The sequence below is a fragment of the Pteronotus mesoamericanus genome, unplaced genomic scaffold (genome assembly GCF_021234165.1).
Source record: "Pteronotus mesoamericanus isolate MK-2021 breed Mesoamerican mustached bat unplaced genomic scaffold, CSHL_Meso_final contig_347, whole genome shotgun sequence".
Taxonomy (NCBI): domain Eukaryota; kingdom Metazoa; phylum Chordata; class Mammalia; order Chiroptera; family Mormoopidae; genus Pteronotus; species Pteronotus mesoamericanus.
In genome coordinates this window covers 11,080,343-11,143,927 of record NW_026555137.1, presented here as the reverse complement: position 1 = coordinate 11,143,927, position 63,585 = coordinate 11,080,343, and the positions used below count along the sequence as shown (strand labels likewise).

The 63,585-nt window shown below is 49.7% G+C and overlaps 1 protein-coding gene across 1 annotated transcript; it reads right to left on the bottom strand.

The window, feature by feature from the left end:
- Positions 1-29,883: 29,883 nt before the first annotated feature.
- LOC129073007 (histone H3.3A) lies at positions 29,884-38,048 on the bottom strand. Its single transcript, XM_054576657.1, has 4 exons — positions 37,955-38,048; positions 36,260-36,410; positions 34,889-35,042; positions 29,884-30,385 (listed from the first exon to the last, which is right to left on the bottom strand). The coding sequence occupies exons 2-4, from the start codon at positions 36,385-36,387 to the stop codon at positions 30,257-30,259; spliced, it is 411 nt and encodes a 136-aa protein (XP_054432632.1). The 5' UTR covers positions 36,388-36,410; positions 37,955-38,048; the 3' UTR covers positions 29,884-30,256.
- Positions 38,049-63,585: the final 25,537 nt, after the last annotated feature.

Below are 63,585 nucleotides of genomic sequence, written 5' to 3'. Positions count from 1 at the left end.
GTAGAGAGAGGGGAAGGGAGGGACATAGGGAAAGATACTAATGCACACCCCCAACTGGGGACCTGGCCCGCAACCCAGGCTTCTGCCCTGACTGGGAATCCAACCGTGACCTTTGGGTTTGCAGGCCGGCGCTCAACCCACGGAGCCGCACCAGCCAGGGCAGGGTTGTCGAACCTTGTCAACACTAAGCGCAAAGGGGCTGGAGGGTGGAGCACCCTCTGGGCTTCGGGGTAATACTGAGAACTGGCTTCCGTCACCGCTGGGTGGCCAGTTGGCAGTACCCTTTGGGGCATGCGTGCAGTGTCTCTTCTGTGGTCGTAAAGACCTTAATTTAACTACTCTTTGGGGGTGTCCGGCTGCCCTTTTTAAGGTCCTTTTCTCAGCAGTCTGTGAGAAGACGGGGGTTTCGGCCTGTGGGGACCTCTACGGGGACTGTCAGGGACTCCTCCGGGTTCAGCCTCTTCTAAACCAGGGGACCGGTGGCAGCCTGAAGCCTGTTAACTCTGTCTGGGGGCAGAGACCCGTCCCCGGGAGCTGGCTGGGAGAGTGGGGCAGAACCCGCCCAGGAACAGAAGGCTGCCCCAGCTCTTCAGCACAGTCAAAGCCCTGATACGGTTCCAAACCCCGTGGCGGTCCTTACGCCCCGTTCGGGTGCTCCCAGGACTTCTGTCGAGGCAACTGTGTGCCCCTGGGGGGTCTTGTGGGGAACCTTCACGTTCCACAACATGCACTGAGGATGCAAATGGCCGGCCGGCCCATCCTGGGAGATGACATATCATGAAAGTGAAGGATTTTGTTTTTCTGGCCCCCAAATGGATGTCCCACAGACTCAAACCTTCTGGCCTCCAGTACTAATTGCCGGTGTGTGACTGGGTCACCTCCCTCTGCTCAGTTTCCCTGCCTCCCTAGGACAGTCCCCAGTGTGGGAGGCGAACGCAGCCGCCACCTGTGGGGTTCACCACACACTGAGCTCCACTCCCCCTCCCACCCTGTGGAATGGCAGTGTTGGGCCAAGGGGACTGACCACTCAGCTGTGGCAGATGCCTGCCCTCATGGCTAATTCCTTCCTGCTCGGAACATTCTCTCTGCTGCCCCTGCCGTGAAGATCTCCATCCTGGCCAGAAACGGCCTCTGCGGGGGTGGCGGGCGGGGGGGCAGGCGCAGACCAGGGCGACCCCACTCCCAGTGGGGACGTGCTGTTGGGGTCGGAGCCACCAGGCTGAGCCCTAGAGGCTGTTCCAAGCTGAGAGTCGGCAGCCATTTCGGCCCACCCCCTTCTAACAGTAAGTAGAAAACAAAAGGAAACACCACAGTTGCATAGAATCATTTGCAGTAGGACCAGAGCTGGATCTGGAGCCACCCAGTCACCTTACAAGGAGGCGGCGTCTCCTGGTGTCCCGCCCCCCCACCCCTCTGTTTCCGCGGGCCGTGGCGCGCGGGCCTCGGCGAGGGAGTGCTCTTCTGCCCGTTTCCACGCCGGCCCGTGGCCCCCTTTTCACTTGTCCGCCAGCTTTGTGTTCGCTTTTAGGGAAACTTTCTTCCACAATCCACGTGTTTTGTTGTTGAAACTGGCCCTCGTGGAGCCCCAACACTGACCCTCTAGGGACAGGGCTGCTGCCTCCACGAGAGGGTTTGCAGGAAAAAGCCACCCCTCCGACCTGTTAGACACACGGGCTGCTAAGGGCTGATGGAGAGCGGCCTCCTGCTCCCCTCCAGGGTCCTGGTCTGGTCCTGTGGCCCTGGGGCCACCCGGCTTCCTTCCTTCTGCAGCCTCGCATGCTCCTCACCCCTCTACCGCTGCCGTGGGAGGCCCAGCGCCCCTTGACCCCCAGCCCCAGCAGCCAGCGCCCCTCCTGCCTGTGAGTGAGGGGCGCATGCTGCTCCCGCCCCCGCCGCCCCCGCCCCCCGCCCCCGAGTCCTCTGCCTGGCCCGTCGTCGAGGCCGGCTCAAGTGTCGCTTTCAAAGCAAAAAGCTCTCGTCCCCTGAGCCCCGACCTCGTTAGCTTTCGTCCAGTCTCGGTTTTCTCCCACGTGCGCGCTCCTCCCTGCTCAGCACTGGGTGGGCTCTGCCCCTCCAGAGGTGGCCAGCCACTTCCTTGTGGTTAAGGCTGTGGGTGCCGTTGCATCCTGGGCTGCTTTGCAATATTTGACCCCCTTCACCGCTTCCTTCTCAAAATCCTCCAGCCTCCCCTGTTGACCACCAGCTGCGCCCCTGGGCGGCTTCCACCCTCTCCCTGGCCTCCACTCCCCCGTCTGCCCGCTGTGGGCCTGTGTTCCTGGACGCTGGCCTCGGCCCGCTCCACCCCTGTGCCAGGGGAGATGCCCACGCGGGCTCATAGGCTTCCTCTTTATCTTTTTTTCTTTTTTGGTTGGGGATGGGCTTCCTCTTTTGTAATCTATGAAAAGGGCTCCTCTAGGCTCTTCCTGTGGAGCTTCCAGCAGGTTTCAAGAGGTCATGTGTGTAAAACGCTGCGGGCAACCAGGAAGCAGTGTTATCAGGTTAGAGGCTCTGGCAGAGGGAGGCTCCTGCTTTGGCCTTGGACCCCTGGGCAGGCGGTGGCAACGCACGGCCTCGCTGGAAACTTGGGTGCAACATTTGGACACATGGGCCTTTTTCCTCAGCTTGCACCCTGTTCTCCATGGACTCTGCAGCCGAAGAAGTCAGTGCCCACCGGTCTGGTCTGTGCTCCAGGCGACCACCTCCTCGCCGCCAGCTCCCACCAGCTCCTGTCCGCGAGCCAGCCCAGCTGGAGGGAGGAGGAGGAGGAAGAGGAGGAGGAGTGGTGGGTGGGTCCCTAGCAGGAGTGTCATTTCCCCGGAGCAGGAAGTGGAGGGGACTTTGGCCCGGGAGGGGAGGGGAGAGGAGCAGGAGATAAACTGGCCCTAATCCACGTTGGCTGGGCGGGTGCAGACCCCCGCCAGGGCTGTGCAGACGGGCTGCCCTGCACAAGGCACAGTGTCCGGAGTCAGGCCGGAGTCAGGCCGGAGTCGGGCTGTCACCGAGGGTGACACGGGATCATCCCGCCCTCAGCCTGACACCTGTCACTGGGTGCTGTCTGTAGGGAGGGCTGGGAAGCAGTTTGGACCAGGGGCTCTACAGCATTCAGTTAACAATTAATTGAACAAATAGTCCTTGTCACTTGCTCTCCTAGTGTCAGACGCTAGTGATCCTGGGGGCATCGAGCCCCCAGTGCCCTCAGGCAGCTGACATCCCGTTGGGCGGAGACAGACCCAGGAAACAAGGGAAGGAGATAGTGTCAGGCAGTGACAGGCAGAGGGAAGTAACGCTGATGCAGTGCTGCTGGCGCGGCTCCTCAGCCTGGAGGGCAGGACCAAGAAGGGCTTCTCCGAGCCGCTGTTCTGTCTGAGGCCTGAATGAGCAGTGTCCCCGCGCCTGTGCAGCTGTAGGCGCAGAGCCTTCCTGGGAGGGAACAGCAGGCACAAAGGCCCTGCGGTGGGAAGCTGTGGTGACGTGTGAAGAAGGACGGCCAGGTTCTGGGCCTGAGGGCTGGCCCAGCATGGGGCCGGGGTCAGGGAGGAAGGTGGGGACCCGCCAGGTGGGCCTTGTCAGCCAGGTGCCGTGGGAGTCACGGCGGGAAGGGCACTAAACGGAGGGGTGACACTGTCTGGTTTATGTTCTGAAAAGATGTCCTGGTTGCTGCGTGGAAGGTGGGGAGGCAGGAGAGCAGGCAGGAGACAGTCGAGAAGCCACGGCAGAGGCCCAGGGCGGGTGGGCGGTGAGGCTGCGCTGGCACCTGTTAGGGCGGGGCAGTAAAGGAGCGCGGCTGGTCACTAAACTTTGGAGACAGTGCTGACAGGTGACAAGAACTGTCATGAGGGGCAGTTTGCAGAGGACAGCTGGGCCACAATTTATTGGGTTGGCTGAAAAGTCTGTTATGTTTTTTCTGTACAATGGCTCTAGCAGCACTTAGTTGTCTTTAACGTCACTCGAAACAGTTTTGTTAGATTGGATTGTGACAGCTGTCATATCAGCGTTCACTTAAAATGTTAAAATGGGTGAATTTTGTGTAGCTATTTTAATATTGAAGATGGAAGAAAACACGCAATATTTTTGGCGTATTATTATTTCAAGGAAGGTAAAAACACAACTGAAAAAAGAGATTTGTGCAGTGTATGAAGAAGGTGCTGTGACTGATCGAATGCATCAAAAGTGGTTTGCAAATTTCTTGGTCCTATTGACCTTCCTGCCAAATGATTCTTTGCTGTGGGGCTGCCGTATGCATTGGAAGATGCTGAGCAGCACCCCTGGCCTCTGCCCATTAGAAGCCAATAGGGGGAGGGAGCTGACATACTCAAAATATCCAAATCAATAAAGTTATTGGTAAAATGAAATATGTGTTTTATTTTATGGAAAAAACGTAATGGACTTTTTGGCCAACCCGATACACCGCAGGCCACCCCACCTGTCGCGGAGGGGCCCTGAGCAGTGTCAGCAAGTCCTCACCGTTCTCTGCCAGGAACCAGGGCTAACGGTAGTCTCCCCACTCTGGCTGCCGCGAGCACTTTCTTGAGTTTGTACGAATAAGAAGACAGCAGCCCCTCTTCAGAGCTGTCGTGGACTATCCCGCAGCCTGAATTTCAGCTCCCGACCTTGGTCAGAGCTCACCTGTAGAACTGTTCATGGCTGCCCTGCCCCAGGAGTGTAAGGGAGGCAGCCCACGGCTTACGAGAATCGTGCCCAGAGGTGTAGAAGCCAAGGGGTCACCTGCTGGAACCTCTTGGGCAGCAACCAGGGGCTCTGAAGCCAGGACCTCAACTTTCTGACTGTGGCGCCACCTAGTGGACACACTAGGCCTGCGCGTACCCCGGCCCTTTCTGGCCCAGAGCAAAACCAGCAACAACCTACCTGTGAGCTGGCCTTTGAGTCTCAGTCCCCAGCCCAGCCGCCCTCCCATCCAGTTCCGCATGCCCTGCACGTTGTCTGTTCTACACCTTTATCTCAGACCGACAGCGACTCAAACTGGGACTTCCCCTCGACTTCCAGCCCCTGTGCTGAAACTTGTGCACAAAGGCGGGTATAAACGCAACAATCCAAATGGCCATCGAGACGGTGAACGCTGACTCTGGAATGTTATGGGGTTATTTATGAGCGTGCTGCGCTGAAAGCATCTCCAACAAGCATGTTAAAGAACAACATTTACAATGTGATTCCAGTCGCTAAAAGAAACAAACCCAAACACCTGACCTCTGACTCACGTAAGAATTTGAACATGGCTGGCGGGGTGCTGGTCAGAGCACCCATCTCTAGGGAGGAAGGGGTCAGGGAAAGGTGCAGGAGGCCTTTCCTTTTTACAAACCTTTTGTACGTGTTTAAAAACAAAAGATAAATTGAACAGCTGAGACTCAGCTTTTGCATGGCTGCCAGCCCTCCCGACGCCATCATCCCCAGCCTCAAGGTGGAGCTGGAGAGACAAGGGGCCCACCCGCTGGGCAAACGAAGGCTGGTGATTCATTGTTTGCATTTAATGTAGTGCGCTGTCACCTTTACAAGCAGCAAGCTCCATTCAGTGCTCATTTCACCCAGGCTCCACCCCGCCCGGGGGGTGGGGCGCTCACGGGGCCCCTACTACCCTTTGGGACCCTATGCCAGTCCTCAGACTCCTCTCCCCCTCATCGCCACCCTGCCACCCTTCTCTCCAGGGGGATCCAGTCTAGAGCCTCTGCGCCTCCAGGTGGACCCTCGCTGCCCTGTAACCCCCTAAGCTCCTGCCAGGCTCCAAAATACCCCCTCCGATCTTTCCAGCCCTCTCTGCTCAGCCAGAGACCACCCAGCTCAAGTCGCACCTCCGTTACGCAACAGATATTAGATACTTATTTATCGAACACCTCCCACGTGCCAGGTTCTGGAGAGTGCAGAGACCCTGGTGAAGGGCGCCCTAACCCCATTGCTCCCCGCACTCCCTTCCTCGGGAGACCTGCACTACTTGACCTGCCACCTCCTGCTGCTCCGGAGTGAACTGTGTCTGTCCTGCTTCCGCCCCTGGGCTGGGGGCAAGGCAGGCCCTCCCCCGCCGGGGCTGCAGCTGACCCTCAAACTTAAGCGCCCGTGGTCTCAGGCCAGCAGCACTTGGGAGCCGCCGCACGTTACCCTTTCTGTTCTGACTTCCAGGCCGGAAAGCGGCGCCTCTGACCGGCCTCTGCAAAGGAAGGCGATTTTTAAAACTCAGAGGATGCTGGGGGATTTATTTATCCAGCCAACTGTGTCCCTGCGACCCGGCGGCCCTTCCCTGACCGCTGCGCCTCCGCCCACGCAGGTAGGGGGGCGCTGGAGCAGAAGGGACGGATCCGGGGTTGGGGTCCTGGCTGTGCGGGGTGACCTGGAGCCATCCCCTCCCCTCCGGGTGAGGGTCTTCGCGGCTGGGGCGACGGGCGAGGACGCCCGCCCGCTGTCTCAGCCTCAGGCGGGCCCGCAAAACCGCAGCGGACTTCGGGCGGAGCGTCGCCCGCGGACAAAGAGGGGCGGGCGCCGGGGCTGGCCTCGCAGGGGGCGGAGCCTGCGGGCGGTGCCAGCTCTCTGCCCCCCCTTCTCTCCTGCCCCCGCCGGGAGGGGCCCCGCGGCCGCACCCTCCGCGGGCGGCCGGGTAATGGAACCCGGGCCGCTGCCACGACAATAGCCCCCACTTCCTCCTGGCGCTGCTCCCCACCTCTTCTGCCGCAGGCCGGGGGCGGGAGGGTGTTTCTCCCTCCTTTTATTGACCCGGTGTTCCTATCGATCTTACTGATTTTACAGGAGTCCGGCTTCACCACCAATGTGTTCCATTTTTGTCTGAAAAACAACCGCCACCGCGAGGTCTTGTTGCCCCCTCGAGCAGGAGTCCCTGGTCGCTTGTCGCCCCCGCTCGGCTGCGTGCCCGGGGACACAGGGCTCCCGGCTTTTGCGCGCGGCGGCCACCAGAGGGCGCCCGTGCTCCGTCCCCTCGGCTTTCTGCTCCGACCGCGGACACCCACCGAGTGCGGAATCCAGCCCCAGGCGGGGGCACCGCGGGGTCCTCGACGCGCCCGCCACCCCGACCCTGAGCAGGGCAGCCAGGGCCTGCTGGCGGAGGAGGGCCGAGCTATGTGTGAGCGTGTGTGTGTGTGTGCTAGGGGGACAATCGAGCAGTCCCTGTCGGACTTCAACTTCCACAAACCCCAGGCAGATAAGGCAGCTGGGTAGCTAGGTGACCTCCGGGCAGGTGCTGGCCCTCCCTGTGCCTGGGTCTCCCGCCTGTGAACGCAGAGGGCATGCGGCCTTTCTGTAATGCGGTTCCGACGCGCCCGGGCTTGCCCAGACCAGACACAGGTGACATCCCGCAAACTGCCTTGTTACTGTATTTTACAATCAAGAAGCATTTGAGGGTGGGAGCCAGTCCCCTAATTCCCCAGTGTACCTTCTGCCAAGGCTGTGAATTTTGTCATTAGGACAAGCCTGGGATGTCGTGAGCGGCCGTCTTCTAAGCATCGTCCATAAAGGGAAATCCGGCCAACCCAGGAGACAAGTGTGTCCCCTGGCAAAACTGATACAGGGTCAAGGGCAAGGTGTGATTTGGGGGAGGTGGCTTCAGGGTCACCCGACGGGTGCCAGAACAGGCTGCAAAGGGCCCCGTTTTCTCCTGCTCCTACATCCTCCCCAGCAGGGTCAGGGCTCTGCACATCCAGCCTGGGGTACGAAAGCTGGGCCCCTTCCTGCCTCAGTTTCCCCTCTGCATACCCCCTACCCCCCAGAATCCCTGCAGCCGCACTGAACTCAGTTGGCTATCTTGCCAGGGCGGAGGAGGTGGCCGCTTGGGTCCAGGATGCCAAGTGAAGCGGGGACCACGTCTCGGTTCACCAGCCCCAGGCTACCCTGAAGCAAGGAAAGGCTCCACTGCCCACCACGGTGAGGGCTGGTCACACAAGCCTTGTCCATCCTGGGGCCAGTGGTGCTGGGCAGGGACTCACCCCTTAGCAGACACCACTGGGCATTTGCTGCTCTTACATTCCCTGAACTTTGTGAATTTTCCATTAAGTCCAAAGAGCTGGTGGAACACACAAGCTCACGGCCTTGGCTGAGGAGGGGGCAGGAGGCAGTGGACGCTGGGGATGCGTGGGGTCCTCTTCCTCCCACTTAGGCTGGAAGGCCCGTCCTGGCCAGAGGGTGAGGGCAGGAGCCTGAGAGGCCTGTGGGGAGACCCTCAAGGCCCAGGACCTCGAGGGGTACCCACCCGCTGCCTTCCCCACAGTCCTCCCCTATGCTGCCCCCACCCCAACTCCTCACACCAAGGGTGCTCCGAGCCCATCAGGAGACGGGAGCTCCATCCTCTGGGCGGCAGACCTGGGCAGAATGCGTTTCAGGCAGCGTCTTCTCCTTGCGCTTCGTTTCTTCATTCTACCCGCCGTTCCTGGCCCTGATTTGGAATCAGGCTCTCCCGAGTGGGCGAGCTGTGCTGAGGTGTGAAGACATGTTTTTATAGGATTCGGGGACAGTGCTTCTCACCCTCATCAGCAATAATGAACTTTGACCTCACTACTTACCCGCTGTGCGGCCGGGGCAAAGCCCTCAACCTCTCGGAGACTCAGTTTCCTCATCTACAGGGGCAGACCAAGGGCGCCTTGCCCTGACACCTCCACTGCGAGTCTCTCCATGAGGCTGTGACAGGTCCCAGTGGGTCTTTCTCTGGTCACAGCAGAAAGGCAGCCACAGGCTCTGCGGGCTCTGGCAGTAGCCCAGACCCTTCTTCCCAGAGCTCCCTGATCGTCCCTCCGTCTTCCCACCTGGGCTCCTCCCACCCGCTGGGCTTTCTCAGCCCTCACCTCCCTGCCCCCGGTGACATCCAAGGGATGCTGCCGGTGTGGTCGGTGGTTGGTTGATTGAAGGTCGGGTGCCACTGAGGACTCCGTTGTGGGACAGGAACAAGTATCCCACAGGAGAGAAAGAGTTCCCTTTGCCCCCTGAGGCAGGAGCCCCCCCCCCCGTCTCAGCTCTAGCCCCCCCATCCCTGCCAAGGCCCGCTCACACGCCCCTGCCAGTCAGCCATGTTATGCTAACTGACCTCCCCCCTCCCCCACCCATCGAAGCAACCCACCCAAGAACCTGGCCTCTGAGGAAGAGCCGACCCCACTTCCACCCCCCGCTTCCCTTCTTTCTCCCTGTGCAGCGGTCAGTAGCCCAAGGTCAGAGCGAAGACAGACACTGCAAAGCGCCGCCCCTCCCCCACAGCACTGGTAATTACCTTGATGAACCTACACAGAGGCCTTCGGCTCTATCCGCAGCCTCGCCCCACGCTCGGTGGGGCTGGCAGCACCGAGATGTATGGCTCAGCTCACCCACGTTCATCATCATTACTCTTCATCGCCTCTCTGTTAATGCCACGGGCCTCCTTAATGAAAATTGGAGCTGACACTGCCCGTTAGGGAGTGACATTTTCCCTGCTGGAACAGATCATCCTATGAAGGCGAGTTCCCCCCAACTTCTGACTGAGGTTCCCAAACACCAAAGGCCCCTGTGTGTATTGTCCAGAGTACAACTGGCATTTGCTTCCTTCCCAAAAGGCAAGAGAGGACCCTTCCCCGCAGGGACAGGGTCTGTCCCCAGGAGTCAGAGACCTGGAACAGAGTCCCCTGACCATCTTGAGCAGAGGGTGAGCATGGCTTTGGGACATGCAGGGAAGACAAGGCTCAATGACCCTCCAGGCCCAAGAAAGGGAGGTGCTCTTATGTTCGCGGGGAGATGAGGTGCACCTGCGCCCGCTGGGCCAGCAGAGCCACGAGATTTGGAGGAAGCGGGGGGTTAGGACCCTGCCCTGGTTTGGGCCCCTGACCAGGCCCCAAGCACCTACATGCCATCAGAAAGGCTGTGCCTGATGGCGGGGCCCCAGGCAGCTGAGGCTCATGCTGTCCCCAGGAGATGGCATCCCCAGCCTGGGCAGGCAGGGACCCAGGGGCACAGCTCTCCCTTCCCTCGGGCCTGGCAGGGCCCTCCCTTCATTTTGGGGGCGTTTCCGCCAGTCCGAGGACTGTCGAACCCCTCGGGCCTCGGTCTCACCTGTGCTCCGCCCCAGGCAGGACACCCGCTCCCTCCCTCCACACAGCTCGTCAAGGCCCGGCCTCAGAGAACGTGCCGATGTACCGAGGAAAGCCCCCAAGTGTGGAACCCCGGCGGGCTCTGTGGGAGCTTCACTGGCGGCGGAACTGGGGGGCACACGCAAGGGGAGCCATGGGTGCTCCCCCATCCTTTGGGGCCCTATGTCTGCCCGCCCACACTGCCGCCCCTGGCTCATCTGCTCCGGTCAACCTCCTGCCCTTCTTGGCCAGGGCACAGAGGGTGTTGTCTTGCAGCTAACCACGTGCCTGGCGCCCTTCCCCACCCCGACTCCTGAGTTTCTTGTACCTGAAAACCATGTCTTTGCGGTCTCTTTCCCCAAGGTCTGGGCCAGAGGGCTGCTGAGGACGTTAGTGAAGGGGAGTGAGAAGGCCATGTGGAATTAATTGCCCTGGGTGCATAAGTCTTCATTTTCCTTTTTTTAAATTTATTGATTTTTGAGGGGAGAGTGGAGAGAGACATTGATTTGTTGTTCCACTCATTTATGCATTCATTGGGTGATTCTTGTATGTGCCCTGACAGGGGATCGAACCTGCAACCTTGGCGTATCAGGATGATGCTCTAACCACCTGAGCTACCCAGCCAGAGCAGCAAAAGTCCATTAGCCAGCGCCAAACCAGAAGTGGTTAGGAGGGCTCCCCAGGAGCCAGGCGACAGACTTAAACATAGGAAGTGCGGAAGCAAAGGAAGAAAATTATTTGCCTGGTTAGAACCAAAAACCTCGTTGGCTGTTTGTGATTAGTTGTCTTTATCGGTTTGATTTCATAATTGTGAAGCATGTACAGGCTTCGATTGTGGTTTGCTTATGGGCCCCCATGCATTAGCGCCCAACGGTCTAATGGTCTCCTTGTTTATGTAACTTAACAGTAGATACCCCCAATGGCATCTACCAGCCTTGCTTCCCTTCTGAAAAGGTAAGTGGTGATGCCCCAGGAGCCCAAAGACGCTCTGATTTGTTCCCTCCTGGCAGAGGGCATATCTGCCAGCCACTTCCTAGGCAGGTGCTCGGCAAACATCCGCTCTCCCCCCAGGGCTGTGTGGGGAGGGAGGAAGGGGGCAGGGCAGGGGAAAGAGGTCTCATCACCCTTGCGTGCTTTTTAGTTCTCGAGTCTTAGAAGTGGAGCCGTCATTCTATTTAATGTAAATTACATTCAAAGAATTGGTTGTTGGCTCTTCTTCCTTTCCTCCCCTCGATCCCCTCCGACTCTGTTCCAGCCAGTGATCAGGCTTGGGTTGTGGGTCTGCAGGACAGGGCTGGGAGCAGTGACAATATTCAGGGTGGGCCCCCTGTGAAATGCAGCTCCCAAGTCGCCAGGGGAAGACAAAGGAGCCAGGAACGAGAAAAAGAAAAGGTATTAAAATAGGCTTAGCTACTTTGGGGTTTTCCTTTGTATTTATTTTTAGCAAGGATTGTGTGCCTAACTCTGCATTAAAATAGCTGATGCTACCAGTCATTGTTCCAGGCCCTTGCACGCTGCAGCCTGGCAGGCTTTCTGCAGCCAAAAGTGAAGGCAGCTGGCAGGGCCAGGCCCACCCAAGCTGGGGAGAAGGCGTTAGTTTCAAGGACCCCCCTCCCGGAAACCTCAGCAGCCTGAAAGCAAACAGAAGCTGGGCCCTTTGGATCTGACTCAGGGCTGGGAGAGAAAGCTCCCAGGAGGCGGCCATGCTGGCGTGAGGCCTCCAAAATGCCTTCCCTGCTGACTGACTCCGGCAGAGGGCTGAGATGCCTCCACTGGATCACGGGGCTGGCAGCCTGGGAAGGCGGAGCGACGGCCAGCTCTCCTTGCTCTGTCAGGGCTCTCTTGGAGTACTTTTCCTAGGAGACTGGAGTCAGGGGAGACTTTCTTATCACCAAGTTCTACCTTAAAATGCATGAATCTGTCACGTCCTCCTCGCTGGTCCCCTGGCTAGTGGGGCTCTGGCCACCTGGGAAAAGTACATGTGGCTGGGGAGGTGCTAAGAGGGTGTGCAGCGGAGGGGACCCGGCGACCAGTGAGAAGGGCCCGGAGGCAAACTTTCCCTCTGGGATCAGGGATCCCAGGGATCAGTGAGCTCCTCCATGCAGGGCAAAGGCGATCATCCTGAGCGAGATCGCCACGGTGTCTGCCAGTGACTTTGGACCGGGGAAGAGACAGAATGATGTTGCTGTGTGTGATGACTTACATTTTCTACCCTGGGGACAGTTAGTTATCATTTGAAGTAGCCCGGGCGCAGCCCACACTCCAGAGGTGGCTGTGCCAAGCCCTTCAAATATGCACCTGAGGGGTGTTGAAAAGAAATTTTCTTTGGCAAAATGATTGCTGCTGCAGATGTGCGATTTGCTAGAAAGCCTGAGCAGACTCCAGAGGCAAGGAAAGGGACGGCGAAAACCTGGCCCTCCGGGTGCATAATCCTGCCCGTTCCTGGGGTTTCCCTTAGAGGACGATTCTGTTGGCTGATAACTGCAGAACACTGTTGCATTTGCTTCCGGGCACTTGCTGTTGGGCAGCAGTAGTGACCTCCTGCAGGTTAACTTCTCCGAGCTCCGTTTCCCACTTGTAGATTGGAGATAATGATAACCTTGCAAGGTGGTTGTGAGGCGTCGAGTTGCTTTAAAGGGTCAAGTTTCTGCTGCCGCGCCCTCACGCAGCGTGGACGAACCAAGGTCAGAAGGAGCGTCCTGACCTCGGCAAGGCCCCGGGCCTTCCCTCCTCCGGCTCCCAGGATGACAGACGCGACCCTTGCTCGCGGGGCTACTACGCCTTCCGAGCGTGGGTGCTCCCAGCGCTGCCTTCCCTTCCTTTCCCGCTCGCTAATCGCCGACATTTGGTGCCCGGGTGGCCCTCTCCGCTCCCTCCGTCGCCCCGGCTCCGGGAAGCCTGGATCTGGCGCCCTCGGTTTCGTAGCAGCCGCAGGGCCCGCCTCTCGCCCTGAGCGCGTCGCTCCCCAGGGCACCCGCCCGCCCTCCGGGTGGCAACCGCCGCCTGCCACGGAGGGGACATGTCTGGGAGGCCCTGGGGCTGCCCCCAGGTTCCGCAGCCGCCGCAGGCCTGCCGGCAGCAGCTCCCTCTGCCGCGGCATTGAACTTGGCCCTTGCCCCTCCCCCATCACTTAAAGCAGCTGCCAGGAACTGAAATATTAATAGGCACAAACAAACTTCCTGGAAAGATTTTAGACTCCAAGAGAGATGGCCCCGCCTTCCTCCATCAAAATAAAGAAATGAAAGGCAGCTGCGGGGTCGGCCGGCGCGGGAGCTGGGGACGCAAGCGGCGGGCCGGCGGACGCTGCCAGCCGGGCTCGGGGCCGCGGCTAACGCGCGCCGGGTGCGGGTTCTCCGAGCCGGCAGTGGACGCCCGGGGAAGGGCTCTCCTTTGTAAGCACGGCCCGGGCGCGCGCGTCCGGGCACGCGCCCACCTACCCCGCCTCGCCCCCTCCCGCGCCCACACGGAGCAGCCCCGTGTCCCGAGGCCGCGTGCCCCACTCCGTGCGGCTGTGGTCTAGGCCAGCACAGTCCCCGGCGGCCGGCCGGCCGGCGGCGGAGGTCCCGGAGGACTTAGGCGATGCCGTGCGTCCTCCGCCGTCCGCCCCAGCCTCGCTGCCCACTGCCCGGCTCCACAGTGGCTTTTCGGGGACGGCGCGTCCCGCGGGGTAGGAGGACCGGACGGGGGTGGGAATCGGTGGTCACATGACGCGCGCCCTCCTCCTTCAGGGACAAAGGCCGACCAGCCCTCCGCGCCAGCAGTTGGGGCATTTATCATTTAGGATCCTCAAAACAAGTCCACCCCCACCCCACCTCCGCGCGTTTTAAAAATGCGATTTGCTTTTCGGAGTTGACAGTCGTGTCTCCCGGGGGCCCCTGGGTGGGGGGCGGTTGCAACGATGGAAGCCAACCCTCCTCTTTCTCCTGGCCTCTCAGGATGCACAGACCGGGAACTCCCGCTCCACCCTCTGCTTTCCCAGGCGCTGCGGGCCCGCGCCCGCTCTCCTGTTGCAGAAAGTTCCAGCGCGGAAGGTTTCAGTGCCCATGCCAGACCATCCCCCTCCCCTCGCCCCCCTTGGGCTTCCCAACCTCAGCTTAAGGCTTCTGCAGACAGCAGCTGCCCCTGGATTTGCTCCATCTTTTGCTCCCTGCCTGGAAGCCATTCGTTCATTCCTTCATTTAAAGTATTTACTGAGCGTCTAATAGGTTCCAGGCACTGGGGATAGAACTGCAAAAACACACAAAAACCTCTGCCTTCCTGGAGCTTCTACTGTAATAGAAGAGGCAAAAGTAAAATATGTTCGATGGTAATAAGGGCCAAGGGAAAGAAAGCAGGGAAGGAGGTTATGAAATGTGCATTTAGAACAAGTGGGGTTTTCGGTGACCGAAAAAGCCTCACCGAGAACACGACAGTGAGTTTTGAGTAAAGGCCTGAGGGAATTCAGTGGGCCAGCCACGCAAGTTTCTGGCGACCTACTTTCTTCCAGAACAGCCAGGAGGCCAATGTGGAGGAGGCGCCTCGGAGAACCTGAGGCTGGAGGGGGCACGTCAGGTGTTGGAGCGCCTCATGGGGCACAGCAAGGACTTGGGCTCCTCTCCTGCGTGACATGGAGTCCCGCAGCGTTCTGAGCGGAGGAAGGACTCGTCTGACTTCATTTGAAAGCAGCCCCCTGGTTGGTGAACAGATTGCGGGGGCAGAGCCAGAAGGAGCAGCGAGACCAGTCAGGAGGCTCTTGCAGTGATCCCAGGAGCTGATGGGGCGTGGCTTAGGGGGGGTGCCGCGGGGGTTGCAGGAAGTGGTGGGATTTTGGAAATTCTTTTTAGGAAAGGCTGCCAGGCTTTATTGCCAGGCCAGATATGAGGAAAGAGAGAGAGGAATCAAGGCTTGGCCTGGGCAACAGGAAGAGTTGCTGTTAACCAAGATGGGCAAAACTGGCTCTGCTGGTTAGCTGGGTGGGGTTAGCCTCTCTGGGGCACAGTTTTGAACACGTTAGGTGTGAGGCGCCCATTACGCAGACAAGTGCAGGGCTGAGTAGACACTTGTTAGTCGAGTCTGCAGAGCGGAGGGTGTGAGCTGTCTGGAGATAAAGATGGGAAGTCATCTGCACAGACTTACTGGTATGTAGATGCACAATTCTCTGATGTTATCTCGCTCTGTGCGGTTCAATGCGGGAGCCATTAGCACCACGGGGCACTGAGCACTTGAAATGAGTGGAAAATGTGCAGCTGAATAAATTTTAATTAACTTAAAATTTAAAAACTTTTTAATTCACTTATTGGAAAAAATTAAGAATGTTTGGAACAAATTGGTGATGGAAATCTACTTTTTCAACTGTAGAGCTTATCAAATCTAAAAACACTGAAAATTTCCAATGAAAATTTAGTGTCCAATTTGTGATCTGCTGTGTCAAATATACACTTGGATTTCCAGGATTTAGTCCCCAAAAAGTAAAATATATCTCATTAGTAATTTTTATATCGATTGCATGTTTAAATGGTACTATTTGATTCTCTTGGGTTAATAAATGGTATCAAAATTGATTTTACCTGTTTTCCCATTTACTTTCTTAAAAATGGCTATTAGGAAGTTTTTAATTCCACATGTGGTTCATGTTACCGTTTTTTGCCATGTATAATGTGTACTTTTTTGCCCAAGTTTTTTAAGGAAAAATAAGGATGCACATTTTATACATGGGTATAATGATTACATACCATGGCTATAATAACGGGGTATTATTATTAATATAAAACGTGGGTGTGCATTATACATGGCAAAATACTAAATGTTTTTTGGGTAGAGCCAATCCAGGGCGGGCGGGTGGATAGGGAAGAGAAAGGGCAATGGGCTGACTGAGCGCCCCATCCTGTGGCGGCCGGGGAGGCTGGGAGGACCCAGCAGAGACCCTGGGGAGAAGCCGAGGGGGAGGAAGACTGGCCGGTGTGTCCCAGAGGCTCCTCAAAGGGTGTGTGACCAGGAGGAGGGAGAGAGGTCCTGCGTTAGGATGTGAAAAAAGACAATGTTGCCCCTTCCGGGGAGCCCAAGAAGGAGCAGCTTCATGGACTTAGAACCTGAGCCCCAAGCAGATTTGAGAAGAGGCACCATTTCTTAAGAAACCCACCATGTCGAGAAATGATTCTAGACATTTTACATCTATTTTTATAATGACTGAACCGTATTTTACACATTGTATAATTCATCTGTTTCCAGTATACAATTCAATGAAGTTGTAGCAAATTTACCCAGTTGTGCAACCATCACCATAAATCAGTTTTAAAATATTGCCGTTGCCCCAATAAGACCCCTCACGCCGGTTTACTGTTAATTCCCATTCCTTCCCTGCCCCAGGCAACCATGACTCTATTTTTTGTCTCTATATAGACTTGTCTTTCCTGGGCGTTTTATAGAAATGGAATCATATAACAGGCAGTCTCTTTCATTGAGTAGAATGTTTCCGAGGCTCAGTTCCTCATTCCTTTTTTATCGCTGAACAGTATTCCATTGGGTGGATACACCACATTCGGGGCTGTTCATTCACCAGTTGGGGACATTTAGGTAGTTTTCCCTTTTTGTCTGTTATGAGTAATGCTGCTTAGGACATTTGTGTGTAGATACTTTACATCTGTTATTGCTAATCCTTACCATCCTGTGGGGTTGAAATTATCCTCCTCCCTTTATGGATGAAAACCCTGAGGATGATAGAGATTAAGTCACCTGAGGGCACACAACGACTGTATTTCATCAGGGCTAGAAAGTACTTTTTTCTATGTTTTCATGTTTCTGAAACCAGGATGCATCTTCTAATCAATGGCTTGTCAGAGCTTATTTGGCAGTAACTTCCCCTTTCTTGGTAGTACGTAATATTAATATATTTTACAATCAAGGGCATCTTAAATTTGATGAGCTATGGTATGAGACGGCTGCCCCTAGTAGCCTCTCTCTTACAGTTCACCTTGTGTTGTCAGGACTCTTGGTTGCAAGTGACAGAAATGCAACTCAAAGGGGAATTTACTGGCTCAGTAGTTGGAAGGCCCCTGCGGAGGGGTCATCAGATTGAAGGAAGAGCTGCCGGGACTCTGAAAGCGGAACTCGGCATCGTGAGGGCCCTGCCGTCTTTCACCTCTGCTCGTCCTTGCCAAAGGCTCTCCCTCCAGGGGTCAACCCCAGCTTGACAGTTCTGGGAGGAGAACACCCCCCAAACCTCTCTTCCTACCTCTGTGCGTCAATGCTAGGGAATAATTCTGATTGGCCCTGCTTTGGCCCCCTAGGCACCTCTGGTCCAATCACTGTGGCCCGAGGAATGGGCTACTGCAACCGCCCAGGCCTGGCTGACGGGCCCTTCCTTGTGGGCTGAAAGCCTGTCACCAGAAGAGGGGTAGGAACAGATGAGCGGGGCACCACCAGCACCATTGCTCCCTTAGGCCACTGTCACGTGACATCACCTGGTGTCGCTACAGACATTGCAGACTAGGGGGGTCTTTAGAAAGAACATCTCAAGTTTATGGCTCATTCATTCTGTTGTGAGGTGACGTTCTAAAGAGGTTAATTATACTTCCAAGAACTATGTTGTTTGTAATAAAGCAATGAAATATGCATGTAATATACCAGATGTAATTATGCTTAAACTTCTCATCAAGTAAAGATTTGTTTGCAGACAGTTACCTAATAAAAACAAGAAAAAATCTTTTAGGATACTAAACTGTGAATTCACCCCGTTGAATTCAAGCCCCAAGGTACTGGCTTATATTTAGCTCTGCCTTTAAACTGTGCACCATTTCTTCAGCACCTCCCTCCCCCTCACCCTTTGCCACAAGGATCAGGCACCTTCCTACTTCCGCCCTTTGCTTCACTTTCCCTTTCTCTGAACTGCCCACACCCTGGCTCTGTCCATCCAAAAGTCACTGTCTCTGCAGACGTCCCTAATGGTTCCATCGGAAGGGAAGTTCCCCTTCTGCTCGGTTCCTGCGTTCCCCTTGCTAGGACAAGTTAGACGGCACTCACCAGACAAGACCTTCGGGCAGGATACTTTCCTGAGCATTGGTTGTGTTTTCCCTCCCTGCGTTTTCATCTTCCCATTTTTAGGGAGTAGCCAGGCTCTTCCTTGCCCTGGGCTCAGGGAAGGTTAAGTCACAGGGCTTCAGACTCTTACTTCCAGTATTATTTGGGTGGTGGCTCAACTGCTTCAGCAGAGATATCCAAAAATACAGTCATTCAAACAAAATCACAGTTTATTTCTCTCTCATGTACCAATCCAGAGGCAGACAGCAGGTGTTCAAGATGGAGAAGCTGCTCTGCTCCACCTGGTGACTCAGGGACCCAGGTCTCCTCTATGCTGTCATTCCTCCATCTCCTGCTGTTATCCCCTTCTGCATGGTGGCAGCTGGGCCATCATCCCTTCTGTCTTCCAGCCCATGAAAAGGGTAGAGTTCAGCAAAGCCCATGCCCAGTGTTCTATAGCCAAGGCTTAGAAGTTACACACATCACTTCCACTCACATTCCATTGCCTGGAATTAAATCTAATGGATATAGCTAGCTGCAATGGATGCTGGGAAATGTAGTCTTCAGCTAAAGCAACTTGTACTAATCTAAAACTCAATAATTATAGAGGAAGGGGAGAAGACATTTGGAGGCATAACTAGGAAATTACCACATTCCCCTTTCTGGCTTTGGTTTTCCCAAACCTGGTGTCATTAAAGAGATTATGCTGGGTGCTCCAGAGGGTGGGGACAGGTGACAAGGAGTAAGACCCAGAGGAGAGAGCCAGGGAGGGAAGAGGAGTCTTGTCCATTTTCCTGTTGCAGTATAATAAAGTGCCCCAAAGTTAGTGTTCAACAGTGACGCCCCTTATCTTGCCCTGTGGGTGGTGTTTGGTGGGGACAGCTTGTCTTCGCTCTGTTCAGCGTTGACATGGGCTTGGTCTCAGTGTCTGGGGCTGGAATCACGAGGGCTCGCTCGCGCATCTGGTTGATGCTGGCTGTGGACTGGCACCTCTGCTGAACCCGTGGCCGAAACATGTGGCCTTTCTGTGTGGCTGCTTGGCTTTCTGAGAGCACAGGGATTAGGTTCCGAGAACAAGTATTTCAAGAGAGAGACAACCAGGGAACCTTATTCCCTTTTCTAATCTAACCTCAGGAGTCACGCAGCATGTAAGGCATGTATTGCGTTCTGTTCTATGATATCTGGGCACTGCAAACCACCCTGTGACCTGGGGAAGTGGATTTGCTAGAGTGCTTTCCATATCGAGTAATGACAAGTCCAATGTAAACTGACTTATAAACCAAAGAGACCCCCTTCTAAGTATTTGCTCTAGAGAAATGAAAACAGTATTTACACAAAAGCCTTCCATACATGTTTACAGCAACTTCCATAAGTCATCAAAAACTAGAAACGGTCTTCAGAGAGCGAGTGAATAAACAAACTGTAGTTCATCCAGACCATGGAACCCTGATAGAACAAACTGTGATCCAGGCAACATGGAGAATCTCAAAGACATGACGCTGAGAGGAAGCAGCTAACGTTGGACGTTACATACTGTCGGAGTCCATGTAAGGCATGTGTTGCGTTCAGATGGCCTTGTGGAAACGGTGCCACTGTAGGGACGGAGAACAGATCAGTGGCTGCCAGGGGTAGAGGCCGGGGAGAAAGTCCCACAACAAAGGCAGAACACGAGGGAATTTGAGAGGAGGATGAAGCTGTTCTGTATCTGACCAGAGTGATGGTTATATGAATCGAAATATAGGTTAAAATTCTCAGAATCCTTCCCCCAAAAGGTCAATTTTTACTGTATGTAAATTTAAAAAATAAAATATAATTATGCTTTCAACAAGTGGCACTGAAAGTACTCGGGATGCAGCACATGCAAAAATAGCAACTATAGACCAGACCCTTCACCCAGATGAACTCTAAATGGATCACAGACCTAGATGTCAAAAGTGAAATGATAAAATACCTAGGAGATAACTTAGAAGAAAATCTAGGTGACCTGGGTATGGCGGTGACTTTTTGGATGCAACTGGCGACACTCACGTCTCGTGGAATGGCAATGAGAGACCGGGCTGGGCAGGGTCAGAAGGCACAAGTCGTGTGAGCAGGTGACTCAGGCTCTTCAACAGCAGCTTTTGCTTCACAACCTCTTTTCCCTTAGTCCTAGGACTTCATAAAGTTCCTGCGGTTGGTTGACTAAGAAGGAACAAATTCGGGTCTGGTTTACAGATGGCTCTGCACAACAGGCGGTCACCGCAGAAAGTAGACAGCTGTGACCCTGCAGCCCCTCCCCAGGGTGGCCCTGAAGGACAAGGGGGGAGGGAATCTTCCCAGCGGGCAGAACTTCAGAGGCACACTTGTGCCCTGTGCCTGGGCTGCGAGATGGCCGGAGGAGGGCTCGGGACAGATTGGGTGGCAGGGGACGTGGAAGGCATGTGACTGAAACGCTGGCAACGAGGAGGTCTCAGGAGGGAGCGCATGGGTGGGTCTCTCCAAATGGGCGTGGAATGCGAGGATGTCTGTGTCCCATGTGACTGCTCATTAGAGGGTGTCCATGGCAAAGGAGTTTCTTTTCAACCGGGTGAACAAAACATGCTTTATGGATATCAGGCGGCTGCTTTTCCTCCCCGCCCAGTGCTGGCTGGATGGGCCCGCGTAACCAAGTGGCGGGGCTGACGCTACGCAGGGGCTTCCCCTTGCCGACGCTGGCTGGCTGTCTACTGTCTAATCTGCCAGCAGCCGAGACCAACACCGCGTGTCTACTATGGGCCCACAGGGAGGCCCAGCCGGTCACCTAAAGGCAGACTGATCACACTGGACCTGTTTCTTTGTTTATGATTTTTTTATTTGAGAGAGAGAAGTAAGGAGAGAAAGAGAGAGAGATTTGTTGTTTCACTTATTTATGGATTTGTTCGTTGATTCTTGTATGTGCCCTGACTGGGGATCAAACCCGCAACCTTGGTGTATCCGGACGATGCTCGTACCAGCCGTCCTACTTGGCCAGGGCGGCACTGGGCCCTTTCTATGACGGGGAGCCAGAAATTCATCCCCAGTAGATGACATGTAATTGGATAGGATGTGCTCGGCCTGCTCACAGTGTTTCTGCAAGGGTCATCAAGGATGGATTTGCAGTGTCTTACTCACTGTCCTGATATTCCACACAGGAGGGCTTCTGATCAAGGAAGTCACTTGACATCAGAAGAAGAGCAGCAAAGGACTGATGGCCCTGGCATTGACTGGTTTAGCCACATACCCTATCACTCAAAAGCTGCTGACCTAATAGAAAGGCGGAAGGGCCTACTGATGACCCAGTTATGGTACCTGTTGGGAGACACCACTTCGAAGGGATGGGGCTCCGTCTTACATGGTGCACTGGATGCTTTGAATAGGACACCGTCCCATGGTGGTGTCCGCTCCACAGCCACAACACAGGGGCCTGGGAGCAAGGGACGAGAGCGCCTCCTCTCACGGTGACCACGCCTCCACCCTGCATGGTCCCCATTTCTGTCTCAGTCAGGGACCCGTCAGGAGGCAGAAACCACACCAGTTGTTTTAACAGAGAAAATTTATTTCGAAGAATTGTTAAGAGTAGGTTTTTAAAATGTTAACTAGCAGCCTGACTGGTGTGGCTCAGTTGGTTGGAGCACCGTCCCATAACCGAAAGGTCGCTGGTTTGGGTCCTGGTCAGGGCACATACCCAGGGTGTAGGTTCTATCCCCAGTCCCAGTGTGGGTGAGAGGCAACCGATCGATGTTTCTCTTTCTTCCTTCTTCTGTCTCTCTAAAAAGCAATGAAAAATATGTCCTTGGGTGAGGATCAAAGGAAGTGTTAACTACAAGAAATGTTAACTCATGTCCGAAAGAGTGAGATGAAATCTCTAAGGCATCGCAAAATCTGTAGTGCAGGAAGCAGCTACTCCCAGGACTAAGGAATGGCAGTGGCTGCAATTCTGGAAGCTGAGCTGCGAGGACAGGCCCTGGTGTAAACACAGGGACCCCTCAGGAGGGGCCACCGCTCAGCTGATGCGAGTGTCCTGAGCTGAGATGAGGGGCCTGTGGGTGTGGGACCCAAACTTCTGAGGAGGGGTCATCACTCCAACCGGCGCTGTTGTCTCTGGTGGCCCAGATGGAGGTGCCTGATGGGGAAGCAGGAGAAACCAAACTGGATTTAGCACTGTTGTGAGAAAGCACATTGCTGATGGGTAGAAAAGTCGAGGCTGGGGTGATGCTTCTAGAAACTCTGGAAACAAACTGAAAGCCCATAGGAAGCCCATGGGCGGGCTTCTACCCTGAGCTCTTGGTAGAACCTTCGAGGGAGCCAGGGGAAAGCAGAGGTGGCCCCGTGTCACAAAGCAGAACCGGCACAGGGCACTTCACAGCCCAGGCAGGATGCTGGTCATCGCGGCTGGGAAAACGCTGCTTGCTAATAATGCTGCGGGCGGGTCCCTGTCTGTCCTCATATACCTCGCAAAATCTAGCTAAGGCTTCATACATTCCTTAATGATCCAAATTCATTCTACCAACATTGAAGGCAAGACCCGTCTCACGATTCTGCCTCCGCCCCTGAATAGCTGTGGGTAGCGGCCTGCCCTTTCGTTGCTCCAAGCTTCAGTTTCTGGGTTGCTTAAATAGAGAAAACAATAGTTATTCCTCAGGGTTGCTGTGATGGTATGAGAATATGAGCCTAGCGTGGCGCTTGGCACATGGAGAAGAAGATATTCAAAAACATCTGTTCACCCTGAATATGAAGCCAAATATCTCCCTTTAAACTGTTTGTCAACCGTTTTCAACATTAAGTGCCAGGGTCCCTGGAAATTTGGGATGAAGCAGTTCTTTTTTTTTTGTCTTTTTCCTTTTCCAGGAAGCTTTATTGTTTCCATTTGGCCCGATGGGTGGGCCGGGACTCCGGGGAGGTGAAAAGGATGCCTAGTGGTTGCAGGGAGGGGCTCAGACAGGAGCCAGACACCAGGGGGACACGCCAGGGGCCCCCCCGAAAGGCCTCTGGGCTGCATAGGCTCCTAGTGGTGCTTGAGGCCGAGCCTTTGGAAGAGATAAGCACCCAGCCCAGCCCCTGCAGGTGGGCCAGGTGTGACCAGCTTCTTGATGAGTTTCACCTGCTCACCCGGGACGTGGTTCTCCCGGAAGTCCGTGCTGAGGGTCTGTGTGCTCAGGGCCTGGGGGCTGTAGGTCCACAAGGGCCCAGGTCAGGCTCTTCTCCAGAACCACGGGGGCTTCCACGGCGTCCTGAGGGCCACCCCTCTCATCGCGGGACGACCTCTGCGTGTCCTGGAGGAGGGCGCAGCCGCCTCGCTGGTTTTGCACCTTAGGAGACCGTGGGCGCCCTCGAGCGTCTCCGCGGCCAAATCTCGGAAGAAGCGGCCCCGCCCTCCAGGCCAGTCGTCGTGGTGGAAATAGAAGCCCAGAGAGAGGTGGGTGTGTGAGGCCCGCAGGTGCGGGCTGACCGGCGGTGGACCGGGCCTCCGCCTGGGTGGGACAGTTCTGACGAATGCGGGGGCTCCTGGTTGCTTGGCAATAAGGAGTTAAGCTAAAAACCAACCAAACAACAGAATATAGCGGTGTTGGCTGATCTCGGTGGTACCATGGTGGCAACGGGAAAGGAGGGAAGGTGGAGGGTGGTCGGAGGCTGTGAGAAGGGGCGTCCCAGGGCCTGTTCTATCCAGACTCTGCAGGAGCAAGACACAGGGGGAGGGGACTGCTAAGGCCGCTGACAGCAGCTGCTCTTTATGCCCCAGGAGTGGGTGGGACAGCAGGCAGACTTCCTAAGTGACCCCCTCCCCAAGGGAGGCGAGCTCTGGGGCGACCCCAGGTAGAACCCAGCTGAGGTCCCCAAGAGAAGAGCTACCATCCTCTCCCGCGATGTGCCGGGGGGGGGGGGGGGGGGAGGTCTCGGGTTTATTAAATGGGCCTGTTGGAACTTCGGGGCAGGGCTGGGGTGGCAGAAGGCCTGGGCGCTTGTCCTCGCGTCCCCTCCGCAGGCCGGCCCCAGGCCACCCCTCAACCCGCGGAAGAGGCTGCGGGGCCTTCGGGGTGACTGTGGGGGAGAGCACCCATGGAGACTGCTGAGGGTCAGCTAAATGCCCTTCCACCGCTGGTGTCCCCAAGACCTGCCTCCTCCAGCACTTAGGATGCACCCCCTCCCCGGGGCACCTCCTCAGGCATTTCGGTGACCTTATAACTGACCCCTTCGGAACAACCCCACGGGACTTGTGTTTAAGTAAAACCTGATCCTGAAGCCTCACTGAGGGTTGCGGTCCTGACCTGTGTAAACCCTGCTCGCGCACGAGGCCATCAGAAATGCTAGCGTGGCGGGACTCTCTAGCCCCTTCCCTCGGCGCTGGCCTCGCCCTCCGGGGTGTCCCCTCAGGATGTGGCTCCCCAGGGCTGGGGACGCCTGGCCGTTTTTTCTCCCATCCTTTCACCGGGAGGACTGGGGAGCGAGCGCCGAGAGACGGCTGGGGGCGCAGCAGCGAACCCCTTCGGGCCTGCGGCTTCCTGACCGGTTTCAGCCGCGCCCCGTGGTTTACGGACTGAAAGCCCCCTTCGTGGGGCAGATGGGACAAGGCTGCAGAGACACATTGCGGGCGCCGCCGACCGGGAACTCCTGCTCCGAGAGTTAGCGCAGCATTTACACGCTAATGCATCCTCCGTTCATAAACATCGCATGTTCACGCATCTCCTCGGGGGCAGCCGGGCGCAGCCAGCTTTGTTTTCCAAAGGGCCCCGCGTAGCCAGGCCCCTCGACAGGCTGTGCGGCACCTTCAGGGACGCAGCTGCCGTTCGCGGGCCTCCAGGCAGCCACGCGGCCTGGCCGAGTCCGGGGCGGCCCTGAGCTCGCAGCCTTGCGGGCCGGCGAACCCCCACCGGGCAAAGGGGTCCCCCAAACCCTAAGGCCAGTAGGAGCTGTGGGGACAGCGAGCCGGGGGCCTGCCTGCGGCGAGGCTGAGATCTTGGAAGTTTCCCTCGTCTTGGGCGCGTGGGGTCCGGGTGGGGACGACAGAGGCCGTCCGGGGTCGTGGGGGGCGCCCTTCCCGGGGGGAGCGCGATGAAAGCCGGGAAATGTGGAGAGATCGGAGCATCGTGAACTGCCCGGGAGCCTAGCGGAGCCAAGCGGTGGTGGCGAGCAGGGAGGGGACCTGGAGGGGCGTGGCGAGACCGAGGGGCGTGGCCTGGAGGACGCTGCACGGCTTCCCCGAGGGGCGTGGCCTGAGCGGGCAGCCCCCTCTGACCGCGCGGAGGGGCGCCGGGCCTTTTCAGGGCAGCGCCGCGCTGGGCTGCGGGTGGCTGGAAGAATCCGGTTAGCGTTTTAAGGTCTCTGGCGCCTGAAGATGAAGAAGGCGAGAACCTGGGTCCGGGGCGATTTCAGGAACGCGTGGAGAAGTCTGCGCCACAGCGGCCGCTTGAGCAAGGGGGACGGGGAGGGCTCCAGAGGCACTGGGTACAGGGCTCCGGGGCCCGCGGGTCGCGGGTGTGCGTGCGAGCAGCAGGGAGGACCCTGACTGCGACTCCCCCTCCCCGGGCTGCTCCCGAGGGCGGGTTAGTGGAGGCAGCCTTTCGCACCCCTGGTCTCCGGAGACGGGGCGATGTCCCCGCTGAATCCATCCTTGGCGGGCCACGCTCCGGGCACCGAGAGCCTGGGGTCGCCGGGGATGCGCAGTCAGGACGGACCGTGCGGCCATCTGCTGACCGTCTTGGAGCCAGCGTGGTCGCCCGGACTCATCTGGCAGTCGCCTTCCATCTGGAACAGCTCCCTGCCTGTTTCCTTTTGTGAAGGCCAGTTGTTCTGCAGAACATTTTACACCTTGGATTTATCGGGTCGTTTCCTCCTGATTATATTCAGGTTCAACATTTGGTTAATGCGTGTCCTCGCTGCTTTACATCAGGGGGCTCACAATGTCAGTTTGTCTCATTGTTGATGATGTCACGTGTGATTACTTCAGTTTAAAGCTTCAGTCTCTCTGGAATCCATTCCAGTCACATTTTATTCCAGTTCACCAAAATTGTTATCAGGATCACCAATTTACCTCCACGTTGCCAAATCCAGTCGGTAAATGCTGGTGCCTGGCTCTACTGGACTCCCAAGTATTTGACAGGTAGAGCCACCCTCTCTTCCTTGGAGCACTTTCCTCTTTTATCTCCCTTCCGGGAGCCCCACAGGTCTGGCTTTCTGCGTCGCCCACTCCTCCGTGTCCTCTGAAGTTCTCCCTCGCTCCCTAAACTCCAAATACCAAGTGCCTCAGTCATTGGACCTCTTCTCTAATTTCCTTCCACACCTGTTCCTTTGGGAATCTCATCTGGCTTCTTGGCTTTAAGACCATGTGTTTGCTGATGTCTTCTAAGTTATTCTCTACAGCTCAAACCCATTTCCTAAACCCAGGCTCATACCCACTATTGAAGCGAAATCTTCACTGGACGCCGAGCATCTCCGCTGTAACGTGTCCATAAATAAGCCCACGTGTTCTCCAGCTCTGCTGCCCCCAGCCTTCCTTGTCTCCAGCAACAGCAACTCATTCTGGGAGTTGGTTGCTTAGGCCAGAATCCTGGGCTCGCTGCACCCCCCTCTCTTTCTTATGCCCACACCCATCGCCAAGTCCTAACCGTCTCCTGCCTTTAAAACACGTCCAGGACTGTGTGGCTCAGTGGGCTGGGCGTCCTCCTGTGAGGCGAAAGGTCGCTGGCTGGGTCCCAGGCCCGGGCACATGCCTCTGGGTTGCTGGCCAGGTCCACAGTTGGGGGCGCGTGAGAGGCAACAGATGGATGTTTATCTCCTGCATCCATGTTTCTCTCTCTCTCTCCCTCGCTTCTCCTCTCTAAAAATATATAATCTTAAAAATCCAGATTGCCACTTCTCACCACCACCACCCAAGCCACTGTATCATGTCACAGTCACAATTAGGTCACCTTTCTTCCTGCTCTCCCCTCATTCTTGCTTTCCACAGAGCAGTTAAGAGTGATCTTGCCGAAACACGTCAGGCCATTTTATCCACCTGCTCCGAGCCCTGCAGAGGCCTCCCTCCCTCAGTGCCCTCCCTTCCCTCCCAGGGCCTACCAAGCCCTGCAGGGCCGGGCTCCCGTCCCAGCCCCCGCTGCAGCCACACCTGCCTCCCTGGTGAGCACCCAGGCTTGTCCCCGGCAGGAGCCCCAGTAGGGCCTGCAACACTCTTCTCTCCCTCCTGCGATTTGTGCTCATTTTCTTCAGGTCTTTACTCAAAAGATACCTCAGCGATGCCTCCTCTGGCCTCAATCCCAACACCCACCCACTTTGTATCACACCTGCTGTTTTTTCCTCTTTAACACCCACCGCTGTCTAGTCCACTACGTATTTTACTTCCTGTCGTCTAACTCCCTAGCTGCAATGCAGCTCCGTGAGGGCAGGGAAGCTCATCTTGTTCACGCCTGTTCCCACCGCAGGGCCTGGCCCACAGCTGCTCGCTGCTCAGCCTGAAGGGAAGCGGGGACACTCGTTCATTCTAGTATGAAGTCAACAGACTGCTCAGGTTCACTGGGTGCCAGCACTGGGGCTGCAATGGAACATACCGCGATCCCCTCGCAGCCCGTTCTAGAGGGGACAGTCGATAAAAAACTACTTTTCTAGACGTACTTTTGGAGGAAGAGTCAAGATTTAATGGAGTTGAGGAAAGAGGAAGGACTTAAAGGGGGTGTATCTCCTGTGAGTGAGGTGGCAAACAGCATGTAGGTCAAATACAGGTTTTCTTGATTCCTGATTTTGTCTTTTCCCTCTTCTTGCTGTCAAGGCTCTCGTAACTTCTAGCACCTCCACCCCAAGAAAATTAACTGGCTTATTCCTGTTAGAGCATGGGAGTTGAAGAGCAAGGCTCCAGAGACAAATTCCATCTCTGTTTACTGTGATCTTGGTGCTTCTACACCTACAGACAGGGTACGCTAATCGCACTCATCACATAGGGTTATTGAAAATTAGAATTTGACTTGGAGCACCTTTATGCCCTAAGTTTTCAGCATCTAGCAGATCCTAAACACATTCTAATGTGCATTTCCTGTTTCCAGGCTGTCAAGATCAGAGCAGCAAGAACTTGGGACATTGTTCAAGTGCTCACCTAACACTATGAGCCAAATGAGATTCCCCTAATTTGCTTGAGAATGTTCCCAAATTCCTTCTAAAAACGTTCTTCCAGCTACAGTAACTCCCAATTTCCCCAAGACCTACTTACCTAAAATTGTCTTGCCGTATAATTTGATAGAGCTTTTTCTTCATTTGTAAAAGTTTAGACTTCAGGAATATTTTCTGTAATCTTAACGTTAGCTATTTTCATGTTACTTAATATCCAAACACTGGTTAATTTGTTGAAGATGCCAAAAAAGTGTGCCAGTTCCTACTCGTCACTCTGGACCCAACACAAATTCAGTGTTACTTTTCCTGGGTAGTTTTTATGTAGCAATTCCCAAGCATAGCAGAGGTTTTACTGAGCATTAACCCAGGGATCCATGGGGGGCAGTTCACACGTCCAACAGTTGAGTTCAAAACTACTCTCATATTGTACAGATCTTAGTCAACTATAATCCTCTCAAATTAAATCACCTGCTTTATAGGAATGAGAATGCATTTCAAGTATTACCAGACCATGGTATATTGAGACAAGCTCAGTACATTGACCACACATGGGTTGAGTGTGCCGTTTTCCCCTTTGTGCCACTTTTTTCCTAACCGCTCCACTTTGTATATATGACTTACTGCGTATCAGTACCTGGACAGTGAGTGCCTATTACTCAAAACAGAATGAATTAACTGTTAGCAACCATTTCGTGGAGAACAAGCAGCATAAATTAAGACCAACTCTTAAGAACTCAAAGGTATCTCCTATTTGTAAGTAAGTGGTCCACAACAGCTCTGAGGAGGTAACTTTCCCTACCCCATTGGAGACACTCATCTCCCCTATTTTCATGAACAGGACTCCTATTGTGTCCCTCTGGTCTGCAGAAAACTGAACAGGGGACATTCAACAACTGACTTCTAGTAAAATAGGTGCTCCCACCAATACTCCTCATGCCTGCCTGTGGGAACATGCAAAGGACGACACTAAAAATAATTCCAGAATTCTCTTAAGGTTTTGTAATAATCTAAAACGTAAAAATGAAGTCACTGCTAAAAAGGAGTTTAAGACCAATAAGAACCTAAGTCCAATGTTATATATCTTGACATGGGCCTGTCCTTAGTTCACTGATGTTTAAGATTTCAGTGAGAGCTTCCAAAACTCAAATTTAACGACCAGCAGTCAGTACTAGAGAGGTGTTATAGGACTTAAAAGTTTCATTATCTTTTCACACTGATTATTCCAAAGCTAAACAAAACAGTGCTTGAGCAATAACTTCAGAATTTATAATCTTAAAATAACCAAATCTCCAATGCACTAATTTTTGGACCACACTTACTATATAGAGTATTTATAAATGTACTTCCACTCCTAAACAGATGTAACTATTTCCATGTGATGGCTAGGTTTGTGAATTATTGCTTTCGAATTCAACATATCCAAACATTTAAGATAAGGTTTTGGCAAACAGATTGACTTATACAAGGCTTATACTACTTTCCCCATCTTTCAACAGTCTTGTGTTTCAGATATAAAGTGACAAAACACTTGATGCTAAAATTATTTTGAATGTTGACATTTCAAGTGAAGTACAAGGATAAGGTCGATAATAAAGACCAAAAGCAGATATAGTTTAATGTATTTTAATAGCAAACTTACAGGAACAGCACAGAAGACAGACAACATTAAAAACATACTTGCATGTAGGACAACTCAGTTAGAAAAGTATAGTGAATGGATGGAATCTACTGTATGATAAAAATGCTACAAACACCATTTAGTTGCCATCAATAAGAAATTTACTTGTTTTAAAAAAATCCAAATGCTGGCATTGTCCAGAAAAATTTAACAGGTTTATTTATATTGTTATAAAGTTGAACTGCTTGAAACTTGTTCACTGAAACATCTCGACTTGCATTAATGCTTTATGTCCCCGCATTTATATTAAAAAAATTCACACACAAATGAAAATGGAAAAACTGCCAATACCTGATTTCTGTCCCCTATTATCCACTTGCAATCATATACTTAGGTACCTTTTGACCCCATGGAAAAAAAATATCTAACGTTCAGAACTACCAATAACAGGAAGAAGAGAATTTTTTTTTTTTTTTTTAAAGAATGAAATGTTTCCCATCATAGTGGATTCTTAAGCACGTTCTCCACGTATGCGGCGTGCTAGCTGGATGTCTTTTGGCATAATTGTTACACGTTTGGCATGGATAGCACACAGGTTGGTGTCTTCAAAAAGGCCAACCAGATAGGCTTCACTTGCCTCCTACAATAGGAATAAAGGGGAAAAAAAAATTAATGGTATTCTCAACAGTTAAGATACATCTGTATCAGTTAAAATGATAAGATTATTGAACCCTTTAAAAACCTACTTCAGAAGATGTTTACTATTTTACAAATTGCTTACATTTAAAAACCTGTGGGACAAAGCTATAGGGCAGCTTATGAAAGGTACATAGCTTAAGCATGTAAATTTTTATCCAATTACACAAAAGTCAAATCATTACTAAGAAAATTTAATATTTCTAACATCATTTCTAGCAAACTGTAATGTGTCTTTAGTAAAGCCAAAAAATCTACTTTAAACTCTAGTATCATCACCCTTATAAAGAAATGGAATTATGTATCCAATCCAAATCTCCTTCCCCACTCAGTGTTCTCCTTATGCTGAACCCTGATCACACTCCAAGATATGCCTGAACCTTTACCTTGCCAAATAATGTAACACGGCTGACAAGTGGTTTCCATCCTATGGTCCTCGTCTACCTTTCCTTACTCTATTAAAAATTTAAAAACAAACAAACAAAAAAACCCAAAAACTTTTTTTCTTTTACTGACTTTAGAGAGTGGGGAAGGGAGAGCAACAATGATTGGTTGCCTTCTGTACGCACCCCGAATGGGACCCAAAACTGCAACCCAAACACACGCTCTGACTGGGAATCAAACCAGCAACTTTTCAGTTTGTAGGACGCCACCCAACCAACTGAATCACACTGACCAGAGCTACACCTCAAATTTTATCACAAGAGTACTACAGGTTCCAGAACATACATTTTAACCTATCCTTCCTAGGAAATGTGCCTGCCCCATCACCAAGTGTACCTTCCTCTATGTACGCTATTCTGTAATGGCATTTATCATCTATTTATCAATATTGATCCATCTGGTTTTCCCCATTACACTCTAAAATTCTTGAAGGGATCTTCTCAACCCTAACATCACTCAAAAAGCTGTCAGTTGTGTGAATTACTCATCAACACTTGGCATATAAAGAAGGAAAAAGAGTTTGTACTTGGTAATACTTAACTCAAACTTTTAATACAACTGACAGCAGTCCAAAAAGTTGAAGGATCCTTTAGTTTAATTTAAAACATCTGTGTAATCATTTTAAAATGAAGTGAAGAAACTGTTTTAGTGGATTAGGAGCATTAAGAGAGAGGTTATTTGGCCTTTTCTCATTTTCTAGAAGATATTTCTCTCTTCCAGGTATATTTAGGAAAAACCAGACTTTGTTATAGTTGCTATTTTTCTCCTAATTTTAAAAATTATTTCCATTTTCTAATATTAAGACAATAATAAACTGAAAAAGAAACAAAAATACTCGAGCAATTCAGGCCCCATAATACCACATAATACGTAAGACACACAGATGGGAATAGCCAGATTTGCTTTTTACAAACATTTGGACTCTGCAATAAAACCAAGAAGATAATGCTTTAAAAGCATTAACACAGCCACATTTAATTCAAATGATTTACACTATATTTCATCTTATGAAAAACATTATTCCTTCACCTTTATATCCTTTACCTGCTATCTCCTATAAAACTCTGTTTCACCCCAGATTTTACTATGCCTACATGTCTCCCTGCAGAATTTGCTACCAAAAGCCAGATCTTATTTGCCTCCTCTTGAAGGCCTTCCTAGCTCAGGACTGTAACACCAAGGAGAATGCAACCACTCCTTTTGCCCCTGGCTTCCAGGTGCAGGCACCCCAAACTCCTCCTTCCTTGTCACTCATTCGTCTTGTCCACCAGCCTTCTTTTAATACCTTCAGTTACTTAATAGAGATTTCATTTTATACTCATAATGCCTTGCTCAAGTAGATGTTTAATAAATGGATCTGTTGGTTTGTTTTTACATTTACCCCTAATTTAAATCTGTATCTTTCCTATACAATTATTAGTCCCTCACATCATACCTATTTCAAAGACTCTATTAACAGAAAAGTCCTTAATTTTCAGGGAATAATTCTTGAGATTCTGGTAATGGGTAAAAAGTTTGGAAAACATGGCATACTGCAGCCTACTCTTAGGGGCCTGCAATGCGCATCAGATACTAGGACTGAAGCTCCTCAGGAAAGGAAGAGTTTTGTTTCGCCCATCTTATCTCAGGGTTATGCAAATCTAGAATGTTTCTGTGAAATGCAGCAGCGAGCTGCTATATGGACAAGCCAACAGGTCCTATGATTCAGAGACAACCTATTTAAGAGTGATTAAGATCAACAGGCTCCTAGTGCTATCCCTGAACTTGGTTATGGGCTTTAGAGGGTTCTGTCTGGTCAATTCTAGGATAAGATTCAATATTCACAAGGGACCTGACTATGACCCTCATATTTCCAATTCTATAATCAATATCCCAAAGACTCCTAAACATTAAGGCAGTAATGAGGATTAAAGACTGCCACGTTAATTTATTGCTACATTAATATAACTGAGATAATGACAAAAAAAATAGTATCTTACAGCTTGAAGGAAACAGCAATTTACAACACTCTGAATATATCCAATGTCTGACTCTTCCATTTCAAAACACCTATGTCCATTTTTAACACAAAAATAACCATAGTTCAAGCTCTTAGATATTAAAGGTGAAGGCTAACTTTTAAGTTAGTCAATTCTTGATTATCTATGAAAAACCTAGGCTAACTTTTCTACCATCCTCATTTAGTTGTATTAGAAAAGTTGTAAATAGTGTTAATTCTAAAGCCATTTCTGTAAATTTTAACTTTATTATTCTACTTCCATTAGCAAATTCTCCATCTTTCTATCTTTAAAAGAACTGAAGTGTATGTATAAAATAAAATAAAAAAACTTGTAACGAACATTACTCTTTCCAATAAAAATAAGAGCTACCTAATGCTATGGGCAACAGAGGTGAACATTTTCCTCAGAACTAATACAACCATACTTACAAACTGCAACAATAAACTTTTATACATGAATTAAAAAAAAGACAAGTTTTTACCCAGATTGTTTAGTAATCTCAATCTACAAGGTTGAAGACTGATATTTAAACTCAATAATAATGGAAGTTTACACGTGCCTTTATAGACAATAATCTCTCACCCACACTGTTTAGCAATCTCAATTGACAAGGCTCCATTATAGCAATGACAAACTCAAAATGTTGAGTTTTCAATTATAATTATGTTCTCAAAAGCACAGTCCTGCCACCTCTCAACTAGGAAACAAAATTAGTAACTTTGAATCAAATCTAAGATTCTTAGTAATGTTTCTGTATTAATAGTAGGGAAAATGTGACTTGTAATTGCAATAATAAATGCAATGGGACATTTCAGTGATTAATCAGTGATTAAAACAGAAAATAAAGTTTTAAATAACAACACTAGAAGATTTCAGTTTGAAATTTCAATTCATTGACAATTTAATGGACGCCTACTCCTGGAATTCACCAATCAAATGAAGTTCTGACTAACCATAGAAACAGCTCAACCAATTATACTTCAGTGTAGAATCCACCTATCAAATCCTCCTCACTTATAAAACAAAAGCTTGGCACAGCAACAGCAGCCTCGAAAATCATCCAATGGAGTGTATGTGGAGCCTAGACCCTCCCCGCGGAGAGATTCTGAGTCAGGTCTGTCGTGGTGCCTAGCAATCTGCATTTTTAATCACCTCCAACTCCATGCTTTGAAGAGGTAGTTTTACCATATTTCAAGACACAATAATCTAAAGAATGCCAACCATACAAAATAAAATAGGATTATTTAAGTGATTGATGTTAATTATTACATGTACCTAGTTATCTTCTGGGCATTTTAAGTTTTCATCTCAGCATAAGCCACAAGTATTTCAAATATGTAACAATCCCTAAAATAATATTTCTCGAAGTTATGACACCCAAGAGCCAAGATTAAATTCAGTATGCTTCCCATTTAAGTTGAAATCCCTAAACTCCTTTAGCAAAGGACTAGTCCTCAAATCCTTGTTCCTTTACAAGCTATCACCTTTCTTTTCTCCCTATTGCCAATCCTAACCACCATTCCCTGCTGCCTCATCACACAATTCTTTAATACTGCCTATTCCCATCCTAGCTATAATGCACTCTCCACTTGCTGTCAGTTCCAGCAAGACATTTATTCTAACATTCCTTTTATACCAGCTATGTTGGAACTGATTACCAGTATAGACCTTTAGTCCCATGTCTTTTTATTGCCCTGCAGCAACCAGAGGCCAAACCAGGGGTTGCCTTTTCTCCTTAGACATTGTTTTTTAGTGCAATGTTTAAAATATTTAAATAGTTTAGTAGGATGCACACTAGGCTTTGGAGTCAAATGGATTCCAACTCCATTTTCTGTGTGTGTGACCTTCGAGCAAGTTAACCCTTCTGACATCTCAACACTAAATAAGGATACTTTGCAGGCTTGTGATGATTACATCATATACACATGTCCAAAGATTTAGAATTATTCTTGATACGTAGGAGGACCTCCAATTCGTAGAGACTTTCCTACCCGCCATTTTACCTGCAAAGCACCAATAGCTGCACTCTGGAAGCGCAGGTCTGTTTTGAAGTCCTGAGCAATTTCTCGCACCAGACGCTGGAAGGGAAGTTTGCGAATCAGAAGTTCAGTGGACTTCTGATAACGTCTAATTTCACGAAGTGCCACAGTACCAGGCCTTAAAAAAAGAAAAAATGTAAAGAAACCATTACAAAACACATGAAAAACACAAAAGGATTTAAGCAGTTAGCTTAAAAGAAATGCAGTCACTTTTTGAAAACTAAATTGCCCAACTTATCAAATTTCACTCATCAATTTATAGCCTGAATATTCAAGCCTATCAAGAATACTAAATATCTTTAAAGCAAAAAGCATGATATTAAGATTCCTGACAGTGCTATTTATTTTATTCATCTTTAACATATATATCACTAAACTTCTGTCATAATTACAGCTTGGGAAGATATTAGGCCACTAACAAAGAAGTAAAAATTGTTAGATTCTTCTCAATTTGACACCACCCTCCTTCCCACCCCAATCCTCTATTCATCTATATGATCTACCAGTACAACCCAATGAGCTTCACTTAAAAATACACTTGTGGTATCTGATTTCCCAGAATACCTTTACTCTGACTAACTACCACCTATCCTTCATGATTCTTGATTGTTCAATTATGTATAGAAGGTTTTTAAAAATACTAATTGCCAGCAAGAAATTACCTCAAATGACTTTATTTTTATTTCTTCCACTGCATGAGCTTTAATTTTTTTTGTAAAGGCTACCTAAGCACGGGCAACTTCTGCCCTCTAATGGCAGATGCCCTTAATAACACTGCTGAGGGTAGGTCAAAACGAAATGCGTTATTAGAAGGAAATAAACCAATTCAAGCAAATGAGGAATGGGAACTTTACTAAAACAAAATGACATAAATCTTGATTAAATTATTTTGCCAAAAGCAACAGCATCCTCAAAATGTATCTACAAATAACACTTTACTATTTAAAAATACATATTACTAACAGCTAAATAAAATGTTAAGACCATTAACTTTATTAGTGATGTAATAGGTCTCCTTTGGGCCATCGGTTAAGATTGTGGCTTCAAAAACTAAACACGTTCCCAATAAAAACTAACACTAAATTTTATATGAATTTTCAGGTATTAAAGGAAAAACATCAGTTTCTCTAAAACAAAAAGTTTGCTTTTTACATACATCTTTTTGTTAGATTATATGGATACTGCGGTTCGGGGCTTTGTTCCATTATTTTCCTCTCTCTCTTTTTTAACACGGCAACAAAAAGGTCTGTGGATGTGCCTCACCCTCCCCCAATTCCTGTTATGATTTGATAGCTTCCCCAAACTGGCCGTTTATTTTCCTCTTATTTTTAATACCTGTAACGATGAGGTTTCTTCACCCCTCCAGTAGAGGGCGCACTCTTGCGAGCGGCTTTGGTAGCCAGTTGCTTCCTCGGTGCTTTACCACCGGTCGATTTGCGGGCAGTCTGCTTTGTACGAGCCATGGTACAGAGACCTCTTTACTTACCTACCAGCATCAAAAAACCAAAAATCACCATAAACTACGAAACACACAAGTTTTCCTGTCACTAACCGCCCCCCCGCCCGACCGAAGACCTGGAAATATGATCAGCATTAGGGAAAAAAAAAATGTCGGTAATGTTATATAATTCGAAAGGGTAGATTGCATTTACCACCCAAATACGCTTTCTTGAAACAAACTGTAGTACTAGAAAATTGTTACCACTGAACACCAATCATCTCTCAAAAATGCCAAATCTGAGCGACAAACGGCAACACAAAAAGACCCCTCACAGCCTTTGCTTCAATTTCTTTAATTAAAGCAGAAATTAGAAAAATGTCTGTAAACATTCGACCCATAAACACGTCAAAAGAACCAAGCCAGAAACCACAGAAAGACCGAGTCAAATTACAGCAAAAAAGGTTTTAGCCCCCCCGCCCCCGTCACTCTCCCCCTTGCGTCTGGCAGTTGATAGATTGCTGTAAATATCTGAAAACATTCCTGCGTTAGCATCTCTACAGTTGTGTTGACAAAAAGGCGTCTTGGAAAACGAAAAACAAGAGAGGAACAACAGCTACCACCAGCCAGCATTCTACAAAGCGCCGTCCTCGCGGCAGTCCAACCAGGCTTCGCAATGAAGGGGAAAAAAAAAAAAAAGTGCCCGCACCCAGGCTTTAATTAACGCACCGGCCGACCGGTCCACCCCAAGCACCACATAAACTTTTGGTTTCGCCTCCTCCGGCCCCTCGGCTCGGGGTCCCCCAGCCTCCCGCCTCGCTCCCAGCGTCTCGCGCAAGCACAAACTCGGCTTCTAGACCAGAACAAAATGGAAACAATCGCAAAACGTATCCAGTTTCCTTCCTAAGAGACAAAACACCAAAACCCTCGAAAATACCCCGATCCCCTGCCACGTGCCGCCCTCCAAAATGCAAAAGTTTTTTTTGCATTTGGGATGCATCAAGTTTCCGCTTCTCCAAAAAAGGAGAAAAAAATGTCCCTCTTCAAAGAATTTTCCTCCTTTTCTGAAATGGGGAAGAGAGAAACGGGGGAAAAAATATGGTCGGTGACCAGAGAAGAGAGACAAGATGGTGAAGCTTAGCAACAACTGTGGGGAGGCAGCAAAAAGCGAGTTACCCCACGGTGGGAAGCGGCGGCGATTTCCACCCTTTTCCCGCCCGAAAACTGGGGGCCGGAGCCCGGGGGCGGCAGTTAAGGGACCCGCGCGGGTCGTGGTGAAGGTTTGGGGTCCCGGGAAGGGGCGGCGGGCGGGATTTCACCGAAGAAAGAGGCGCCCGGGGCGCGGGGAGGAGGGAGAGCAGGCTCGGCGCCGCGGCGGTTGCTGCTGTTGGGCTGAGGCGGCGAGAGACTGGGGAGCCGCCGCCGCCTGAGGGGAGAGGGAAACTCGCTCCTCACCTCCATTTCTGGGCCAAAAAGTTTGTGGGCCAAACCAGAGGGGCTGCGGGGCCCCTCGCCGCACCGCCAGGGCCCGGCCCGGGGCTGACGGCAAGCGGGGCTCGGTTCCGGGGAAGCGGGCAGACGGGGAAACTTACCCCCCTTCTCCTTCGGCTGGAGCTCGGCGAGCTGGAGGAGGCGCTGGCGTTAGAGAGCGACGGCGGCTGCGAACACAATTGAAAGATGGCTGACACCGAGGTTATCCCCCAACACACGCCGCCCCGCCCCCGCGCCGCGTGCCAACCAATCACACACAATGGAGGGAAGGCTCGGCCCCGCCCCGCGCCCCCGCTCGCGCCCCGCCCCCGCCCTTCCCCCCGCGCGCCCGTTCGCTGGCGCGCGCTCGCCCCTCCCCCGCGCGCCGTCCGCTCCCTCCTCCCAGCCACCTCGCTCAGTGTGTGTACAAACACAAAAGACGTGCCGAGGGGCCGAGGGCTTCCGCCGAGACAGCCGCCCGTCCCCGTTTTAACTCCCGCTCCCGGGCCCCGCGCTCCCACCCGGCTCCGTGAGCACACGTCATCGAACTCGCGAAGCCCGGGTTTGGGGCGCCGAGGGGCAGGTACGGGGGAGGGGAGGACGGGAGGAGGCGCGGCGGGTGAACGCCCGGCCTGCGGGCGTCTCGGGCCACGGCGGGGAAAGGGAGGGGGCGCCCCGCTCCTGCGCGGGCTCCGGCGCGCGCCCCCGAGGCGCCCCGGACGGCGTCGGGACGGAGAAGAGGACGCGGCCGTCCGGGTCGCCGCGCCCCAGTTGAAAGCATTTCCCAACAGGAAGCTTGCAAATAGAACTCTGGTTTACTGCTCCCACTTTCGGGTCGGGCTGCTTTCGCAGCTGGCGGGGCGCACAGCCCCTCTGCTCGCTTTCGTCCCGGTCCAAGTGCGGCAGGTCCGTCCGCAGACAACTTTATCTGCTCAGACAGCGACCCCGATCGAGGCGGGCCGCCCGGGCGGGCTGCGGGCTGTACAGCGGCCGGTGTGCGCGCGCTTGGCCACCGGCTGCTACCAGCCCATCGCAGGTGGCGTCTCCAAGGCCGAGGGGACGAAGCTCGCCTTCTTCCTGGGCCGGGTGTGTGATGCAAGATGGCTGTATTTTGTAAGCCTCTAAAACAGCGTATACAGCTAACTGCGCCAGGGCCTGACTACCAGTCCTGGCAGCTTGTCCTACCAGCCAGCTGGGCCTTTTAACCGTGTCAGTGTTGCGGGTAGAATGAACACGTCAGAATAATATAATGTCAGCAGCTTCTGCATAGTTTAAGTGTCGCGGAAAGCGGCAGAAATAAAGAAAAGAGTGGTTTGGGGATTGTTTATCCATTTTCCAATTCTCAGTATCATGAGGAACAGACTTTTTACACTAAAGTTATCCACGTTATCAGCTCGTTGGCCTTGGATATGTGAACCATCCCCCAGGTGGTATTAACAACTGTGTGTGAAGGTTTTCAGAAGTGCCATACAGACCACCGGTAGGATAGTGAAGGAGATAGATTTCATAGATGAGAGGCACTATTTGTAATTTGAAGATCTTAGCATCTTAGTCATGAACATTATCCTGAAAGGGGTATATGGAAATGAGGGAGGGAATAGATTTGTCCAAGGTCACTTAAGTGAGAAACAGTCCCAGGAGAAACTAAAAAAGAAATCCAGGCCTCCCGTTTCATTATTATTTAATGAGTGTTAAGTGTTCGTGGTTGCCGTGCCGCCGTGCAGAGCGCGCGCAGTCGGCTGGCTTATTCCAATAGCACATATGCAAAAAAGCCTAGGCTGAGCTGGCCGCGAAGAGTTGCCCATACATAACTCAGGCCAAGGAGTTTTTTTGGTTTTGCTTCCTTTTTGTTTTATTTTCAGGATACCAAAATATTTACTGGGTTTATCCAGGACGTCTGTTCTACATCAATTAAACTCATCATATTGTCAAGAAATGTTAAGTGACGTGGGTGATGTTCTTTTTATATTCTAGATTTTTCTATAATGCCTATTTTTTTGGCTAAAAAATATTTTTAAGGAAGGGAACGAGTATATGAACATGAAACATTTCTGATCTTGGATTATCTGAACGAACTCAGCTGTCTGTCCATAAAAGGGAAGTAATATTTATCTGTGAAGATAGGCTTCAAGTCCTTTCCAGTTGGGGGGTCCAGTAGGTAAGCACCTGTGTTATCTGGTCGTGTAGTGGCTTCAGGAAGTCCTCTCACTGAGTGAATATTGAGTGCCAATTATAGGTTAGGCACAATTCTGGGTGCTGGTAATAAAAGTGAACAAGACAAGGGATGCTCCTGCCCTCTTGGGGCTTGCAATCTCCGGAAGCATTGGCTTGTACAGGGAACCAGCACTCGGATGAAGGGAAGGGAGGAAAGGCCCTTTGTGGCCTCATGAATGGCAAAAACTGCAGCTAAGGGGAACGGAGGACGTTAGAGGCCAGATGATGGGGAGAGGAGAGCTGCTAGGGCCAAAAGGGATTCGAAAGGGGCACCAGAGTCAGTTCTGAATTGCCCCTACTTCTAGAACTCTTGAGCTAATAATGGCCTCAAAATTTGGAGTTTAAAAAAAGAAAGAATATGGGAACGAAAGCTTTTTAAGTAGTTAAAACACTTCCTAGCATGGAAAGCTCATGGCCACTAATTTAGATTTGTTTATAAGTAAAAGTTTTAAAAAGTACAATGGGATGGATTTTAAAAGCACCATTTTATTATGTAACGTCGCTGGGCTCCTGAGTCAGGCATGCAAAGGTTACTGCCTCGCGGAGCTGGTTTTTCTGTACTCCCCCCCTCCATGCCCACGCTCGCGCCACACTCTTTCTTTATCATGTTGACTTAAATCTGTCATATTTGTTGCTTTCAAATTTATTTTTTAATTTTCCAATTACAATTGACCTATATTCGTTTCAGGTGTGCAACGTAGCAATTAGACATTTATGTAAGTTGAGGAATGATCGTCCTGATTATCATATTTACTTGTTTATTGTCTGGCTCCTCCCCAAGGGATATATAGCACAGGACAGTAGTGGTCTTCCCCGTTTCTGCCCGCTGGTTTCGCACTGCCACCCTCGCTGCGCACCCAGATTGGGGCCTTTCCCAATTCGCTGGACCCTCTTATTAGGGGAACTCATTCAGTTCCATGGCAATTCTCAAAGATATGACTGAAGTAGAGAGAATAATATAACGAGCCCCTTTGTACCATCGCCTAGCCCCAAAATGATCAACTCGTGACCAGTCCTGTGTGTCGTCTATACCCCTACTCAGTCCCCCTCCCTCCCTCACTTGAATTATTTTGAGGCAAATCCCAGACTTCTAAAATCATTTTGTTGGTAGATATTTGAGTATCATAGAAACCAAATAAATGGTTGCTATGCCTATTAAATCTGTTATCATCTATAGGTTCTCTCTCTATGTGCACTTTGTAAAAAATATACCCTGAGGCTTTGGAGTCCAGCCCTCTCTCCAAAACTGTCCCTCTTTCAGTCTTGCCCAGTAAGTGGCATTATGATTTGTTCAACTGCTCAGACCAATAAGCACAGGCCCCCTTCTTCAGCCTCCCTTTCTCCCCCACCCCCCATAGTCCTATTCATCCTACCTCAGAAAAAAAGCCTCAGAATGACCTCCTCACCTCTCACCTGGCCCCCCAGTCACTTCCTGGATGACCTCTCTCCACACCTGCACCTGTTTTCTCTCCTCAGCTTGCAGAGATTGAGGTTAGAGAGTGTAAATCAGATTAAATCACACCCTTGCTTAAATCTAATCAGTGGCCTTCTACTGCTCTTGGTTAAAATTGGTCCTTGCAGGACTTGGCATCACGCCTGCCTGCTCGTGGCACGTGAATGCTGTCCCTCAGCTTCTTGTAGGGCGGGCTCATTCGTCTTCTAGGGCAACATTTCCCACTTTTCCATGTCTTTTTACTCTTAGAAGGGGATCTGATTTGTAAGGTACCCCAAAGGAAAGTGGAGGGGATTTGGAGCCATTCATGTGGAACTTGATTAAGAATTTCGTTATTCCCCTGGCTGGTGTGGCTCAGTGGATTGAGCACCAGCCTGTGAACCAAAGGGTCGCCGGCTCGATTCCCAGTCAGGGCACAAGCCTGGGTTGCAGGCCAGGTCCCTGGTAGGGGGCACGCAAGATGCAACCACACATTGATGTTTCTCTCCTCTTCCTCCCTTCACCTCTCTAAAAATAAATAAAATCTTTAAAAAAAAAGAATTTCATTATTTTCTTTTTTATATAATCACTGTAAGAGAAAACATGTTTTAAGGAAGGTAGCAATATGAGACTTCTGTAAAACTCTGGAACAAAATGTTTTCAAAGGTTTTAATTAGAGACATTGAGCTTACATCCATGAACATAATTGTTTATATCAGGTTTTATACTTGAGATGGCCATATGCCATTCCTGATTAAAACTTTATAATGAAGATCTCTTCAAATTTCTGATGGTATAATCATTGAAAAACTTTGTTCACCCATGTAGGTGATAAAAAAATTCAAAATAATTGATTTTAACCCTTCAAAAATATAACAGTTGAAATTATATATCAAAAATCTGCCCTTGCTAGTGTGGCTCAGTGTATTGAGTGCTGGCCTGTGAACTGAAAAATCACCAGTTCGATCCCCAGTGAGGGCACATGCCAGGTCCCCAGTTAGGGGCACGTAAGAGGCAACAAATCAATGTTTCTCATGTACAATCACATCGATGTTTCTTTCCCTCTTTTTCCCTCCCTACCCCCTCTCTAAAAATAAATCTTTTTAGAAAAAAAATTCTTTTCTTTTTTCAATACTTTATTTTTTATTGGAATTTTTCCCATTATCCTTTATCCCCCTTATGCCCTCCTCCGCCTCCACCCATCCCCTCCCTCTTCCCTTTCTTTCAGTGACAAATGTAGTCTTGAAATTTCTTGTGAATGGATTTTGAATCCAATTAAACTTTTTAAAGGTCAAGTACTTAAAAATAATAAGGTAACTGAAATTTGCAAAATTTACCCTGCAGCCGCTTCGGTCACCACCAGAAAGGGTCTAAACATGGAAATGGGGAGAAGTACCTGGTAGAAGGAATCAGGTCTGCGGCAGGAGCCCTGTTCTGCCTCCCTGTCCGCAACCCTGACTGGCTGCAGCCTGGGCGGAACAGTGCTCCGCGCACGCCTGCCGTGGGTGTTCCTCGGGCCCGTGTTCATGACGAGCAGGACTGACCCAAGAATCCAGGGGCTAGAATCCCTCATGGGCTGCAGTCACCAGAACAGGTGGGGCAGTGTGGTGCGCACTGTGTGCCTGTTGTACTCAGCACTGCAGTGACCGTGGGACAAAGGTCAGATCCGAGCTGCTCAGGTTGCTCTCCACAGAGACCCGAGGGCTGAGCCTACCTATCTCCTGGCATCCTCGTCGCCCATAGCCCTTAGGGAAAGCCCTTGTGCTGCTCTGAGATCGCAGCTACAGCGTTGTTCCTGAGAGAGCCCCCGTCTTCCCTGCCCCTACCCCTCATACGTGTCACATTTCCATGCTTATTTCCTTCACAGCAGCTCTCAAAAGCTGACATTTTGTTGACTTCTTTGCTGATTTATGGTCTCGCTACCTAGACTATAAAGGTAGTGAGAGTAAGGACTTTGATACTTTTATACACCTTGATATTTTATGCACTATACAACTTGTGTAGGACCTCACCCATGCCAGACACTTAATAAATATCCAATAGATGAACAAGCAAAAGCGACCATATTTTATAGAGTTTTATAGTCAATGGTAAGATGCATTTTATTCCAGGATATTCACATCTGAAAGAAAGATGAGGTATGTCCAGAAAGTATCCAGCCATGCACTATGAAAAATAGAGACATTTATTGAGAAAGATACCAGATGCAAGAAATGTTGTGCCATGGCTGGTGTGGCTCTGGATTGAGTGCCAGCCTGGCATGAAAAGTTGCTGGTTCGATTCCTAGTCAGGGCACAAGGCTGACTTGCGGGCTGTGTCCCCCCTTGAGGGCATGCGAGAGGCAATCAATTGATGTATCTCTTGCACATCAGTGTTCCTCTCCCTTTCTTCCTCTCTTCCTCTCTCTAAAAATAAATAAGTAAAATCTTAAAAAAAGAAAGCATTGTACATAGGACAATGACACTTCAGTCCCCTTGAAGGTAAACAGCTTGGGACCTCACACAGTTCTCCCAATCGCTGTCAGCTGCTCCATTGTATTTCCCTGAATCTCATCCACAGTCTAAAATCTCTTCCCTTTCAAAGGTGATTTTAGTTTTAGGAGAAGCTAGAAGTCACAGGGCGCCAAGTCTGGGCCATAGTGGGGCTGAGTCGCCTGGGTGATTTGACGTTTTGCCAGGAAACTGCATGAGATGTGCTGCATGAGAGGGAACATTGCCCCGGTGAAGCTGCCAATCACCCGTTGCCCAGAGCTGCGGGCTTCTGAGTCATACAAGTAATTTTGGCAGAGGAATATTCAAGCTTAACACAAAATTCGATGCAGATTCTTTGATCTACTCGGTCAGTGATTTTGAATGTAACAGCCACACAGTACACATTTGCTCAACAGTGTCTACTATGTCTACTGACTAGTACAGTGAAGTTGTCATTGTTCACGCATGTGCATTTCAGCCCACTCTCCTTGGCTGCCAGGTTACATCAATGTCACACAGTCCATTCTCATAATACTGACAATGGTTGGACTTTTCCCGGACAGACCTCACATACCTCTTAGAATTAATGAGCTATAACCTGTTTCTCAGTGTTCTCATCAGGAAAGGGAAGACAAACATTTTTCTCACAGAGAAATTGTGAGGATGAAATGTGCCCATTGGACCAGGGCTATCCCATTATTAATGTTTTATTAATTTTGAACACTCATTAAATGATTAATTGCATCTATTCTCATCAGTATTCCCTGCTCACCGAGCAACCTTGGGATTGCAATCAGGCTGTCTGTGTAGGTCTGAGGGGCCCTCCCTGGCATCTGGGAGATCGTCGCATTCTCTGTGTAAATGAATAAACAGTGCCCCGGCGAAGTGCCTTAGTGGAGGTCTGCCGTGAGGAAGGAGTGCCAAAAAGTTAAAGTGATTTCTGAGACCTCAAGGCCCAGAGCCACGCCTTGAACCATAGTGAATTCACATGGTAATTGACATCCAGTGAGGCCTTGTGGACATGAGGCAGCCTTTGAGCCACTCCCCAGGCCCTGCCTTCAGACTCCAGTGTTCTCATACTATTATCATGACACTTAAGCATTAACACACAGGTAAGAAAATTCTAGGGGGAAAAAGAAAAGCCTTTACAGGATCTGCCGGCTGCTCGCTATGTATGGACAAGGGCAATTCGGGTCAGCTGAATGAGCATCTATTGAGTGCCCACTGTCTGCTTGGCACCGTGCTAGGCACTTGCTGCAAAGGCGAAAATGTAGCCCTTCCCCATTTCAAAAGGAAGAATCTCAACAGCCTGGCACATTGGCCAGGGGAGGCATGTTGGGGGTTCTGTGGGGACATCAGGGGAGCCTCAGGGTTGGAGAGTGTTTGGGAAGAGGTGATCCGTAAGCTTTCTTGAATGTGTTTTAAAGTTTTTGAGATTTCAGTTTTTTCTTATTATGAAGAAGGAAACAATTACAGATAACTACAGTTGAGCCTTGTACAACATAGACTTGAACTATGTGGGTCCCCTTCTATGTGGATTTTTAAAAAAGAAACGTGTACAGTACTAGAAATATGTCTGGGGGATTGGTATCTAAAGGCAGAAGTCCTCTAGCAAAGAGAGTGAATATTAACCATTTGGCAATTATCAGCAGTTAGCCTGTTAGCGTTTTTTAGTAAATACTGTTTTATCATTCTTACTTCCTTGGGGTGTACAGATGCTGCTATTCCATATCCTGTAGAGGGGTGCAGTGGCTGAGCCTGGAGGGTCCCAGCCGTAGGACCCCCAAGCTCAGTCACTTTGTGCCTCTGAAACATGGTTTTCAGAGCTGCCGAGAGAGGCCGAAGGGCCAGCCCACTTGATCCAAGCTTATTAAATGGACTAAACCAATGTGATCTTTGTAGGTGCCTTGTAAATGTTATTTTCCCCTTCCTTTGGTCAATGAATAGCTATTTGGTGTGTCTCTAGCCACTGTCTATTGTTATATTAGAAAACAGTAGTCATTCCCATGTCTTGCGCCTCTGTGGAGAGTTGGGGCAGCGATGCTTTCCAAGGTATTTATGTAGAAAGAGGACCCTTTGTGTGAGGCAATGCATCTGGTGCTGGAGAGAGTTTGGCTCGACTCAGATATGCTGAAAGCCTTTTCTTGTGCAACAGCTATTCTAATCATGATCTCCTGCATGCTTGTGGATCTGCCTGCCCCGGCTTTGTTTCAGATACACCACTGGAAATTGTGGGTTGGAGTATCACTTAAGTGCCTTCTCCTCCTCCTCACCTGGATTGAAAGACACACATCTTCAGTACAGCATCTGTTTATTATTCATTTTGATCCTGGACTTGACCTACTAAACTAGGGGAGCATTGTTCAAAGAAATTGTTATGAGAATCGCTTTAAAACTTCACCTGAACACATTGGTTTGTTGTTGGCGATGAGGTATGTGAAACAGACACACTCAGATGCTGTTGATGGTTGGTACAATGTTTTTGGAAAGCAGCTTGCAGTACATACCAAGAGTGGTAAGCGTATTCATACTCTGAGCTTGTCATCCAACTTCCAGAATCTAAACTAAGGAAAAATTAAAAATATAGAAAATATGCATGCAATGATCTTTATTGCAGATTTATTAATACCAATGAAAGTTATAAACAAATAGCAATATGATTAATATATTTTTAGTAACCTCCTAAATAAAATATTATCCTTCCATTAGAATGCTTTCTTTAAAAATGCTTATTAGAAATGTTTTTTAAAAATACAATGTTGGTTGGAGAAAGTAGGATATAAAATTGTGTATTTATTTAGGTGAATGCTGGGAAAAGTGTACACCAGCGTATACCTATCCACCAGGATGGTGGTTTTATGGGTGATAGTTTTTCTTGCTAATTTTAAAAATTTTAATTATATGATATTGTTACAGTGCAAAATTTTTTAATAAAAAACTCTTATAAAGTACAATTAGAATCATACGACATTATAATGAGACTCTCCAGACCTAAAAACACCAGAACACGTGGCCTTACTTATGGTCTAGCCACAGACAGAGGGCTTGAAGTTGGAATTATTCCCACAGATCCGGGACATAAACGTATACATACACTGGCAGCTGATGGCTGGAAGCCAGGAAGGAGTACAGTGACTCGGCTTTGTTTGAAGCAGCCCCTTCAGACACTATGTTGTAGGTGTTTCAGGGCTACCTACAATGCCGGAGTCCCAGGGCAGTGCAAGCTGTCAGGGGACCAAATAAAATCGATACCTTGCTGTGGCTAAAACAATGAGTCTTTTCAGCAATTGTCCCACCCAGAAAGCTGCTGTTGACGGCATCATCATTTCATAGAAAGGATCCCATCAGTCCCAACTAACATGACAACTGGTGCAAAAGCATCACAAGTCTTCTCCACGATTTAGAAGCTTTTCGGTGGCGGGGGCGGGGGGGTGTGTGGGGGGGGCGTGGGCGGGGCAGATGACCATGTTCTGCTGCTTTTCTCCTCTGCTGGCACCTCGGCCTTGCCTGTCCGGGGGGAGGAGCCTTCCTCGCAGCCCTGCACTGAGTAGCCCGTCCAAGATGGTGCCTGGACGGTAAACCAGATGTCATTGCTGTTTTCTGGTTTCTGTCCCTGTTCTCTGTCTCTGCCTCTGTCTCTCCAATTACATAAATTCTAAATTAAGTTTTAGTAAAAAGGTATTGCTGAGCGTCCTGATGATCCATTAATTCAGTCATTTATTTATTAAAGGATAATTAAAACAAGCACCACTTATTATATCCTGGAATTAAAGAGCACGGAAAAACATCCCTCCCCCTGCAGTTTATAGGCTCAATCAAAGTCACAGAAATTGCCGGGGAAGACGGGGGACGGCGGCGGGGGGCGGCCTGTGATCAGTATGAGATACGCCACACGTTCCTTGGGGAGTAGGGCTCAGTGGGGGAAGGGGGGGGCTCCGGGAACCACGTGCAGAAAACGGTCCTCATGGGCGGGCCCCCAGGGAGGCCTTGGGAGGCTGGTGATTCTGTAGTGATGAGATTAGCTGGACATTTAGAAGGAGATTTAGAAAGGGGAAGGAGACATCGAGGACAAACATCACGTGCTAAACAATTTTGCCTATATCTTACTCTTTTTTTAAAAAAGGTTTTATTTATTTATTTTTAGACAGAGGGGAATGGAGAGAGAAAGAGAGGGAGAGAAACATCAATGTGTGGTCGCCTCTCACGCTGCCCCCACCAGGGACCTGGCCTGCAGCCCAGGCGTGTGCCCTGTCTGGGAATCAAACAGGTGACCTTTTGGTTTGCAGGTCAGTGCTCAATCCACTGAGCCACGCCAGCCAGGGCCTATATCTGTCTCTTGAGTGAGGGATAGTGTCGCTTTTTCTTTCTGAATCCACTTCTGGAGTTTGGCCCCCTTTGGGTGGTTCAACTAAATGAGTACAGTGTCCCTGGCCACCTGCTTAGGAAGCTTTATACAACTTGAGCAGATTTCTTTGATGCCTGAGAGCTGATGCTTACCAAGAATTAGTCTGAGCAAATTCCTAAGTGTTGGACCTGAAAAGAACATTCTCAGGGTCAGCAGGAGGTGCTAATTGCTTCTTTTCTTTACCAGAGTCTTGGACTAATACAGGCTACCTTTTCACCCACTGAGTGCATGTCTGTTGGCCTTCAGGTGGTCCAGCCATCCTATTCTTGTCTTTGAGAGGATTTCTGGAGAGTTCCAAGGGACAACCTTCTCCAGCCTAGGAGGCGGGAAGGAAAGGGGCTGAACTCCCAAGTTCTTCATTGTCAGCATTAATTCCACTCCTTCTCCTTCTAGGCTCTTCCTTTCCCTCTTCATCTCCTTTCCTCCCCCTTTCCCCCCACCCCTCATTCCCCATTTTGGCCAAATGGATTGGGGAGGAGGAAGGACTGGCCAGGTCTGGGAAACCCATTCTTATTTCATTTTCCAAGGAAGTAGGTGGGGAATTACACCTTTGGGTTACTGAGGTTACTCTGGGCAGAGACATGAAAGGAACTGAGAGGAAGTTGAGAAGAATGACATAATGTTGGAACAGATGTGGGGAAAGGGCTCTGGAAAGGGGGGAAACTTGGGAGATGCTCGAGAAGGCCTGAGAGGGAAGCAAGGGGAAAGCACAGGTCGCGGTTGTCATCCTGCATTCAGTTCCTCTGTGGCCGGAGGAAGTTCTCACTAAGCACAAAACCCCTCCGCGAAAATCGGCCCTAGGGTCTGCCTGTACCCTGGCACTGCGGCCTGATGATGGAGATGCAAGCGGAGTCGATAGGAGTGCCAGCCTTGCAATGAGTTTGCTGGGACGAAACGGTGCCCTGGCCACGGCTGGCGGGCCAGGGTTGGGTATCTGGACCCGAGGCCAATCAGTCCATCATCGGTCCTGTGAACTGGCTGCAGTCATTTTGCGGGTGAGAGAGAAAACTGAGCAGAAGACATTGGCCAAGAGAAAGGAACAGGGCCGCTACGAGAGGCCGAGCTGAAGGACCCAGAAGCCTTGGGAGAGCAGAGAGGAGCCTCCTTTCCTGTCCACTGGTCCCCTCATGCTCCTGTGTCACTCTGTTTCCGGCTCTTGAATTAAACATCTGTAGTTGCCACTGTGTCCTCCATATGGCCGCCCACCTCACCCTCTTTGGGCCGAGCTAGCTCCAGTGGGTACCTGCTTCTTGCAACCCAAACCGACCTGGAGAAGCACCTCGTCCTTCCCTGGGCTGCCCAGCCCCTGGGGAAACCAACCCCCACCAAATGACCGAACCTGCCCATTGTTGTCATATCCCTGCCTGCACGGATTAAAACCGTTGTTTATGGCGGTGGTTCTAGCACAATTCCTGGCAGATAGTAAACACTCAAAGACAGGCTTTGAATGAATGAAATGCATGGCTCTCACCTTGGCGGGCTCTCAGAGCTTTCTCTCAGTGACCTTTTACCTGTCCTTGCTCAAGTCGCTCTCCTCCCTTGCACCGGCTCTCAATTACTCCAGCCACCCAGCCTGCGGCATCTCTCCCGGGCAGTGATAGTAGCCGATATTTACTGAGTGCACAACATAGGCTGTGCTGAGTGTTTCTAAGTATTTTACGTGTGTAGACTCCTTCAATCCTCCTGAAACTTAGGAAGCAAATTCTGTTATTAGCACCCCTATTCTAGGGATGAGAAAGCTGAGACACAGAGACTAGGTTACTTGTCTAGCATCACAAAACAGCGATAACGAGGATTCAAAGTAGGCAAGTTGGCTCCAGCATCAACATTCTTAACCCCTTATTAGTTTTGTGATAATTAAACCCAGTAATGCTCAGCAGCCTAAATAAAAGAGCAGAGAAAATGCTTTATTCTTCTGAAGAGAACAAGACTATTTGTCCTGGAAGCAGGGTTGTGAGAAGGAGTGATCAGCTTTAGCTCCAGTACCTAACACAGTCACTGCATCTTAGTTCAGCAGAGAAGCTGCGGGCATCCGGGTGAGGTCCACCGGCTCCTCCCCCTGCAGACGTCGCCATTGGACCGCCCTCCCCTGCCTTCCTCGGGCTCAGAGAACTGGCTCCCTGCTTTGGGCACATCAGGTCCTGGCAGAAGGGAGGTGGCTGCTGAGCAGGGCTAGGACTTAAACAAGGGGGTGTGGACAGGGTAGGACGGGGCCTTGGGCAGCAGCAACAGCAGGGAGCCTAACTTTACACCAGGCGGAGGGGAAAGGGGACCGCAGGGGAAAGGGGAGCGCTGGCCCCGGGAGCGGAGGCTGCCTGAGAGAACGCGGGGGGCGGGGGGGGGGGGGGGGGGGGCTTTAAAGTGAGGGGAGTGGAGTTGTGTTTGAGAGCAACAAGCCTTGCCTCTCTCCTTCTGCCCATTAGTTGTATAGCGAATTCTGGAAGCTGAAGGGCAAGGAGCCCGACCGAGGACCGAAACTTGTACCGAATAGCGTGGGCAAATGTAATGCGCTGTGCTATGACATTACAATGGTTACAGTGGCACCAGACGATACGAATTTTTCAGCTCCGTTATAGTCTTATGGGACCAGTGTTGTACATGTGGTCCGTCCTTGACTGAACTGTCATGTGGCGCATGACTGGATTTGCTCAATGCTTCTCTCTTCCACTTACAGTAAATTTGTGAAAAGAGCGTGTTTTCTCACTATTGAATCTACAACAACAACAATGCTTGATTCTTAGCAGTCTCTCAATATACATTTGTTGATTGAGTGAATAAAAGCAACCTTTCTACTCTAGATAAAGGTGGGACTTCTAGTCTTACAATATCCAAAACCAAATATCATTAGTTATTATTTTTTAATTAAAAAATCTTCTTTTTATTGATTCTAGAGAGAAGGGAAGTGAGAGAGAAAGAGAAGGAGAGAAACATTGATGTGAGAAACATCTCACATGCCTCGACCGGGGACAGAGCCCTGACCAGGAATTGAACCAGTGACCCTTTGGTTTGCAGGATGATGCCCAACCAACTGAACCACATGGGCCAGGGCTCATTAGTTTTTATTTAAACCGCTTTGATTTCATTCAAACCAAGAACATGTTGGTCCTTAGGCAGCAGATTCAGGAGGGAACCTCCGGGAGTTTTCATCCTGTCTCATTGTGGAGAAAAAGCAACAAGAGCACCAACTTATCCTTCTTTCTCTCCCGCTATCCTCCCAAATACCAGAGCAGAACTGGGGCCGATTATGTGGACCAGAGAATATCAAAGCAGAGGCACGAGCGCCCTGGCAACAGTGGGCTTACCTGCTGGCATCGTGAACATCCAGCCCCAGGAAGACATGGCTTCACATTCCTGGGCTCGCCCGGTCCCGGAGAAGCTGTGCAGGGCTCCAGTCCACGTTGACATGAGCAGCGCTGCCCACGGCCAGAAGGTGGGCATGGGAGTCTGTGAAGCTTTGGGGTGAGGGGCTCAAAGTGCCCCTGAGTTGTTACCTCAGAATTAATACGGGTGCCCGATGCCCGAGACCTGTCCTGGGACACTTCCCCCACTTCTCCCTGAGACCGCTTCGGGGGAGAGGGCGTGGCCAAGTGCACTTCAGGCTATGCCAGCTGCACTGGGGGGGCGTAAAAGGGAAGCAGACCCCTTTTCAAATGGTAATACCAGCCTGTCTACCTGCTCCAGACAGAGATGTAACTTGCCATTGTCAAAGGGTCCAAAGAACAGTGTCGACTCATCGACTCGTCTTTGGCCCGGATGAAGTTAGTGAACACGAGATCTTATGGCCTCAGGTTATCAACATACTTGTCACCTCTACCTAGAACCTCTCAGACCCAACGAGCCCGATCCCAGAGAAACTTAGAACCTGCCAACACGGAGGTGAAGATGGACAACAGCCTTTGTTTGTCTATAAAACATATGCTTTTTGTGGGAGTTTTTTTTGGTGGAAAATGAGGAAGTGGAGTGAATGTGACCTTTGGGGGTCAGACGGACCTGGGTTCCTCTCCCGGCACCACCTCTTCTTGGCCCTGAGTTAAGTGTTAGCTTCCCGTTCTGTGATGTGAGAGGAAAAGTCCCACCTAACGAGGTAGTAGAGCAGATTCAGCGCAAGGGCTGAGCTCTGCATACGGGACAGGACTAGGTCCCCTTTGTCTGAATTTGGAGGGAGTAAGAGCTCTGCGCCTGGGCTGTGCCTGGGACGGGACGTGGATGATGTAGAGATGAAATTCTGACGACTACACCAGCCAGCGTGGCCACCTGGCCTCCACCCTTGCCAAGTGGCTGGTAGAGGCCCGCCTCCGTGAGAGCTGGTTTTGTTTTGATCCTCTGAAGTAAATAAACCACAATGATGGTTCAGTATTTGGGAGTGGCCTCCTTTACTCATCCACTGTATCACCTCGCCGGGTGAGACTCCAATCTCAGGCCCACACAGTGTTATGTTTGGAAGGAGATCAGTTTTCCTTTTCAAGGGAACATGGACACCATGACCTCCCAGTGATTGTGGAACCCCAAGGCTTCTTTTTTATTGAATTTACTGGGGTGACATTGGTTAATACAATTATATAGGTTTCGGTGGCGCTCCAAAGCTTCCAAGGTAGCTGGTTATGACCTGCCTTAAGTCAAAAAGGCTTAAGACGCTGCTGTGAGACATATAAGGGATTTGTTTGCCCATGTTGGCTAGATGAGACGATCAGAATCTCTTCTCCCTCTCCACAGCTGCAAGAGCGATTCTGTCACCTGCCTACCGGCCCGTCATCCCTCCGTGTTTGGCTTTTTATCTTAGAAATGTGCTCAATGGGCAGAACAGTAGGGGTTCTGTAATTCCACCTCTTTCTCTACCTTCACCCATGTGTAACTCTAGGCTGAACAAACACTACCAAAGGAAACATACATTATTCAGGAAATGTGAGCTGGTAGATCCCACGCCCACAGAGTGTCTCATGCACTCACCCAAGAGGTGTGTTGCAGATGCTGAGTTTTGTATTGTTTCAAAAAATATGAAGCTAACAATCTTTAAAGGAAGATGCCCAAGTCATGTTCCTGGGGATTGTTCTTGTAGGAAAAACACCCAAAAAAATCGGTAGGCAGAGTTCAAGCCGATAACTTCTCTACGTAACCTATTCTTTTAGTCCTTTCAAGCTGGTTTCACAAGGTTTTAAATAAGTCACCCAGTTGTGGGTGGAGCATTATCTTCTGGGAACTACTCCCAGGTACTGAAACACCATTCGAGAATGAGCAGGCCATGGTCCGAACGCCAAGGGTTCAGCACTCAATGTGCTGATCACACATGGAGTTGTTTTTTTTTTACTTTAGAGAGAGGGGAAGGGCGGGGGGGAGAGAGAGATAGAAACTTCGACTGGTTGCTTTCCCTACATGCCCTGACTGGGGACTGAACTTGCAACCCGGGCATGCGCCTGACCAGGAATTGAACCAGCGGCCTTTCAGTTCATGGGGCAACACCCAACCCACTAAGCTACACTGGCGGGGGCTGGATTTTTGGTTTGACTTGTAAACCTTCACAGGTTGTTGCTTAGCAATTCAAATATGTATAGAATCATAAAGTATATGATATTTATTCTTTCTCTTTTTTTTTGTTATAACATTAGTGCCCCACAATGAAGGTGGCAGGTATCAGATATGTTTGCATATAGGCCATGTCTTGTACAGTGCGTACATTCTAGATTCCTGCTTGGCACGGATGCTAACCACGCAGATGCCAATTAGGAAACTCAAATCCAGTCATTACTCAGAGATTAAATATTTCAACACTGTGTCTCAAACGATAATTAAAGGCACTGAGCCTTATTGCTGGGGGAACAGAAACACAGAGAGTCAGGCAACTATTTTTGGAATTGTTCTTATCTCCAATACTGTACATTTTATCAACTTGTTCATATTTCCAACCTACAAATCAATTGAAATAAAATTTCATAGAGCGATACATTTGTGAGAGGGCCCAAGTAGAGAAAGAGATGGTAAGAACCAGGCGGATGGATGGGTCTTTCCTCTCCCCAAAAAGGTCAAGAAAGGAAATAAAATAATTAAAATCCATAGTGCGTATCAGATTTTAAGGGGTGGTACAATTCAATTTTGACCTCAATTTACTCTTTGTATTTTGTTGTATCGTCTGACTCAAGTTATGATTGCAAGAGTGTAAAGGAGACAGAATGTGCATGTCTTGTGCACACACTAATGAAACTCATTACTTGATAAATACCAAGATTTCTGTCATTCTGCAAATGACAGGCCATATATGACAGAATATATATATATTCAGAAAAAATGATTTGCTGAGAGAATTAACTTAAAAATTCCATTTCCTATCACCTAAACATTTGGTTAACTATCTTTTCATGGTTACATTCTTTTTTTTTTTTAATTATTTTTATTTATTGATTTTTTAGAGAGAGAGAGAAACATCCATTTCTTGTTCCACTTATTCACGAATTCATTGGTTGCCTCTGGGATGTGCCCTAAACAGTGGTCAAACCTGCAACCTTGGCAACTTGAGATGACCCTCTAACCAGCTGAGCTACTTGGCTGGGGCCACGTGCTCCTTTTTTTATCCTGCTGTTTTGGCATCATTCATGCGCTTTCGTAATGGCTTTTATAAAAAAATTAAACGGGTTAGTACAGGTAAGGTGCTTGAAAGCACCATATTAGTATATACAATTGGTATGATTTCTGACTCTGGAAACTGAGAGCACTAAGGCTATTTTGAAGGTAACAAGAATATTTTACTATATTTTTAATACTCACACAGCACAGATATTTCCAAAGCAGCTCAGGAAGCACCACACATCTCAACAACATTTATGCTGACTGTGCAGAGAGTGGGGCAGGTAGACATATGGCAGGAAGCTATACTTACTCCAGCTCAGATTCATCCTGGTTAATTACTTTTTCTGACAACTAGCATGATGTCACAGCATCCAAAATGGAAACTTATTTCACAGGTAATATTATGTAATCCGTAGACAATAAGGAACTTCCCTCAAATACTTACCAAGTTCTCTCTACCTAAAAAGGAATAGTCTTTTTTTAGTGATATTTTACAAAGAAAAGTGTCTAAAGTCTTTTCCTTCTTATTCAGTATCCCTCTCACTTTTATTGTTGTAAGTTGGTATCATAATATAGAAAATAGCCAGCTACAATAGAATTAGGCTCTAAGTCAATTATCAAAAAGAATTGATTATAGTGCATTAGGAGAAACCAAGGAAGTACTGTTCTTCAGTTGATACTAATATTGTGGTCCCATAAGAACATAAGTATATTTTTAAGAGATGCACACTGAAATAAGTAAAAAAAAAAAAAAAAAAAGTGAGTTGAAATAATTTCCAGTGTTAATAAGTCAGAGAGAAAGGGATTGTGCCCCCAAATTTTGCTAATTGTTAATCAGGGTGATGGGTATAATGTTTATTGTTCTTTCTGTCTCCTTTTGTGTAAGCTTAAATTTTTTACATAATAAAAAGGTTTTAAAAAAGACTAATTCAAATAACTGGTGTAACCATTTTTGGTTTTTGTTTTTTGCACATGCACAGCATGAATTAGGTGGAGAGAATTCTGCTGTACTTGTTTCTCCAGCTCAGGAGTTCTCAAACCTGAGTGTACAGGGTTAGTCAAAACATTGCTGGGTCCCCCTCTAGCGTTTCTGATTCAATAGTTCTGCTCAGGGGCCCAGGAAATTGCATATCTGACAAGTTCCCAGTTGGCACAGAAGCTGCTGGTCCACAGACCACACTTTGAGAACCATCTCTTCTAAACCATCCTGGTTTATTTTTTTCTGCAACCAATTCCACTTCCTTTATTATTTCAAGCCAAGGACGAGTTTTAACTGCTCACATGGACCAGCGTCTAATCCTACTTCTTTTATTCTGGGATATCCTGAAAGTCAAACATTTTAAGAATTTGTCATTAAGGCTCTTCACTGTTTGGTCCCGACACACCGAGCTTTCCCGTCTTGTCTTGGACTATCCTCCTGACTCCAGCAATATCAGGCTGCCTGGCCTCTCAACAAGCTGAGCATCAGTGCCTTTGCCCAAGCCTTCATCCCCAGCTGCTGGGAGGCACATACACACGCATACAGTACACGCTGAGGGTCCAAGTCCAGTCCAAACCCCTCCTCTTCCGCCAAGCTCTCCTTGGCTACCAGCATCCACGGTGATCTCTCCCACTGAAAACCTTTCATTTTACATTAATTACATCCTGTCTTGAAAAAGTTTTATGTTATTGTTAATTATAGGCATGCATTTTATTTCTTCAATAAACTAAACTCCTTGAGGGCAGGGGCTGTGCTTTATAGAGAACTTCTTTGTACAGCCCGCAGCTGTGGTACCAGAACTGTGTGCTTAATAGGCAAAGTCGTTTTTCCTACGGACTTGGGGTTGGGGACTATTTTTTCTCTAAAGCATAGAACCTGACGTCTCCAAGTATGGAAGCTTCAGTGAAAGGTTAATCAAATACTAATATCTAGTGCTCTGAGAATAATTACTGTTTATGCAGGTCTTTGAGACCTTCAGATGAAAGGGGCTTGAAAGGAGTCCAGAATCACGATAATGATGCTTGTGACTCTTTCAAGGCTTCCTACCACATTTCGCAGCACCTCAGGTTTTCTCAGATCAGGCAGAGTGTCCAGGGCTTCTCCCCTGATGGTGGCTAAGAGGTGACTTCCCAACACTGCTTGGGATTTTCAGGGAAAACAACTTTAAAATAAAACTGGAGGTACCAAAAATTTCAACATGACAAACACTTGGCTTCTTGAGCAAAACTGAAGCCAAGAGGCTCCGTTTTGTCTTCGAGCAGAGAGACGCTGGGCTCCAGAGTCAGTTCTGCGCTTCCTTCCCTTCTTCGGTCTCACTCGTGGGATCTCGGGCATCCAGAGTCTGCCTGTTACCTGGATTTAAGCCTTCGTGTTCTAGTTCCTGCAGCTCAAAGGCGTTTTTGGTATGAGTGTATAGATTTTGGCCTGTGTCCTTCAGGGAGCATTATCGATCTCTCTCTCTCCCTCTCTCTCTCTCTCCCTCTCTCTCTCTCTCATAAAATAGCTCAGTGGTTTGCTGATTAATTGAATGCTACATCAACCTCTAGCTAAGCTTAGGTTTCTTTCTCCAGCCTCTATTCTCCTGGATAACAGCTTTCCTCTTTGCTTTATTCTTTCACCCCTGTTTGGGTTGACTTGGCTTGGTACCACTTGAGAAATCATTCATCAACCATAAAAAAAAAGCCTCTTCTGAATCCGTAGCTATAACTGCCTATGTTAGATGAAAAGAAAAGGGCTCCAAAACTTATACAGGCCCAGGCAGACATGGGCATGGTGATAATTAAGCAGCAAATCACAACAAGGTACTGTTAGAGCTTGCCTCAGATGTGCTGAAAAAGTTGAACGTCCTCACCTGCCAAGGAGAAAGAGAAAAAAAAAAAGAGTAGCCTGGTCAAGCTTGACCAGACAGGGCTTATACCTGGCATGACCATAAAGCCAGAATGAACAATCCGACGTGCGAAGAGCCAGGGTTATGTTCCAAACCAGATGCTAATTCCCTCCTTCGCAGCAAGACCAGGTCAAGCCATTTCCTGGTTGGCAGGGAGGAACTTGGGTTTGACTAATGCAGGAGATTAGAAGTCCTCGAACTGCTATGACTGGTGTGCCAAGAAAGCCTGTAACTTAATTAAAACAACAACAAAACTCCCATAAAAAGAATCCATTCCAGAGCCTCAATGAGAAGATACAGGTTTTGAATTGGCCTCTGCCATCAGTTCACCAGGATCTCTGGGCTCCGTGGCTCCCTGCTGTGGCCTCGGAGGCTTGTTGTTGGCATTCACCCTTCCCTGCCCAGGGACACCAATGTGGGTGGCCCTTGGTTCCTGACTCAGACTTTAGGAAAACAAACAAGCAGCAAAGGAGGCCCAGACTCTGAGTCTCTAACTGCCCTTTGAGCCCAATTCAGGATGTGCTTCCGTCAAAGAAGGAGGGCTCTCTCCTGGGCAAATGATAACTTAACAATGCCACCTCCTCATTTTACTTTCATAGGAAAACGCTTCCGGAAGTGTTACAACCAGCTCAGTGCCTGCTGAATGTAGATCCCTTAGTAACATGCAGGCTGGGTCCTCATCGGAGCATCTGATTCTGGGAGAAACTTTTGGGGGTCACAGAGCCGAAAGGTGGCCTTTAAGTGCCTTCTTTTAGAACACTCCAAGGTAAAGGGATCCAAGGGTTTGTCACAGCTGACAAAGTTCCACGCCTGGTGTCATAGCATGTCATAGCACCACGGTCTGAAGCATGTTCACCAAGTGTGGCCCCCGACCATCTGGTAGCCGAAGCCTTGCCTGGAACGTGTTAGAAATGAAAATCTCCAGGCCGCGCCCCAGACCAACAGAATCAGAAACCTTGGAGCTGGGGCCCAGCAATATTTTAATGACTCCTTTGGATGGTGCTTGAGTTTGAGGATCACTGGTCTCTAGGAGAAACATATATTTCTATAGGGAGGAAGTTGAGGGGGGAGAAGTCTTATTGTCTACCTTGAGTGTGCCTAATATTTATATAAATAACCATTTCTGTCCCTTTGCAACTCAACTTTTTTGTGGAAACATCAAAAGTGACCTTAATTTTTCCTCTTAACCAAGAGGAGAGGAGGAGGAAGTAGAGGGACATTCTCTTTCTACCTGTCCTTCATCTCATGGTGCAGCCCAGGTTCCGCTCAGAGAAAGGTCTTCCTGCCAGTCCCAGGCCCTGGAGGTCCGCAGGCAAGGAGCTTCCCGAGCAGCCCAGAGCGGCCCTGGCCAGCTGAGGTCAGGGAGACAAGGTGTGGTCGCTGCCCGGCAGGAAAGCAATCTGGGAGTGTGCTCAGGAGTTCCGCCTGGTTCTCTGGGCAGCCCGCCAGCCCGGGAAACACCTGGTCCACATACAGTCAGAAGGGCTGAGGGCCTGGGACCTTGCAAAGCAAGGACAAACGTCCTCAATGACTCTCCTCGAGCTGTTAGCAGAACAGCATAGTAAGGCAGGGTATGCCCAGAGGGCTCAGGGAAAGGTAGTATGAAGACTTTTCGTAGAACATGTATTTCTTTATCACATGTGAGTGACATTTTCCTATTTGTCTTTCTGCCTTCTACAAATTCAGCTGGGGTTTCTTGGGGAAGGGGCCACGACTTGGACTATATGACCCTGCCACTGGGCACCTAGTGAAGTCATCCAATGCTGTGTGTGGAGACAGGTCACCTGCTTGCTGGAACACTTGGGAAGGCAGTGCTGTCTAATGGTTAGGCGTGGCAATCCAGACTGACTGGCTACTGCGTGAACTAGCTGTTGGGACTTGGGAAAACTACTTAACCTCTTCGTGCCCCAGGTTTCCATGGGGATAAAAAACAACCAGTAACAGTGGTGTTTACCTTGTGAGACTCATAGGAGACAATTCACACAGGGGACTGCCCGGTATGTAGTAAGCATTGAGGGAGACCCCAAGTCCCCAAGACCACCCTGGCCCCTCCCGCGCCCACCTCTCTGGTTCCGCCTTCCTGCTCCAGGGGGCCCTCCTTGCCCAGACCCCACTAGACACAGGTATTGCCTGTACCTTTTCATTCTCCAGAGTTCACCTGAAATGCCACTCCCTCCCTAGGGCACCTCTCGACCCAGGTCCCCTCGGCCACACAGCACTGTGTGTTTGCGGTTTTACGGCAGTGGTCACGTTCCCCCCTCAGGTGTCACAGTGCACAAAGGAGCTCAGGTTAGTCATTGTCCCTTTCTGTTTCTGAGCCCCGGCACAGGGCCAGGTGGGAAGGCTCCTGGGATGGGCATATTGGTATTAGGATGCTTTCCCATCATGAGGACTTAAAACCGGTTCAGACTGGCTTCTAAAGTGAAAGGACTTTATTGCTTATGAAACTGAACAATCTGAGGAAACTTGGGCTTCACGTATGGCTTGATGGGAGCTCAGGCTCTGTTGCCTGCGATTCCGCTGGCTCTGGCTTCTGAGGCATCACCTCTGTTCTCTGGGCCCAGGAGCCACAGGCTGGGTTAGGTGCATCCAAGCTTGAGTGTGGCGGGAGAATGCGTTTCTCCTTCAATCAGCAGACAGGAGTCTCTCCCCTCGCTCTGAGCAGCCAGTCTACGTCACTTGTCCACTTGTCCGTTCCTCAAGTGATCCCTGAGGTGAGGGGGTGGGGCTGCCCCAATCAGTGGGGGCCTGATGTAAAATGGGGGGGTGTCCAGCTCCTCCTGATCTCCCGGCTGCTCTACGGTGGGGCTGTTGAAGACAAATTGGGGCTGCTGGAGGGGGAAGAGGCAGAGAAAGGATGCTGCGCAGAAAATCCTTTATTACCTTCCAAAAACCGTAATCTGTGCAGATTAAATAAAAGAATCTGGGCATAAATAATATGATTTAAAAAAAATTAACACTGGTCTGTTAGCCTTTACAATATCTTTGTCAAGCAGTTTCTGACTATTTATTTATTTATTTATTTAAATGTAATTTAATTTTTTTCTGTCATCACGCCCCGTTCTCCCTTCCACCTTCCTCCCTAACCACCCCCCCACCCCCCCCCACCCCCAATCACCACACTGTTGGCCGTGTCCATGAGTCCTTTTGCCTTTTAGATACATTGAAAGTTCAGGCACAAAAAATCATTGGCCTTGGAACACTTAGAGCTCAACATACTTTCTCAAAGCTCATTTCTATAGCTTTTATTTTATTTCATTTTTTAACCTTGGAAGTGGATTAAAAATGTCCTTATTATTCAAGCATGTCTTTTATTTAGGTAGTTACATTCAATCATGCAACAGGCATCTATAAACCCAACCCCGGGGGCCAGTTCCGGCGTTTGAACGTCCCCTAGAGGCTACCAGGTGCTATCGGAGCATTGGGGGCAAGGGAGTGACGTCATTAAACGCGGCTTAAATTTGGTTTCAGTGAGATCCCTCTGGCGGCAGCGTGGAGTGGGGGTGAGGGGGTCGGACGATGGTGGCAGGGAGCTCACAAGGCCCGGAGACCGTGATGGCTGGAAAGACATGAGCGTTAGGGACGGAAGGGCTGGGAGAGAGCTCTGAAGGCTTTGGACACTGATCAGGTTTGGGGGACCACAATGCAGGGGAATCTGAGAGGACTCTCCATTTGACAGACTAAGCCTGGGTAGATAGACGGTCGTCGCTGAGCTAGGGGAAAAAAAAAAGAGAGCAAGCTTAGGGGAAGGCAATGGACCTTGAGATACACGTGGGACCTCTAGACGGCAGAGAGCTGAGAAAAACGTCGGGTGAGGGAACGGGCAGAACAAGCACGGAGAACAGCCCCGAAGGGACATCCCAGAAGGAGGGGTCTGAGAGTGGGAGTGTCTGAAGGGCACGGGATTGAGGGGGCTTTTTAGGTTTCAGACATGCGGAACGGAACTCTGCACCCAGGCTGTAGAAAGAAGCCAGTAGAAATGGAATAGTTAACAATGTCTGATGGAGGAGTCTCATCTTTGTGAGTGTTGAAATTTCAAGGAAAAGGTAATGCTGTTTCCAGGAAGCCACTCTCACCCCAAAATCACTGTTAGACAGTTTCAAAACGATAACATAGGCCCTCTTATTTCATGGTCACCAAATATTCATTTCGATGCACAGACAAGGTATATACCCAATATTATAATAATCACACAAAGGACTGTAACTCAGGCCGACAGGTGCAGGCCTAATGTCTACATCCACACCTGCATTCCATGAATACCGTAACAGTGTCTGGCCCTTCTCGCTGGGTTTTCTCTTTACACAGATCTGTGATGCAAACACACAAGCATTTTCCAGATTCATGCAGATAACGGAATATCATTATGAATTCATAACAGACATTGACAGGCTGCACGTGGGACCCAGATACACACAGGGAAAGGCCAAGAAAACGAATGTGGCAAGAAGTACATTGAAGATAAAGACCCAAGAGAAATGATTTCCTGAGCGCTGTTCAGCGCTCAGCAGTGACCTTGAGGGATTCTGGCAGGAGGAAGACACTGGTGGTTCACCAAATGTCTTCTTGTCTCTTCCTCCTGGTCTCTCTTCTAGATGATGTGATGTCTCTGTGAGGACACCGGTCACAATGAGTAGACAGGGAACCATCTACCCACTCTGCTTCCTCTGTTCTCCAGCCTGTTCTCGGCTGCCACTGCCTGCGGACCTGCCTTCCCTCTGACCTTGGCAGTAGCCTAACTGCAGGACCTGATAGCGGCCCCTTGTGCTGTGGAATCAGTCAGACCCAGGTCGAAATCCAGGTCTGACACCTCATTGCTGTGCGGTCTAGGGCAAGGCCACTTAACCTTTCTGAGTCTGTTTCCAGACTCGCAAAATAGGGATAGCTCCTCAAGAGAGGGCGGCTGTTGCTGTTTATGCCTCCAGTCTCTCCCCAGGGTTATTTTTCTAAAATGCAGATCTGATCATGTCTCTTTTTTGTTCAAAAGCTACAGTGATTGAGGTCCAGGTGTCTCAGCCCAGAGTTAAGAGCACTTCTAACTCTTCAGCCACTGTTTTCCACGGTTTCCACCCTTTCCCCGGCTACACACGCTCTTGCGGTAACTCAGACTTCTTGCCACTCCCTGAACCCTGTGCTCTCTTCATCTGAGCCTTTCTATAAAATGTGTGTGTGCGCGCTCCTCATCAGCCTGTCCAGCATATCCATTCAAAACCCCAATTCTTTGTCTGTCTCCCTTCTCTCCCTGCTCTGTGCCTACAGGATGTAATTTGTGTTTGTCTGTTGTAATGCCTATTACAGCATGTATTGGTCTGTTATATTTTAAGAATGAATTTGTATGTATTGTGGTTCTGGAGAATAGGCCCTTTTGGATCTTGGTACCCCTCTGCCAGGTCCCCTTTGTCTCACCGCTCTTTTCCTGCACTTAAGAAGAAATAAAGAGTTGTTAAATGGAATCGAACAACCCACTCAGAGAGCGGGTCTCCAAATCTCCAGTATTAGCTATCATGATACAGAGGCTCATCTTGACACAGTGAATTCCTTTGTGTTTATTGACTCTGCACATGGGCATGAAGAAAACTGGGAAGGTCCTTGTGTTCAGTTATTACCTTATCCTCCAAAAGGCAGAAAAAAGGAAGGCTCAGCTCACCGGCATCGGTCCTAACAAGAAAAATATGTATGGTAAAGGGGAGGGGGAAAAAAGTGTGTTTGTTTATATGACTTAAAGTGAATCGAGCTCCAGAATACCCGCAAGAATTGCGGGCTGAATCCTCTGTTTTTTTGTTTGGAAATCCTATAATTACCCTTG

What these genes read in the sequence shown, in the direction of transcription:
- LOC129073007 (XM_054576657.1), bottom strand. Translation starts at nt 36,387, where the DNA reads ATGGCTCGTACAAAGCAGACTGCCCGCAAATCGACCGGTGGTAAAGCA. An exon ending in AAGAAACCTCATCGTTACAG is followed by an intron (nt 35,043 to 36,259) that starts GTATTAAAAATA and finishes TCTTTTTTTAAG; the next exon opens with GCCTGGTACTGTGGCACTTC. An exon ending in CAGCTATTGGTGCTTTGCAG is followed by an intron (nt 30,386 to 34,888) that starts GTAAAATGGCGG and finishes TTCCTATTGTAG; the next exon opens with GAGGCAAGTGAAGCCTATCT.